This window comes from Anopheles nili, chromosome 2 (genome assembly GCF_943737925.1).
Source record: "Anopheles nili chromosome 2, idAnoNiliSN_F5_01, whole genome shotgun sequence".
NCBI classification, from domain to species: domain Eukaryota; kingdom Metazoa; phylum Arthropoda; class Insecta; order Diptera; family Culicidae; genus Anopheles; species Anopheles nili.
In genome coordinates, this window is record NC_071291.1 from 45,459,598 (window position 1) to 45,520,545 (window position 60,948).

At 50.3% G+C, this 60,948-nt stretch overlaps 4 protein-coding genes across 4 annotated transcripts; 3 read left to right on the top strand and 1 right to left on the bottom strand.

Moving 5' to 3' along the window:
• The first annotated feature begins 29,965 nt into the window (after window positions 1-29,965).
• On the top strand, window positions 29,966-31,631 carry LOC128730716 (alpha-amylase 2-like). Its single transcript, XM_053823794.1, has 2 exons — window positions 29,966-31,453; window positions 31,534-31,631. The coding sequence occupies exons 1-2, from the start codon at window positions 29,972-29,974 to the stop codon at window positions 31,543-31,545; spliced, it is 1,494 nt and encodes a 497-aa protein (XP_053679769.1). The 5' UTR covers window positions 29,966-29,971; the 3' UTR covers window positions 31,546-31,631.
• Window positions 31,632-34,510: 2,879 nt separating this feature from the next.
• On the top strand, window positions 34,511-36,001 carry LOC128731415 (alpha-amylase 1-like). Its single transcript, XM_053824536.1, has one exon. It carries the CDS (start codon window positions 34,511-34,513, stop codon window positions 35,999-36,001), a length of 1,491 nt encoding a protein of 496 aa, XP_053680511.1.
• Window positions 36,002-56,668: 20,667 nt separating this feature from the next.
• Window positions 56,669-59,321, top strand: LOC128724044 (autophagy-related protein 16-1-like). Its single transcript, XM_053817812.1, has 5 exons — window positions 56,669-56,689; window positions 57,887-58,004; window positions 58,089-58,350; window positions 58,450-58,593; window positions 58,850-59,321. Exons 1-5 carry the CDS (start codon window positions 56,669-56,671, stop codon window positions 58,950-58,952), a joined length of 648 nt encoding a protein of 215 aa, XP_053673787.1. The 3' UTR covers window positions 58,953-59,321.
• A 116-nt stretch (window positions 59,322-59,437) lies between these two features.
• On the bottom strand, window positions 59,438-60,338 carry LOC128732103 (isochorismatase domain-containing protein 1). The gene is made up of 2 exons (XM_053825265.1): window positions 60,207-60,338; window positions 59,438-60,137 (listed from the first exon to the last, which is right to left on the bottom strand). The coding sequence occupies exons 1-2, from the start codon at window positions 60,336-60,338 to the stop codon at window positions 59,664-59,666; spliced, it is 606 nt and encodes a 201-aa protein (XP_053681240.1). The 3' UTR covers window positions 59,438-59,663.
• Between the last annotated feature and the right edge of the window lie 610 nt (window positions 60,339-60,948).

Below are 60,948 nucleotides of genomic sequence, written 5' to 3' on the forward strand. Positions count from 1 at the left end.
GGCCCTTTTTCGACCACAGCCCACGAGATCATGAGCATCCACCGTCGGGGAAGTTTATTGTCTTTAGAAAACGGCCGGTGGCGGTTGGGTTCGGGCACGCTCGCACGTCCTGCATCTAGAATTTGCGGCCACCAAACGGGCGGTCGTTCTCTTCGCTACAACCAAAGCGCGACCAAAGCGATCGCGCCCAGATCGTACCCAGACAAAGCAGCAGCAGCAGCAGCAACAGCTCCCAGACCAGTTCCCAGAATAAAAACCAAACTTTAATGGCGGGAGTAAAATTCCGAGTAAAATTCCGTGCCAAGCGCATGAGAGATCTGTTTGCGCAGATTTAAAATTGAAACAAATAGGCAATCAATTGTTCCCCCTTGTGTCCGGTATGGGCGCTTTCCCCCATCTCGCGCACCCATTTTCCGACCCCGTGGGTGCGCCGCGATGGGATTTATAATAATTTGCGTGCCATTTTGCATAAAACGGTGCAGAACGAACCGAACGCAAACGGCGCGATAGCGTCGAGAATGGTGAAAAGCTCCGTGCGCGCGACGGAGACGGTACGCTAATAAAAAGTAAATAAAAAACAAATAATAAAGCTCAGCCACGAGTCAGCCCCGGGAGAGGAGGGCGACCGATTTGTACCGTAAACGCAGCATAAACGCAAGGGCAGCGAGGAAAAACCCCAACCCCTTTGGCAAGCGAACGGCGCAAACGGCGGGCAAAGCGCACGCGGTAATAAGAATAAAACATTCTCGTAAACATTTAAATTACCCATTAAATGGTGGGTATAAATTTATTAAATTACACGCCACTGCCACCTCGCCGGTTGCTCGGGTCGGTTCATTTCCATACGCGGCCCGTTTTCCACCATTAGGGGCGTTTGGTTTTGGCGCATCAGTTTTGATCGGAAGCCTGCTGATCTGACCTGCTGGAAGAGGGCTTTTTTGTTCGCGCATCACCATTTGGCCACAAAAAAAAGCCTTCCGCGTTGCGTCCTTTTTTTCCCCCCGATCATCTGGTGGACGGAGTTTTCAAAAATCCACGCGATCTTGCGCTTGAAAACTCGCGATCGTCTCCAGACCGGCCAGTCAGACAGAATGGCAGGTTGAAGGAGTGCAATGTCAGAAGCTCGACCTAGCGATCAGTGCACGGTATGACCTCCGTCCGTCGACGACAACAACTCACGATGTTAATTCGAAACCGTTCATCTGGGTTACGGTCGGTGTTTCCTTGTGCCCACGAAGGGCGGCCAGCTTGTGAGAAATCAATCAGCTGACGAACACGTTGACACTGACAATGCCCCAGCGAGCGAATGATTGACCGACGAATGCAACGTTGGCCCATCGAATGACATTCGATCGTGGCGTGGAAGGTCGCGTTGACCGCGTGCAAGCGGATTGGCTCGCTAATTTTTCGCTCATCAACCGTCAAGCGGAGGCGAGTAGTCGGTGCCATCTTCCGAGTTTGCTCACGGTGGTCTGTTTGGACCTGCCAGGTTCGTGTCACTGTCACGTGGGTTTGATCCCGCTCACGGATCGGTGGATTCGATGTTTCCGGGACCCTTTGCGCCCTCTGTGCCCTTTGATTTATTGATATGTCATGTCCAGCGCGCAAGGGACGATTTCAATTCACCCTCGATCGAGGTGGAGCTGGTTTGGGTCACCACTCCCCAAATGTCTCGTGCTCGTGTGTCCGAAGGTCTGGGTGCTTTGCGAGAAACTGATCGAACGCGTTCCGTTTGCTTGCATTCCAAGCCCTTTCGAAAGCATCGACCATAAACAGTCATTCCCCACGGTAGGATGTCGTTCCTTAGCCCAAGGTCGATCTCGCCGTGCACGAATGAATCTCCCGCTTCGGATGCTTTATGGCTACATGGGGCACGGAATTCCGGACGAAATGTGCCCATAAAAGGTGGAAAACCGGAAAGGAAATCGAATTGGTCCGTAATGTGGGTGGGTGTTCGGGTGACAGGGCACGAAAATTAATTATATCAATATCCAACCGGCCATTTGCATTTTTCAGCCACCGCAAGCCGGCTGGTTGCTGTGCAGGAATACAAGTAGCACCTTGCGGCGATTGTGCGATCGTATATTAGAAACTAATTGAAAATTCGAAAAGCTATTGGGGGAAAATTTACAACCCTCTCGGTGCCGCAAACCATCATCGATCGTCTCGGAATGGACAATCGGTAAACTTTGTCGGGAATTCCCACTGTGTCGGTCGGTTTTTGGATGCATTTTCTCGCTCGTGTGCGCTTCTCAAGAAGCGAGCCCTGAATGCAATTCTTTTCCCGCTTAAACTCCCGCAATGCGGAGAAAGCGCAGCGGTGCTGAGTTCACATAAAATATGATGCGCGGTAGCAAATGCAAATATACGACCTGGAATGCCGACCCACGCCAACGCCAACGCCAACCGTTGTGTTATCATTCGACAATTGCGTATGTCGAACGGCTTCTGGTCGCGTGCATTACCCTGCTGTGCTAATTCTCGGGCGCCACGGTCTCCGCGGGAAACTCCCCGACGGATGCAGGAAAACCAGTGCCCTGATTATTGCACGTTTCCACGAATGCACCCCCCGCGTGCAACGAGTGCTGCTTGCGAGCGCATAATTAGGTCAGAACAACTGCAACTCCTGCCATTATCAACACCTTGATTATGCTGCCAATAATCAACGACGCGCAGACGTAATAGCTGCTGCCCTGTTGGTTTCGAGGTAACTGATGCATGTTACACACGCGTATTGTGGCGAGCTTTTACGAACTCGTATTTCTGAGCAATTTTCTTTCATTTCAAAAATGTTCAAAAAACAATAGTATTTCGGTTGTAAATATAATTTTACAATTGTGTGTTAATGTTGCTGGTTTAAGTTTATTGTAACATTTAAAAACTACAATCTTTTCCGCATTAGTGATTAGTGTCTAGTATATGAAAATCATAAAATTTAAAAAAATCTAGTTAATTTAAAAACAATCATAAAATTTAATGATCTTTTGTTTCATTGTTAGTTGTTTTAATAATTCTTACATCAATTACTATATCATTGTTGATCAATCTTCTTCAAAACTCCGTTCTATGCCTAAACTAAACACATAATTTGTTATTTCCATTTATACGGTGATGTAATTGATCATTGGCACTCAATAGAGTTATTTTACCATAAGTTTCCACCGAAGTATTTTTATTAGATTTGAAAACAAAGTACGGTCTAATTTTAATTTAAATTCCACTGCAACCTTTCGCATCGCTTTCGACCCACAACGCCTGTGACGATCTAATCGCGCGTGGCTCGTGCGGAAGTTCTTTTGCCCTTTAAACGTACTTTCTACGGTGTCTTTGTAATTACCTGCCCACAAACAAGGTCACGATCCCCGAACAACGCCAGAGCATCGTTGCGAGCTCGATTGTTTTTTCTTTTGTCAGTACGATCTTCTGCAGTGCTGCCCTTTTCTTCGCAGAATCCACACAACTTGACCGATTCGTTGCTTTAATGCGTAGTTAGCGACATTCCAGTGGCAGTGAAAGGTGAAAGGAAATAGTGGTACGAGTTGATTTTTTGGCAAAATTTTGCATCCACCTCGCACCCTAACGAGCGGGTGTACAGTAGATGATATTAGAGCTTCCAAATTACCCGTTTCCTGGCCATACGGAGCTCTTGTTTGCTTGACCCGCCAACGAGGAAAAGGCCAACGACACCCATACAAACGCGAAATCGGTAGTCATTTTCGTACAGCGTGAAAATCATAGCTCCAACGCTTATAGGTAGACCCTTGTCAGTCATCGGCAACTTATCCTGCTGGTCAGCGTGCAACAACGATCCATATTTCACCACAATCCACCGAAGATAACGGATGCGGTGCAGTCAGCCAACACCGTTCCGTCCGATACGCTTAACGTGAACATATTTCTTCGCTCGGATAATATCTGTTCATCCTGGGCGGGTCCTTGCGGGTCCTCCGCTCGATGGTCTCTCTTTCACTCGCGCACTCGCTGCTGCACTGTTTTGTCGTCCTCAAACACGACGCGCCAACCGCGAGATTTTGATCTACACAACCCAAAGCTCGCAGATGAGAGATGCCTTCGCAAGGGCTCGAAAGGCTCCGGTCCGGCAGCGCCTGCACTTTATTGATTCTGCATCCCCCCGAGGGCAACACTGATATGTTTATACGATCGCGGATCGGTACGCGAAGGATCGAACGAACGGTCGAGAACAAATTTAGCAAAACGCTAAGCAGACGGGGCGAACGCAAACGTGGCCGTGGCCGTGGTCGGTTAACTGTTTCGTGTGGTTGAGTTTCTTTAAATTGATTGCTGATGCGCCTTCACCCGCGGATCTCTCCGAGTCGTGGTATCGCGTTCTCGGCACGCGGCACGTGAGGGCAAGCACCGAGGAGGACAAGTTATTTATGCGCGTTGTAGGTACCTTCTTGCGTTGAATTACGCCAGAATGAATCATGTAAGCTGTCGATGCCCAGGCGAGTGGCGGCGCTTCGTGAAGGTTCGGGAAAAAAAACACCCTACCGTGGGTGAAGGGATGAAGGTGCTAGAACTTAGAATCGCAAATAGCAAACCCCCCTTCTTGCGGACGAAAAGCGAAAAGCTTTGCTGCACAAATCGCGCAGCTTTCGTTAATCAACCGGTGGACGCCCGGACCGTGGGATGGTTCACGGCGGCCACGGAATGTGCAGAATTTGTGTGCGATTCTCGCGCGATGCTTCGGTTGGCTCTCTTGCAACGCTGGGCTGGGTGGCTGCTGACCAGCTGCTTGCTCGATGCTGGAGGACCTCCACAACCCAACATCATCGGGCGGCGTCGTGGAATTGATTGCGAGAACATCGCGCTGAAACCACTCGCGTTTTGTGGCTGATGTCCCGCCGGCGATGCATGTGTAAACGGAAATCCTATAATTCGTCACTTAATCTCTTGATCGTTGTTCGCTGTTGGGTTGGATTGGGTGAGGTAACATAACAGGAGAGTATGTTACTTGGTGGGGTTCTGTTTTTTTTTTATTATTATTATTTTGCGTCAACTCCCTCGTCGATCGCGTTTTGCGTCGATTTTCATCCGCTGTGCGCGCGCGTGCAATGATTTGTTCATCGACACACGTGCCCCCACGGTATCAGTGGTTTGGGTTGGGCTCGTTGTCGAGGGTTGGTTCGAACATGACATTGTCAGAATATCGGTGAGCTGGGCAGTAGATAGACGATATGCTAACGTGATGCCTTTAACCCTATGCGCCGTAAAAGCGCTTGCATGTCGCAAAGAATATCGCATGCAAGCTGAAGCCTCCCGAACAGCGTATTCCTGAGGCGTTTTGTGATCGTGTAAAAACAAAACATTTTCTTGATGAAACATTTTTAAAATATAAAATGGCACCTAAATCATGAGACTGCAATTATTTCCTACCAACTGTGGTATGTTTCTTTCCTTTTCTTTTGTTACAATTCTTTGCACTATGTTTTTAACAAATATTATCCTGCAAACATTTGCTTTTGTTGCTGGTTTGATTTTGCACTTTGTTCAAGTGCAGGCCATAATTTATTTCATGCTCGCGCTCTCCATGTCATTCGTTTGCGCCTCGATCGCACCGATAATTGTCGCTGCCGCAGACGCTGGAATGCATTCCCGAGCACTCGCGTCGGCAGATCAGCAAACGGCGCTGCTGGAGCAGCAGCTGTGAAGTGAACTCCGAGCGATCGAGGCGCACACACACACGCACACACATACACAAAAAAAGGTATCTAAAATGATCGAAGCTGCTCGGAATCTGCGCGACTCGGACAGGGCAGGCGGAATTTATGGCCCCATAGATAAGCCCAGGGAGCAGCGGTCTAAATCTCGCGTCCGATGATGAAACTGGCAGCAAGCTAAAAGCATATGTGGATAGGAAAATGGCCACACACACAGACACACACACGCGCGTGTGCAAAAAAAAAAGCCCCCACTGTAACGAAATTGAATAGAACAAAAGGTCTGCTGCACAGCCAGATCGGCGTCATATCGTTCTAGCTGTCCGCGAGATACTCCCTACCAGCGCGATGGCGTGTGTTCGAATCCTTCCGGTCCATTTCACCGCGAGCTGGCCTGGGAAAAGGGCCTGACGTGCCGGTCTCTACCCCTTTACGACACGGTACGGTACGGCTCACTAATCTTATCAATCGAGTGCGATCGAACAAATCCCAGCATAGTGCACGGGACCCGGTGGGGCGAATATGTTCGCCAAGCCGCAGGCTTCTCGATGCTTGCCGCATTTTCCGTGCGCTTGTTACACATGGCCGTGTCCGCGTTCTCACTCGCGCGCGCACGCTGTACGACATGGAAACATGAAATATTCATATATGTAATAGAGAGTAAATTTTGCGCTCACGTTCCAAACGGTCGGGCCCCCCCCTTTTTTTTTTTTGCTAGTCGAATTAAGCAAACACCGGCGAGCGCTCGTTGCCCAGGCTAACGATCAATAAAAGCGCGCGATCGCGGAAAGGAGAAAAGAAAGAAGAAAAAAAATCCAAAGGCCCGCAAGAAACGAAAACCAACGACAGGCTCGTGTCCGGTTTGGGGCCATGGGGCGGCTGAACCCGACGCGCGGTACAGATCAAATTTTCCCGATTGCACCGGAAAGTGCATCCCACCCACCCGTGCGGTGCTGTTTTTCATGTTTTTCATGCTCCCACTCGCGCGAGCGCGCGCGCCCTGGTCATTGACTCGTACCTCGATCGATCGCTTGCGCTCGCGACGGAGTCCGTTGGTGATCCGTTTCGGTTCGTCGAACGAGCGTCCTGTTCCTGTCTTGGGTTGGGAAATGTCGCCCGTGAAAAGGTCGTTGCACCAGACCAGCCACAGTGCACAATGTGGCGCGGAGTTGTCGCAGACCCGACTCATCGTGTCACGACGCATCCACGGCTGCCCGCGTAGTCAAATTACATAATTAGCCCACCGGACAGGACACAACCGAATCGTGTCCGGTCCTTCGATACGAACACGCAATCTCACCATTGTGCACAGGTGGTCATCATTGGCCAGCCAGCTTGTTGCTGCCTGCCAACGCTGTCAACGAGTCGTCTACTGGGCGCTACTGACGCACTGGTCCAATTGAAAGTCAATCGTCGAATGAGCCACGCTCTAGCTCAGGCATGCGCGAGCATCTATGACAAGGTGCACCCAAGCTATGGGTTACGCAGGGCGCATGTAACGCGCTGTATTTGGTGTGTGCTGTCTCGAGCCCTTTTATTCCACAGGCGGCGCGACGAACCAACCCCACCGATGGCTGGCCGGAACATCGTGCGGTCTTCATCGGCGGCGGCGGCATCATTCAAAACCCGGTGGCATGGGGAGGTCACCAGCGGGGATGCAGGATGCATTGAAATCGGATATTTTGACAGTTTGATATGTAAAACAGAAGCAGGAACAAATTAATGAAAGCAGAATGGGGCGCGCCGGCAGCCACATGCAATCAGGAATTCCTTCCTTTCGGGACGATCGAGTCTCGAGCAAAGGAAGCGCGAGCGAAATGCGGGATGGCGCCGTGAGACAGAGAGAGAACAACCACGATCACTCGATCGAGCTGGATCGAGCTTGGTTCAGAGTCAGCGCGCACACGCTGTCCGTTTTTGTGGTCCCGCAAGCCCAAATCGGGCTCGCGTAAGGATGCAAAAATTCTTTCCCTTTTCCGGTGCTCCACGCGCGACTTCGGCGCTTTTCCCGAACCGCCAAGCTTGCCAGGGCCAAGATCACGCGATTACACGGCCTACGGTTCTCACAGACGGGTTCCTCATTTGCTCGATTCTGCGCCGAATCGAAGGCACGACCGCTGGAACGCGGAATTGGCGACGCAAACTGGCAGCACAGTGCAGACGGTGCAATAATAATGAAGAGTTTATTGAATTATGCTATCCCGGCTGCGTGCGTTTGCGTAACGGCGTTGGCTGCGGTACGCATGCATTCCTGCTGGATGCAGCTCCACGCTAATAAGGATCCGTTTTGGTTTATCGTGATCTTTCCGGCAGCCGCAGGATCGACTGGTGGGTCAACGTGGTGCGCAGCTGACGAACGTTGGCATAACGAGATCAATCCCAAGTGGATGGTTGAGCGAAGCGTTCGGTGCAACGGAACCGAAACATATTTAGAGTCGGTGCCCTCGCTCACAGTCGAAGGCAAAAATGCAGAATAATCACCCCCTCATTCTAGACTATCGAGCTCGAGTTCAAGTAATCATATCTTTATAAATTGCAGCAAAAAAAAACCCGTGCAGTACGCAGCATTTGCGGGGCAACGTTGGTTCTTTCGCGAGCAAGAATACATTTGCTCCGACGCGCGCTGGTAACGGATATCGTTGTTCTTGTAGCAGCGTATCCGCAAAGGCCAGCTTGCGTGCTAAGCAACAATGACACTTGGCTTCCGCGTGGCCAACGCCGAAGCTTCATTGCAAACGTCAAATGCAAAGCGCACAGTCACGTAATGGCGGCTCTGTGCGCTGCTGCCTCGTTTGCATCAGGTTGCATACCCACGAACATCCCATTAAAACCGCTTAATTAGTTTCATTAAACAGAGAAAAGAACGAAATTCTCACCACTGACCACCGGTGGTTGACGGCCCTTTCGTTACCTCGTCATTCACCCCGTGACGTCACGACACTGGACAACGAACGATCCAACGAATTGTTGAGGTTAGTTCCCGCGTTCGGTCATCCAGTTCCAGCTCCCGCTTGCGGTCCCTTGTGGCTTGGGCGTCCCAAGTATGGGCTCGAGTGGAAATCGGGAGTAATGAATTGCAAAAATAGCCTGTATTGCTTAAAACAAATGAGCAATCCCTGTCGGTGAAAGATATGCACATCTTGATGAGATACGCGGGCTCTCCTTCCGTCCAGCACAGCCACGCTGACCAGAAGAGAACGAGCGACCTCTTGCGCTTGAGCAGCGGGAAGATTTCGAGCAGATAAATAAAATTGGATGCCACCCGGAACTGCACTGCGACTGTGACGGGACTGGGCTGGGCTGGTGGATAATGAAGGTCGAGAAAGAATGGCGAGCGAGCGATTGTTAGCGACCCATGCTCGTGAAGTCAATGGATCTAAACAGCTTCCGAGAAACTGCCACGAATGGAACATACACAAGGCTTCCGGAGAAGGGAACTGCACACGCACGGTTGCAGGTGCACCCAAACGACACGACACCCCTTTCGTGGAAATGCGCGGGTCTACGGTCGAGAATAATGTGAGAAAATTTGCACCACATAACAACGGCGGGCTTTGCTAAAGGTGCCCCTAATCGGCTTTAACGGTGGTGGTGAAATTGTTTAATAGTGCCGCCTTTACGGCTTGGAGTCGTTTTTTTTTCTGTATGTCATTTTAGCTCATCTCAGGACCATGCATCCATTTGTTTTGGATGCCTTTTTGGAACAATTTCTGTTTCTTCTCATCGTGGTCGATTTCAAAAGTCCATTTAATGTACATCCCATAAGGAATGCTGTGTGATATTACAACACACACTACTACTGATGCTTTGATGGCGATCAATACGTTAAATACCAACACATAGCTAGTCCTTAGAACATTTCTTGTGCACCTCAAATAGGAGCAGCTTGTTTTGCAACTCCACCATAATACGATTCCGCCTGGGGTGGTCCAAAAATGGCTCTCCGCGAAGAATGATTTATGTTCCATTAGTATTACATCCCGTACTCGACTGACTCTGTCGGCGGTGTCTGTGTAGCGAATTGTTCTTATCGTTTTTTTTTTCTTCTGCAGGCCACTGAGCACGGCAGAAAACACGTGTGATACATGATGGTACCATTACACGGTTAAAAAAGAGCATCCCAACAATGGGAGCAGATTTAAAGCCACCGAAACATCTTTTAAAACTCATATGCTATATTGTTCGTTTACTGATTATGGTTGATTACTTTTAAGACAAATGCTCAATTTCATACTCAATTGTCATACACCGCAGGATGTTATCACAGTCTGGTTCATTTTGAAGCGATTCATCGTTATGAACCTTTATGCCTAGCATTATGAAGCATTATTATTCCTCACCAATTGCCCACCGTGTGTATCCGTGCGGTCTTTGTCCCTAGAATCAGACGTGGTAGAACTTTTCCCCACACCAGCCATCGCGCCATTTTCCGTGCAGAATATGCGGTCCATTTTTCCTCCATCCCTTGTTTATTTTTCATTTCCCACTGCCTTATCATATCGGTCACACATTCTGCTCACTCCGCGCAAAAAAAAAAAACGAAGCCACAGATCGCGAGAGTCACGGTTCTGCGAGCAACGCCCGGGTCGTTAGCCAAACGGCCGTTACCAGGCGAGCCCGCGGCCACAACACGGACCAGATGATCGTTCTCGGAAAGTGCAGCTTTACAAGTCGTTAAAGGTTGTACACAATCTGACATGCTACCCTCGCAGCGCGTTATGAGCACAAGATCCTGGGTCCGCTTGCACTCAGGTTCCGATTTCCACGCGAGACCAAACGGCAGACGTCCCGAGATGATGCCTTCGCCATGGCTTTTGGCTTTGTTTTCCATTCCAGCCTGCACACACCGGACACCACATTTGCGGTTTTGCGCGAACAGGCAAACAGCTGTTGTATCGTTTTATTTCCCATTTGTTTCGATGGTGGGTCCACGAGGAATCACCCATCGAGCAGGGGAGTTTCGCGGAGTTTAATGACTCCAGGCAGGCGGAAAATCAGCCTGACGTGTCGCCGAAGTTGGCGAAGCGGTCGGTCGCATTCGATAGCCGATTGTGATAATTTCTCGCCTGTTATTGCTCGCCTTGATCTGCTAATTTCTTCGCTAATCTCCCCTAGTCTTCCAACGCTGGTGCGTTACAGCCGTGTGGGGCGGTTGTTGTCCGCGAGTTTGAGATCCGCCCTACGAAACCGTTACATTCCATCGTTACGAGCCAATAAAAAACAGTTTTGCGACCGCGTTCCGACCGAGAGCCTCATGCGCACGTGACGCAGCCCATAACAAACAAACCGACCGTGTACCTGGCTCGCATCCGATACCGGCCTTGTAAGCGTATAGTGATCTAATTACAGCGCTAATTAACTAGCTAGCTAGCTAGCTAGCTCTCCACCCGCACCAAGCATAACCGCGGCGTCGTGCCGGAGTGGTGAAAAATAATTAATTGCAATCAATGTTCTGATTTTTGCCAATTTATAATCACCCCCAGGTCGGGGCAGAATTTGTGTACCGTAAGCGAGACTTCCTGCGATTGTGCCGGGGGCTAGCTCTGGCTCATGGCTAAATGAGCCCCGATGATCGCGCAAACAAATGAATGAACGGCTCAAAACACACACACACACACAATGTTTAACGTGCGCCCGTTAGCGGATGTTCTCGCCAGACGGTGGAAATATTGCTCACCAGGGAAAAAGGTACATCGCGCCTCCCCGCAACCGGAACACGGAATTCCGAGTGAAAACCGAGAGTTCGAATGCCAGAAAAGCAGCCAATATAAATGGGAGCAAAACGGGTGGGTGGGGGAAATTACGATCACACAAACATGGCTTCCCTTCATTCCCGTCTTCACGGCCGCTAGGTTGGTTTGCAGACGTTTCGATTCGCGGTGCTCGATTTGCCCGGTGCTGGCTGCGAGGAAAAGCCCTACGGAAAATCGCTCGGGATGGGTAATTATTGGGCAATGGACTTCGACCGGTTCGGTTTGTGGTTCGGTGAGTTCGTTAGCACGGCCCCCGTCCCCAGAGAACATGGGAAATCGCTGGTTGCATCCCATTCGCGGCCCTTTAAATCCCGGAACCAGCAGCCCAAGCGAAAGGGCGCGCGCGCGAATTGGGTGATCATTTCCGTGCGCGTGGAGGAGGTTGAGTTTTTCCGCGTTTTGATTAACTTCGGATTAATTGGAAGTGGTGGTGCGTGCGGGAAAAGGAGCTCTTTCTCCAATCCTCCCCCCGAAACCCGTTGGTTTATCAGAGAAGCCGTTTATCAGCATGCAAATGGGTCTAATCGTCGCGATGATCACCGACGTCGGAACGCGCCCTGTGCCGCCCTAACGAAGGCGCTCGATCCTCGTTCTTAGCCGTTTTGCTTTAAGCGCACGGGCAAACGGATTAATGAACACTTGCGCGAAGAGGCGAGAGAGAGAGGCCAAAAGGGCTCCAGTTGGTATCTGACCCTTCGGTTCGATTTGCACCACTGCCTGGTACGTTTCGTTGAAAAAAAAAAACTCACCCAAAGGTGGCGAATGAAGGGACGGACACACCGAGTGTGGCGATTTTCACCCGAAGTGAGGATCGCTGGGTAGCGCATAGTTTCGGCGGGAAAACACACACTCCGTACGTGTGGAGCTAATGGAACTGGACATGCGGAAAGCTCCGGTGCATCAAACAATTAGAGGGTTTAGTGGCCCTTTCGAGGCGCACGAGGTGCACTATCCGTGTTGAAACGAACAACGCCTGATCGAGCACCAGAATGTAGTTCAAAGCAATTTTCACCAGTTGCTGTATCGGGTTACAATTTGCCACTGCGCCTGGTTGGTGTGCCCGGTGGGGACAAAAATGTCCTAGCCGACGGCTGGTGTTGGCCTTTGTTTTGTAGGGCATCCGATTATCAAGGAGAACAGATTCAATTTACTGTAATTTCTGCATGTTTTCCGGTTCTGTTTACATCAAAATTTGCTCAAAAATAAGTTCGTTTTTCCATTACTAATTGCTTAAACGATTGAGCTTCAGTGATTCTCTTGTATGTTTATCTTTTATTTTAATGAAAAGCGTGTTCCTTCACCTTGCAGATGTTCCTCCGACTCCCATTGTGGTTAATTTCGTAATTAATTCCAATACCATCGAGAACAGCTCAAGTTTCCCCCGGGTGTAATGAAAACGCTCCGGGCATGATCTAGTTTTCCCTGTCCCTTATCCACGCGAGGGAGTCTCGACGACGCGTTCTATTCACCCCGCCTGAGATCGTAGATGTGGGCCAAAAATCTTGGATTTTCTACTGCTCACCCACCCAACACAGGGTGGGCAAACGCTTTGTTCTGGCACGCACACACACACACACACCCGAATGCCACATTTCCCCGAGTGGGACTCATTTCCGCGTTGCGTTGCGTCGGCGAAAAAAAAAGGGCACCTCTCGCTGACAAACAAGATGTTGGTGAAATGGAAACATCGTTGCAGGGAATTAGCATTTAAAGTGGAGCCCTCGACTCGCGCTGGTATGCGCCCAGTGAGGCCAGCTCGTTACGCGAGGCAACAATGTTGTGGTGAGCTCGATCGACACGGATTATGTGAGCGCGCGTGGCTCCAGTTGCAGAAGGGGTCGATGTTGCGAAAGATAACACCTTCGAGTGCGTAAAACGTAACACTATCACTCGAGCCAACCCTGCCCAGAATGGGTGATGGTGATAAAACGATCGCGACCTGGGGAAACTGATCTTCTCCGTTCTGGGATCGCATACCACTTGGTGGGTGGGAGGATAAATATGTCAGTGGTATGAATTCCACCCTTCGAGTGGGTGGTAAAATGTTGCAGATGAAACCAGCACACCCAAACCAAACAAAAGCTACCGCGGGGCACACCATTGTTTCTAACGACGGAAGCAAACATGCCGACAAAACGAGTTGACGCCGTTGTGATGATCGTATGTGTGTGTGTGTATGATCGCCAAAGGGAGTGTTCACATCTGCGATTGCCCTTGTTCCCTAACGCTTGGGTGCTGGCCTTCCGGCAGTGTCTATTGTTTTACTGAGCCCATCGTCTCGCGCGTACTTTCTTCCACCTGTACCGGTGTAGGGAAGCCCTTTAAGCTCGTTGAGTGAGGATCACACAAACGCGCACGCGTACGCAGTCGAATCCACTGCGGGAACGATAAAGCTGGCTCACAACGCCATCGTAACTTGATTTGCAGCAGAAATGATGACCGCGATGATGTTGTTCTTTTTAATCCAATCACTCACGGGTCTCGCAGGGCGGCGACGGAAACGTGTGCCACGCGCAAAGTGGAGCAAAACAAATAGGTTGTTTTTACCCATCGCGGGATAAGGGCCTCCCTTTTTTGTTTAATGCAGTGTGACCTTTTCTTGCTACCCATCGTGGTTTCCATCCGCCCGATGGCGGCAAGGTCGATGGGCGAATGGGTTGTGTAGATAAAAAAAAAAGGCAGCAACGAAAGACGACTCGTAACGACTTGGTTTTTGTGGCTATGTAAACCAACGGGTTGCAGCTTACAGCTAAGCTAATCTGCGTTCGAAAAACAAACCATCGCTCATAACGCAGGCGTAAATGTAATGACGCGTTGTACCCGTGTGTGCAGCACGTACAGAGCTTTTCGCCGCCTAAATACACAGACAAATCCCGTTGATCCTCGGGCGTTCAGCGTCTGGAAAGCCCGCGAGCTCACGAAACTAGACTGATTTCCACTGCCCATTCAACCCTTCGGTCGATCAATGAAACCAACAGTAAAACAGAAAAAGCGCGCGCTCAGTTACGCCCAAAGTATTAAACACAAAGCCCGAACCAAATGCACACCCTTTTAATAACTAAATTCATTCAGCCACACACAGAGCAAAAAAAACCCTAGCGGTGTCTGGCTGCGCTTTATTTCAGCGTGTTTTTTTTTTCTTGCTTCGCTTTTATTTCTTTCACATTGCGCTCCCGTGTGCATCTCGGGAAGCGTGAGTTTCATTCACCGAACCAGCGGCTCTCGGTCGGGAAAAGAATGAAAAACGTGTAACCTTCCATGCAACGCAAACGGCCCCCAGCGTTCAAACATCGGCGTGTTCGATTAGAGCACAAAATTACATATTTTGAGGCATCCATCCCATCTGTGGCGGCTCTTCTGGTGGCCCAGTTTTCGGGCGTTCGTTACAGTTAACTTTCGCTCCCATTCGAACCAGTCCGCCTGGTATTTGCGCCCAGACGCACTGCAGCCGTTCCGTGGCGCATCAATCAAGAAATTTATTAAAGTGTTAATAACCCCCAGCGCCCAGCCGTCTATCAGCCCTTCGGTCGCATGTGGGATTCGGGATGGCGAGATTATGTTCTTTTTTTTCTTTTTTTGCTCTTCTGTCCAACTGCACCGACGTGTTGCTGTTTGATCTTAATTGCAGCCGAGGAAAAACCTTTCCTTTTTTTGTACATTGTATGGTCGGAAAACCGGAAATGCGCCACTCCAGAAACCAACGTGTCTCAGCCCGCGTATGTCGTTCTCGGACGGATGGCCCTCACCTTGCTGATGAGCTAACGAGCGTTTTCTCGCTTCCCGAGTTCCGCGGAAAAGGGTTGACCGAAATCTTCGACTGGCCGTCTGCCAATGTTGCACGGTGGCGCATTCGTCGGCCACTAGCGGTCCATTCCCACCGACAGATGGCTCACCGACACGTCCCAACGTCCGACTGGCCGCGGTTGATTGGGTGCTGTGTGGCGCTTGATTAATGGCACAAATGGCCTCAACTCACTGACGAGGCTGGCGCATGCAAAAGAATCAGCCACGTGCGGGAAACGGCCGTCATCCGGATGCGGACGGTTAGCGAAAGCTTTCCCTTTTTTTCCCGATGTAAATGGGGTCGCTTTGGTCGGCAAGCAATTAGGCGACGCCATTCCATTCGCACGGCGCGTGGTGTGCGTTTTCGAGGGTGTTTCACTAATGTGTGCGAGGTGCAAATTGTTTCGGCAGTTGCAGTTGAAGTCGTTTGCAGTTGAAGCGACGAACTCGCCTCCCTTTGCGTGATTGAGGCTGTCGGTGGCATAAAGCGGATGGCGAGCAAATCCGGTAAATTGCCATCGCGTGGACAATTCACTCTCGTTTCGTTGGCGGAAGCTTTGAAACATGGACGCTCAAAAGTACGTGACACGCGCCGTGCCGTTAATGAGGGCGAAGTGGCGTTCGACAATTTGTAAAACGATTGTGGCATAAGTGGCTGATTTGGCGAACCTGCTTCTGTCCGGTTGGAAAAGCGAATTTGTCACCTATTAAATGCGTGTCCGTAAAATGAGCAACAACCTCGTTGCGTTGTAGCTAAAATTGATAATTATGTTGCTCTTACAAGGGATGATTTTAGAATTCACTCTGTTTAATTAAAGCACACGATCGGCGACAATTTTAAACATTGTTTGTACGCGTATGAACACGCAAGCAGCCCCCATAGAACCCATTGTTAAATAAGCCATAAGACATTCTGTCGCTGTTTCTTGCGTACAGATTCGCTGTTAAATAATGCTATCTGGTGATGGAATTTTAAAGCTCACCGTCCTTTGTCGGCACATTCATCGCACGCTCGTGCTATTTCTTGGCTGCTTTGGACTAAAAATATCGTTCCAACATTAAACCGAGACATGAAATCGAGAGCGCATTCCTTCCGCGACTAGCCAAAGCGTGCCGATTTCAGTCGAAATATCGAATTTCCCTCGTCAACCTACGCCGTGTCATCGTTCGCACAAAGCTCATTCCCAAGACGGGTGGTCGATGGCCACCCAAGGTTCCCGAAAATTCCTCCCATTCTCGCGATTACCATTTGTTTCTCGCTGCATTGCTATGCAAAGTGGGCTCGACGCAACCCTCCGAGTGTTCGGGTTCAAGGTGGCACTCATTTAGCTTATCTTCTACCGCGGATGGTTCGGCCAACGGAAAAACGTCCGCGTTGGAATAGAAGATTATGTCAGCCATAATAAATACCCCTTCGGTTCGCTTCGGTCCGCTTCGGTTCGGTGCGGGAAGAATGTTCAAAAGGCACCCGTACCGCGGAACCGTCTATCTCCGACGCCATCGATGGCGAGTTGGCATCGGTCCGGTGATTTGTCCGGTTTCCTTCAACGGCTGGGTGAATTTACATTTTACGAACAACTGACCGGCTGCCCGAACCGTCACTTGGTGTTGCAAATACCATTCTTTTGCGCCTCCACGCTCGTCGAGCGTGAGCCGTGAGGGTTGTACTTTTCCGCCATCACCAGCGCGAGAGCAGCACCAGTTCCGGCAGTTCCGTTTTCCCTCGATCCGATCGCCGATAGCATCATGAAAACATGCCGCCTAAGGTCCGCTGGCATGCGCGGAATACAATAATCCGCGCTTTATTACCGGCGGAATATGCAAATGTCACTCATAAAATGCACTTTTTGTGTTTCCGCGCATACCTCACGCGTGCGTGTGCGGGGATGTGAAAAATTGCCCCCGTAACGATTGTTGCGAAACCTTTTGCCCTTCTGCCGATCGCCGTTTGTCAAGATCGAGAGCGTTGTTCGTGCCCAAATGATATGCTCGCCCTCGATGGAGTCACCTTTTTTTATCAGCTGTGTCGTGTTTTTTTTTTCCTTCCGATCACGAGCTTTCGATCGATCTCTTTTGCTCCATCCGGCGATGTGGGTCGGGAGTGCATTTTTCAGTCGGGATTGCTCGTCGAGGGCTCGTTGGGGCATTACTTTTGCGCCCCAATTTAGCCCTAATGGAAGCCGTGATTTTTCCTCTAATTCTAGTTCTCGCAGTGGCGAGTGGCTTCATTCCAAAACTTTCTCCGTGTTTGGCGGGGGGTGGTTAATAGCACACACACACACACCCCCCCCCACACACACACACAGTGACAGCGAGGGCCACCCACCCCAAAGGCTGCTGGAATGGTAATTTAGTTTTCAACTTCACCACTCGTCGAATGCACGCACGAACGGTGCAGACGAAGTGCATCAGACGCGGCATTTTTTCCCACTTGCCGAAGGATGCACCTGGCCATGCAAATACTCGCGCGAAAGCCCACCGCGAGATATGTGCGCGATTTAGCCGTCCTTCGCGTGGAGGCGATCGACGGGGCCACAAGTTAAACACCGTTTATCAATGCCATTATCTGGGCCTAGCCTGGCAGGCGCACATTTGCCGTAATACACGCTTTATAAACTCACTGCTGGAGCTGCTGGTTTATCGGAAGCATCGCGGGCGTTTCGCTTCCTGAGCCAGGGCTCGCTTTCCCGGCGAGACGACGCGCTGCGCCTGGGTGCTGATTGCCATTTATTTTCATTTATCTACGGTATAAATTACCGCCAATATGCGGCGAATGGAATGGCATCCGCAACACCACGCGGGCCCGCGCAAACGATACATCGATGCCCATGCACGCCTCTTCGCTCGTATTCCTGCTGCTATCCCGTTGCTGCTTGGGTCGCTTTGTTCACACCTTTGCGCAGGATGCACTCGAGTGCACTTCGTGGACGGAAATGCGAAACAAAAAGCTTGAGCTCGGTTTCGCGCGAGGTGTTGTGAGGTACGACGTTGTCTCCGTGCGTAGGCCGCCGTGATGGTGTGCTGGCTGCTTCGGTGTCAAAAATAGGCATATTATTACCGGTAATAACGGGCTTCGATGGGCGCTTCCGGACTGCGCCGTGGTGCTGCGTATGGAACGGCAACATGGATGCAGCAGCAGCATAATCGGTCGGTAAATTGAATGTCAAAATATATATTCACTGCCAAGCAGACGGGTAGCCTTCCTGCTAGGGCAGGTTGGAAAGCCAACTGGCAAGTGCGAGTTCGAAACTGGAACTTGCAACGGAAGGCGAGTGACTTACGCCGGATCGACACTAACCATGCGTGGTTAATGCGCACACATTCGTCATCGAAGGCGTGTCCCATTGTTGGCCCCACCGATGATGGTGATTTGAGCGCAAGAATAAGCCAGAAACCCACAATCATGACCCCGGACGGCTACCGAGAGTGACAAGCCATTCGCCCATTGTTGCGATTGTGGCGACGTTCCGAATGCGACGTTAAATGATGATTAATGAAGCAATCATCAGCGGGCGGTGGTGGCCACAATTTTTATCGTTGCATTTATGGTGAAATTAACAACTATTACTCCCATGAACGAGGCGAACGGATTGCTTGTTGTGGCATTCTGCAACGAGCGTGTGAGAAGGTACCATTCAACGAAGCTTACAAAGAGGAAGCAGTCCACGAAATGATTAGCACTCTCGTGCTGTAATATCCTGGATACAGGGACCTTACATTACGGTCAACACGAGGCCAATGTCATGTGTGCCTTCGTGAAAAAGCTTCTGGCGTTCTGACGTTGAACGTCCATTGAACGTTGACAGAAGAAAGAAAAAACAATAGTTTTTTTAGAAATTAAATTACCGAAATTTTTCTTTTAAACCATCTATCCTCGTGAAATGTTTCATAACGCGCCGCAACTCCAGAAAAGTGACCCGATGGACGGAAACATTTTCGTGGGAAATCGCATTTCCGCCTTTAATTGCACTTAGTTCCATTTTCATTTAGTCGATGTATGAATTATTGCTGGTGGAATGGGTGTTTGATTGCATTACAGTTACAATCGCATGCCATCGCTCAACGGAACCGTTTGGCAGTGACGTAGGCAGCCCTGGCTTGCGCAACATCGAGCATAATTCTGTGGCAACCTACACACGCCCGTACCCGGTACTAACTGCTCCGAACACAGAAACACACTTCTCGCAGCTATAACCGTACACAATTGACGCTCGATCTCGATCGATAGCCCCCGAAGTGGGTCAAAGTCAGCAACTTTGCCATGGCGTGTGTGTTGCCCCTAAAGAGTGCGCGCCCAGCGATGCGATGCGAGACCGGAAAGTACCTCCCAGGAACGGCCCAGTTCTGAATTTTTATGTTTTATTTGCACCTTCCCTGCCGTGGTTGAAGGGCGCGCCGATGATCGTCGATATTCCGCGATCATTATGCAATCAAGATGAACATTTTGTGCTCTCTTTCTCTTTCGCTTCCATCCATCAGCTGATGTGATTGGGTCCGTTTGACATACCACCGGCGCTCGATGGAAAGAAATCGAAAAGGGCCTCTCCCTAATGCATGCAACGATGGATCCAACGTGCAACGGAACGTAGATACATAAACTACTTCGCACGCTTCGCACGGAATGTAAATAGCGCTCCAGCGCTCTACCACGAGCGACCGACTAACAAGGTGCAAAATATGCAAACTTAATTTGTTTACCTTATTCGGTGCTTATTTGTATTTTATTATTGCACCGTTGCTCCACATTTCAGCCAGTCTCGGGAGCGCTTTCGGTCCCATTGCAACCGTCCCGAAGGATGGCGCTCTAATTTCTTCCCACCCTCAACCGAGCTTTTCTCTCGAGGAGCAATGATTGAACAAAAAAAAAAAGCAGCACACGCCGGCGCGATGATCGTGCGCTTTGCGCGACCGCGTTGCCGGTTACGGTGAATGACAGTGTAGGAAAATGCTTTGCAAATTGCACTTTTCTGCATCCGCCGTAAAACTGCTCCTTCCGCGCTCGGGGCCAGCACAAACCCGAGCGCACCGCGAGAGTAATTGGCAGTGAAAACATTGCGGACCGAAAATTAAGAGTGTAAATAAACAAACATCGGCATAAATATTGCAGCGCTAGTGGCATTCATTGCCGAGGTTTTCCTGTCCCGATGGGCCGTTGAGGCGTTGAGAGAGCCGTTGGCTACAAAGTTTCCTTTGCCCCTCTTCGCGACGGAAGGACTCTCGATGCAACGGGTGCTTTTATTTCGCGAGTGTTTGCATGTCATCGACGCATGCTAATCAGGCCCCCTCGCTAGGGGTGATAAAATAAAACGGGATTAATGGAACGCGGTGAGTAATCTGTACGGCGGTTAGATAGGCATCCACCGTTCGTCAGGAGAAGATCTGCCCAATCCATGGCCTGCTGAATTTGCATGTTGGTACATACATTCGATTGCCCGGTGATAGTGGCTCATTTACCCACACACACGCACACACAGGGTACTTTCTCTTGAGTGTAAATACACCCACGCGCTTACCGAGGAATCAAGACAGAAGCTGTTGGTTTAAAAACGTTTCTTCGGGCACGAATTATTTTTTTTTAGAAGAAACAAACCCAAAGCTGTTTGGGATTGCTTAGTCAGCCTGATTTCGCACGCGTTCGCACTCAAAAGAGTGTTGTTGGAGCCACCAAAGGCACGCCGTAACCCTTCACAATGTCTACGTACGAGCGCTAATCCGAAGCTCACGCAAGACAGCTTTACGATTAGATTATGCAAATTGCAGCGCTCTTTCGGGCGTTGATAGATGAAAGAATGAAAAGACGCGAGTCCGAAAAATTCTCACCGACCCTTCCGACGGCCCGTTTATCACCTTTAATTCAGTTCGCAATGTAGGACAAATCCCTAGCATCAGGTGGGCCTACGGACCGGTAGGACCGTAGGACGATTTGAGGCAGATTAATTACCACTTTTACCGTTGCGGTTTTATGCGAGCGTGGTCTTCATTTGGTGGTAACCCACGAGGTGTCCTCGATCGTTTCACGGTCGATTCCCATTGTGGGGGTGGCCCTTCCGGATGGCAAGCGCCGATAACCGACCTATGGCTGCTATTACAGCTCGAGAACCGGACAGTGGACACGTGCACTTGCGCTTGTTGGGAAAAAAACAAATAGGTACAACCGCACAACGAACGGGTTGATGCTTATCCTTGGTGATCGTTGAATTAGAAGGGAAAATATATTTTCCAACGCTGAAAAGCGCTCTGCTTTCCACCAAACCGCCGGCGAGAATGAATGGCTAAGCGCAGTTACGACCATGCTTTATGGTGCAAGTCCCATTGCTTGCTCGCGTACATTCCTCGCGTACGCTTTTGCCACCCCGAGAGGCGATTTAAAACATGGGAAGGAGAGTAAAAAAAACCAGAGCAAGCCTTCCGGCAAACACCGTCGTTCGACCAAGCCCAAGACCTTCTCATATGCGCGCACTGATAACCTAATAAAAATCGCAGCTGGAGCACTTGTGCCCGTGCGCGCCCTGTACTGGCGCTGTTTACCTTCGTTTGCATGAGATCATCTGCCCCGGAAGATGAAATTAAGAATGCTTTATATTCCCGTCGGGTGTTGCCGGCCGGCCCTGCTGGTTGGTTTGTCCAAGCAGGTAGCAGAAACGGCACACGCGGGAAAAATAAAACGCCCCATTCAGGGCGCTAGCCCCGCGAGCAATAGGGCAACCGAGCCGTGAAGCATAGCTCTTAAACACACACAACCGCAGAAGGCAGAGTGAGATGAAATGTGCGGCATTTATGATAAGGCGCGATTTATCGGAAGAATTATGGGCCCCCTAGCCGGCCCCAAGCCAAGGGGCTTTCATATAGGCAGGTGAGCCAAGAATTCCGAACTTCTTGACGCCGCCCGCACACAGACCCTGCTTTACACGCGCATGGTTCGTGGGACGGATCTGTGCCGAATGGGAATACCGGTTGCACGTTCCTATGATAAACGGCAGATTATTAACCTCACCGCGGTAGGATAACAGGGGTTTGTGCGGTGGGTAAGCTAAAACCAGTTCTTTCTATCATTGATTGTGCGCTTAAATTATGCCGCAGTTTTGTTGTACTTACTTAATGAATAGCTCGCATTGCTGCGCCACGCTTCTGCGCCTCGCGTTTTTGCGCTCTTTTGATCGGTAAAAATGTCAATGGGAATGTAAAACTGTACAAATTACATTGTTACAAGCCAGCCCAACGATGATAAAGCACCGAATGAGGGTTTTTTTTTCAGAATGCAGCCATTTTTTCAAACGGCACCGACCGTACACCGGGTCTTATAAATCGTCGTCCCGCCGGCCGTTTTCTATACGCGATGTGCAAATTGCGCCAATCTGCCGGTTGGCTGATAAATGGCTTCCAGTTATTGGTTATTAGGAAAACGGGGAAACGTAAGCCTGGCTTCGGAGGGCATATTGATCGCACCGAGGAAGGATTTCCTCACAAAAAAGGCAAACCGAGAGCGCATTATTGCGAAGCATTACTTTCATTACGAGCTGAGCTGTGTAGGTGCGCGACTTGTTTTCCGCCAGTTCTTCAATTTAAGCCTTCAATTGGCGGCCTTTTTGGTGGGCGCAATGCGGATTAAATTCTCATTTGCCTACATAGTGGTACAAACCATCGGAGTGCCGATCCGCTGACCGTGAGATAGGCCGAGGCCGATAATAATGTTATTATCGACGAGGGACACCGGTTAACGGTGGAAAACGCACTCCGCCTGACAGGCTGCTTGCTTGGATCGGGAAAGCAGGAAATGCTCTTCCAACTTCCATTCACGCCAGACACGGGCTCGCGCAAACGCATGAACGTAGTGCGAGTTAAGCGCTTCATCGACGCGCTTTGATTGCGCGCGAAAACGCAACCCCGCCCACGTGTTCGGAGTCAAGTTACACGAAGCGCGTGTGGCGTGGATGAGGTCCCATGGCCAATCCGACCCGCTGCCATCATCAAGCCGACGCAAGCCAATTCAATTTATCGGTATTTGTATCAAAAGATTTATAAATTACTCTTGTTATTAACATTATTAGCATCGAATCGTCACCCTGTGGACTTTCGCGCGAGAACCGATCGGGCGGAAGCGAGCAGGATCAGAAATATCACGGAGAAAATGAAGAAATAACGACATGGAAGTTAAGCGATCACTGTTGACTTAACTCCGTTGCACTCCGTCGCGCCACATCAGCGAATCCGTGGTCGGGAGGTGCGAATAAGCGAGTGTGTAACGGGTGTGCAGCACGACAGAAGGGACACCGTGAAAGGCTGCTCAGAAATAAATTGAAATTAACACTTGCCCGGGAGGCGGCCCTTCACCGGCGCCAATGCTGGCGACATCTTTGACACCATCCGCGCACGATGAAACGCCAATCCTCGCCAGTAAATGGACCCATCGTGGACCTCGTGAAACGGCTCGCTCGAAAGGTGCTTTGTCACCGGGCAACCCAGCGCGTACGGTTTGATAAGATAAGTCGAGCTTTCAGCACCCGATTGCGCCAGTCTCGGCTATTTGTGGGCTATCCAGTTTAGTTTGTGTTACAATCTTGATCTCCGATCGCGAGCATTTGCTCCATGCTAACACCGGTTCGATGATGTCGATCGTGCGGATTTGTTCGATTGCCTAACATGACACCTCCGGTTAAGGGATCTTTGCGTCAATTCGGTCTTAACGGGCGAACACCATTAGAGGGAAAGTACTTGCGACAAACAGTGACGTGAGGAGCGCGATCGATGCGGGAGAAATTTGTTTCGTTACAAATTCACACCTCAGACTCCGCAAAATAGGTGATGGGGAATCAGTTTGTAATGGGCAGTTGTTTAGCAAGTGATAAGCCGTCTAATAGAACTATCTCAACTAGGTTGAAGAGCAAAAAAGAAAAGACACTCACGAAGCTGCTACTTGGTTTTGTATCACCTTGCTGGGGACATTTGTTTTTCATGTTACGATATTTGCTCTATTTGTTGACATTTATTTGTTTGTTTTTTTTTGTGTTTGACAGCTGATGCTGTTAGTAGCTCTGCTGGATTCTGTCATGTTGTATAGTTTTTTTTCACTTGTGTTGGGTAGATTACAAGCTAATAAAAATTGATAAAAACAATTAGATAACTAGTTTATGCTCCCAATACGAGTCAGAAAAAAAACTGTTAAATACATTTGTTAAAGTGCTGGACCTCAAAAACACACATATTATGTGTGTCTAATTTCCTGCCGGATGGACTTCTTTTGGAACCACTAAACATGAATATTCATGCGCAGTAGCACAACAGCCGCTAGTATTACCTACACATACAATACCGTTTGTAAATTGCCGGCGTTATTTACGACGGGGAAAGATAGGTCGTAAAGCGGCATTATCTGAAATGCGACCAGAAGTTACACGGTAACCTACTTTCGTCCCAAAGCTCCCGTTTTCCATACGCCTGCCATTGAAGAAGGGCACGGCGATAATAAAACTGTTGCACACTCATTAGCAGATAGAGCCATTGGGCATCGGAAAGGGCTACGAGAAAAACTCGCCCCCAAACGGATCGATCGCGTACGAAAGTACGATCCCTCCCTGCCGGCTGATGGTCTCGTGGCCCCTTGTAAACCGTTCGACTGCAGCTGATTAGACCGACAGGAAACCTGCTGTTGCCTCGTGCGGCACCGACAACGAACCTAATCCATCGGTGGGCGCATTTTCCGTAATCCTAAACCAGTCCGATCCGAATTAGAAAATGTATTCCCTTTTTTGCTGCCCCGATACCACCGTGGGGCTTTCGTTATTGTCCGTACCGGCGGGAGATGAGCGCAATGAAATGCACTCGCAGCTCCACTAAATCACTTGCACTTGGTTCGATCAAATCGTTCGTACCTTGGGGTGCAAACTTGCCGGCTCCCATCGAGGCCGGTGCATGCAGCACATCCCCGAAACGGCATCTTGCACCTTCGTAGCAAGAAGCTTGGAAAACCACCGTGCTGGAAAAACGATAAATCACGGAGCCTGGTTTCCGCACACTCGACTCGGGGCTGGGAGTCGAGCCGACCGACCTACCTGTCTGACTCATCGCGAACGGATCGCGGCGGGAATCTGCGACGCTTTTCTGTCCCCGATCGGCCCTCGTGGCTGTGGATGCACCCGCGGAGGAACCTTGGGAACAATCGGTAAAATTGAAAGAGGAAATAAATTATACGCTTTCAATTGGCGTTGTACATTCGTGGCAACTGATGGCTGCAAGGAGCGAAAGAGATGCGGTAGAATCTTAGCGGTGTGTTTTTTTTCTCTCATTGCAATTATATTTGCAGTCGTACTGCAGCACACTGGGTGTCCAAGAGGATGGTTCGGTTAAAAAGGTGTTTCGTTGGAAGAAGAATGACAGCGCTATTGCTTTGATTAAATTTAGTTCAATAAGGATACTGTTTAGAGTGAGGATCAGGAACCTTTCGCGGGCTTAGCTTTCTGCTAGAACAACTTATGGACTTTTTGATAATAATCTGCATTGATTAGTGTTTGTTTTAGACGCATACGCCTTCCTATAGACGCATAGCTCGTTTACGCTAGTTTACCTGAAACGATGTTTTTTATTTAATATCTCTTATTATTATCGATTTTGTCCAATTGCCGTTCCGCGTGCGGCGTTGTGCAAAAATCCCGGCATCCACTAAATCGACCGTTAAGCTGTGGGAATCGGAAAATGAAAGCCATTCCAGAGAAGAAATGACTTTCACTACTGGACAATCACGAGATCCTTTTGATATTTGCAGTACAATAGCCCCAGCGCGCCTCCCATCCCGTGCAGTGCGGGATTTGAAGAAGGCATGGGTTTTCTTTTTCTCCACCATTGAACGATCACCGCTGCCTGGCAAAATTAATAATCACTTTATTAATCCCTTGGCTTCGTTTTCGGGAAGCTCGCGCTCCTACAGGAGAATGCCAAATGCCTTTCGTGGTGCGCTGGGCTGGCAAATGGCACACTTTTCCAAACTAATCACGGCTCAATCGACTCCTTTCGTGCGGGTGCGCCGGGTGCGCATTGAGGGTGTTCATTGTTACGTGCATTCCGTGCTCATTACCGGCAACCGGGTGCAATCTCCCGTCAATCCCAACCGAAACGCATATGAGGCCGTTTTTTGTATTTTTCGTTCGTAGCGCTAAACACCCAATTGACCCACAGCCGTGGCCGCGTGTAGCGGGAATGTGCGCGTCAAACAATCGAAAATTAAAATAATTAGAACGCTAGCGGCGAAGCGCTAGGGATACGCCCCGAGGCAACCATTATTAATCCAATTAGAGGACGTAGGCCTTCGCGAAGAACTCCAACTGGCCGATTGACTGACTGACTGACTGACTGACTGGCTGGCTGGCTGGCTGGAGCTAGTGAATAGCTGATTGCTGCCCTTGCGCCCGTATGCAACTCATGTTTACTTATCAAGGGCTGATGACGACGATGATGCTACACTTCTTGCGTTCGCGTAACTGTCGAACCGCGCGTTGGCCGTCGTTCCCGATCGCACCGGGGCGTACCCGACGCTGGGTGAAATTAATTACGAACGAAAACCCCATTTCCCGCCACGCTGGCGATGGGAAACGTATTTTTCCGGCCCACGGTCGGTGGATTATTGGCAAGCAATTGGTCGACGGTTGGCGACGAACGGTGGCGTATCGGCGTATCGGAGCGCTCGCGTTGCGCGAGCGGGTAAATCACTGGCCCGTAATTTTCCGCCACCTTCGAGCTGCACAACCGGGGGTCTCTCTCTCTCTCTCTCGAAGACGCGCGTGGGCTGTATAATTTAATAACTAATTAATTTAATTATTATTTGTTATACAACAATCTGCATCTCGGCATCGCTGCGGTTAATGGCACACGGTGCGTTCTTTGCTCAAGCGTGCCGATCGCTATGGTCACCGTTCCACCGGTCGTCATTAGAAGTTGCAGGTGACCGCACGCAGACCAGCGCTTCACGTAACGCACGTGATGGATCGATTGGTTTGGCCGAGAGCGCTTAGGTCAAATCGAGCCTGAACGGTCGAACTTGCACCCTATTGGGCTGCATTCTTGTGCTCTCAGAACGCCGTCGGGAGCATCGCCGGTCGGGAAAACAAACGGAAAACGCACCCCACCGACACACACACACGAGTGAGGTGAATTAATTGCATTTTGCATGGCGGTCGGTTGCACCCAAGGGACGCCACACGAGTCCTGGAACGCATGCGCGAGTCCACCATTAGCCGGTCGAAGGCGGTCAGCGTGCGAGCGTCGTGTGAGCGGGTTAGCGCATGATTGAGGCCCTTTCGCGGTAGGGCGGATTCTGGTCGTCACGATTTGTGCACCGCGCGAGACGCACATCTCCGCCCACGAAACGGCCGACCGATCTTCTCTTCTTCCCGTTAGCTGCGGGATGCGGGTCGAACTGTAGGGCCAGCCCTTTTTCCAAGCGTGCGCAACCCTCTACGTTGGAGCTCGTTTTTTTGTGAGTTGTGTTTGGTTTGCCCCGTTGGCCAGGGCGAGAGATAACTGCGACTGCGACGGTGACCGCGGACGTGGCGAGACCTCAACGACCTGGACCGTTCCCTGTTGGCGAGACCCCGTGTGACGTCGCAGCAGCTGGGCTCTTTAATTTCTTCCTTTTTCGTCGCTAATTGAAACGATTATCGAAAGTTTATCGGCGAGGGCCCATCCGTCGCTTGCCCGATATGGCTCTGGCGAGTGCCGCCATCTGTGATTCGATTCGTTCGCTTTGACGCCCCTGCCGCCGCCGCACAGTAGCTGACAAAATGGCTTATCACCTACCTGGTTGGTGGAGTGAAAATAAAGGCCCTCACCACAATCGATACCCGTTGATCGAATGCGATGCAGAGCCTGTACGCTCACCTCGAGACAGATACTGCGCCCGGGTAGAAGCGTTTTCACATCGAACCTCGTGAGGGTCATCGCCATTCGAGGATCGAAGATCGCGCTGCTGCCCGGTGACAGGGTTATGGGAAAAATGCGCCGGGAAAATGGTTAATTAATTAAATTTATTGTTTACCGGGAGAGCCCCGTCGATGTGGGCCACTCGATCGGCATGCGATCGCACGATGCCATCCTTCCACGGTCGATGCAATGTTGCTTAAAATGGTAACGACACAATGCGATGCATTATTGCCGCGGGATCGGCGTGAGAGTGTGATATAATCGATCTATCGCGTTGGGAAGCACTAATCCATCACTTTTTTTTTGGTTTGGGCCAGACGTTCAGCAGCGTCGTCCTTTTGTCAGCTGCTGTTTTTTCGCAAAATTATGTAGGGTTATTTTGAAATGAAAACCGAATGCGTATATTTTTTCTTTAATATAAAGTAACAAAGTTTGCTGTAACATCACATCTCGTTATTCTCGTATATTTCTTTATCGTCTCGTTATTTTATATGGATATGTGGAACTTTATTGCATACTTGGACTGTCAGTTGAAAGATTCATTCTTTGCAACACAAATCAAAAAATATTTGTAAAAATCCTTCGATATTACCATCTCATAACAAATCACCGTTCAATAATGGATTTGATGTTTTAAAACATTGTTCTTATATGTCGTCTTAACGAGGCACATTATCAATCTGTCATCGGAATGTTATGTCGAATATGACGTACCAATATCATTGTTATTGACATTTCCAAAGTTTTCCTCAAAAACAAAACAATTTCCTGTGTTGTTTGCTGTCATAACTTATCGACCCTGTTAGCCTACATAATTTCACAACTCTCGCAATTCCTCGTTTGTCGTCGAGAATTATCTGATCACCTCCAATCCCAAATTCGCTGCAATGTTCTAGAACAAGACACTCTCGCCGCTTGTTCGCGTGTGACCAAAATGCCTACGATATCCCTCATGCACGGGAGATAACATAATCACGTCGCCATGGCGTGATCAATCATCCAGCCCTAACGTGCGCGCTATGTTCGCGATATTAAGGCTAAGCCCCCCCGATGCCAAAGGGCAACCAAAATACCCCCTGCTGGGACACAAACCCAAAACCCGTAGACCAACGCGTTGTTGGTGTTTTTTTTCACCTGTCGCCTTATCACGCGTCGCCATAAATAAGCAAACCACCGATAGCTAGTTCTGCACCGGTAACCTAAACCCGATGACCAAAACCGGTGCTCTAGAAGGCTGTACCACCGAAGTTTGGCAGGGCTTTATCTAATCGATACCTGCACATCAGCCTGATAGGGTGGATGAGCGAAGGAACCCCCATAGCCAACATTTCCCCCTAAGGCAATTTGTAATCGGACAATGTGGATGCGTTCGACAGCACGTCGGAAGTGTCTCTCGCTTCTGTGACCATTAAATCCAATCACGATCACTTACCATCCGACCGCCACTGCCATTATGTCTGATAAGGATGGCTTGTTCCTGCGTTGGGACGAAATCTCGCGAGGAGTGACGTGAAGGATCGCGTGTGCCAGAAGGGGCAAGGCCACGGAGATGCATTCGCGGGAACTTCTGGAAGGAACAGACGCGCGCGTCCTCTAGCGCAGCGTCGTGCGTCTCACGATGAGTTGATTGATATTATGTACGCCGATTGATAAGAGACCTCGCGCTTCTCGAGTGTGATTGTGCTCGGTGTCGGACTTCGATAGGGTTGATTATCAGCAAACCCAGTGTGGCCAGGCACGGGTATAAAAGCATCGCTTGGTCGCCATCGAGTGCATAGTTTGGACGTGAGTTCCAGAAGCCGATCAGAACTAGTCTCGCGAACCAGTGAAAATAAGAATTGCAGGATGCGCGCATTCGTGTGCCTGCTCCTGGCGGCTTTGGCCGTGATGGGCGTAAGTGGCCAATTCGACACGCACCAGTGGGGTGATCGTAGTGGTATTGTGCATCTGTTCGAGTGGAAGTGGAATGACATCGCGAATGAGTGCGAAAACTTCCTGGCACCTAAAGGATACGCTGGTGTGCAGGTGTCGCCTCCGACCGAGAACGCCGTCGTGTGGAGTCCTCGTCGACCATGGTGGGAACGTTACCAGCCATTCTCGTACAACCTGAACACCCGTTCCGGCAGTGAGGCCGAGTTCGCGAGCATGGTTCGCCGGTGTAACTCCGTCGGAGTGCGCATCTACGTTGACCTGGTCATCAACCATATGGCCGCTATCAGCACGAACGGTGGAACCGGTGGTTCGACGGCTAACGCCGGTGGCATGCAGTTCCCGGCGGTTCCTTATGGTCCGAACGACTTCAACCCGGTGTGCTCGATCACCAACTACAACGACCCTGTCATGGTACGCAACTGCCAGCTAGTGGGTCTGCCAGACTTGAACCAGGGCAGCAGCTGGGTACGCGACAAGATCGTTGAGCTGATGAACAAGATGGTTAACTACGGTGTGGCTGGATTCCGTGTGGACGCCGTCAAGCACATGTGGCCCGGAGATCTGCAGGCTATCTACGGACGCATGGCTAACTTGCCCACGGATCAGGGTTTCCCGCCAAATGCGCGCCCCTTCATCACGCAGGAAGTCATCGATCTGGGTGGCGAAGCGATCAGCAAGACCGAGTACACGCATCTTGGCACGGTGACGGAGTTCCGATTCTCGGCCGAAATTGGACGCGCGTTCCGTGGAAACAACCAGCTCCGGTGGCTGGTTAACTGGGGCCCGGAATGGGGCTTTTTGCCGTCTCATTTGGCGCTCGTGTTTGTCGATAACCACGATAACCAGCGTGGTCATGGAGCCGGTGGTGCGGAGGTCCTCACGCACAAGGTTCCCAAGAACTACAAGATGGCGAACGCGTTCATGTTGGCGCATCCGTTCGGTATCCCGCGCGTTATGAGCTCGTTCTTCTTCGACGACGGTGATCAGGGACCGCCCTCGGACGGTGATGGTAACCTGATGTCACCGATCATCAACGCTGACGACTCGTGCGGTGGCGGTTGGGCTTGTGAGCATCGGTGGCGTCAGATCTACAACATGGTTGGCTTCCGGAATGCCGTTGCAGGCACCTCACTGAACGATTGGTGGGATAATGGTGGCAACCAGATCGCTTTCTGCCGTGGCGCTCGCGGGTTCGTCGCCTTCAATCTCGAGGGCTACGACCTGAACCAGAACCTGCAAACGTGCCTGCCCGCTGGCACGTACTGCGACGTGATCTCCGGCAGCAAGTCGGGCAGCAGTTGTACCGGATCGAGCGTCACCGTTGGTGGTGATGGCCGTGCCAACATCTTCATCTCCTCCAACGCCGATGACGGTGTTCTGGCCATCCATGCTAACGTGAGTATAAGCACCTTTTCGAGACGCGTAGCGGTTCAATCTAGCTAAACTATGGTTCTTTCGTTTTCTTCTTCTTTTAGTCCCGACTGTGAAGATCGATCGCTCGCAAGGCTCTCCACTACGCATCTTTAGTTGTTAATAAACGCAATAAATTCATTCGCACCCCGTCGTACAAACTAAAATCAATCCCGAATCGATTCCACCGACATAACCTCACTTTCTTCCGATGACCCAATTCTGGGGCGAAGCACACACAATAAAAAAAGCCCACCTCAATCGGCAGTCAAAAGTAGATCCCGGTGGCTTCGTCGGTTGCTCCCGAAACAAAAAAAAGCGAAAGCAACCCTCGGCGGGTTCGTTTGCAAATGATACCGTTTTACAATTAATGCCGGCCCGCGATTCGCGATACTTTGTTCACCGGAAGATCTTTAACCCGCGGTGGCGATCAACTCGCGAGGTAGCTGATGGGTTGGAAAATTTATCGGCCAACAATTGGGCTCGCTTCGAGACGATCGGATCGGATCCATGCTTCCCGCGCCAGGGCTTCGCTGCCTGTGTATAATTTAAATGTCAAATGCAAATCACGGCGCTTCTGAAGCACGCCATTCGCCACAGGGCGCATCGGTACCTGCGCCCGGGAATCGGGCCGTTCCTGAGCGCAAATAGAAAGGATGGCCTATTAAAGGTTGTAGTATTTCTGCCTGTCTCTCAGCCACCGAAGGCTCCTGGGGGGTGGGTGGCTCAGAAAAAAGGAGATCGGTATCGATCGAGAGTGCGGAGCAAATGGCAGCGAATGGATGGGCAGTTGTCGGTCCATTGTCTTACGAGTTTTCGTGAGCCTGCTCAACCACTACCACCGGGGTCATGATGCGTCGTCATGCGTTTTTCGGAGCTACCGTACGCCTCGACACAGCAAAATGCGAGCATCCTCCGGACACCTTCGTGTCCACCGGGACGGGATCGCGCAGATTTAATCAACCCTGCGCTATTAATCGTGTGAACTGGGTTAAAACTGACCGCAGCTTTCGAGCTGCAGGCATCCCGGACGACCCCGGGGGCGATGCAAAAGGCCCCCCCATGGGCCGGACCGAAACCGCATTCATCGTATCGCGCGAAGATCACGCCTTAATTGTTCATCAAGCGCTTCCCAAGGGTCGCCCTCAGCTGACTTCACTGTACCAGATCCAGATCCACCCTGAGGTTTGAGGGTGGATGCTTTGGTGGGTGTTCCGACGGCAAAAAAAGATCAATCGTTAGGGAACACTCTTTGCCCCAGGGTTGAACGGACTGCGTGTGGGTCCGCCGACTAAAGGCGATTCGGAAAATGCAACAACAATGCCATAATTGGTGGGGAAAGTTGCGCCTCGCTGACACCATCCGACCAACTGCAGGCACTTTGAGATGGCGAGAAGTAACACTCTTTTTTTTGGCGGTTAAAGTGTCAATCATCGAAAAAGGGCCAACTTTACCGATCGGCCCGGCCAAGGGATGTGTTATTATTCCTTTCTTTGGCGGTGCCGCGAGCTGATAAAGATCAGCCGCAACCGACATGCTCTGTCGGTTGTCGTGCAAAAGAGCACCACTTCTGAAGACAATCCATATAAAGGCATACGCATAGACTGCTCGCAAAGCAATTGAGTCTAGTTTTCGTACACCCCATCGATTCGGTCATCAATCAAAAACAAATTTATTGAATGCATTTTGGATTACCAGAACCACGAAATAGCACGCATGCTTATTTAAAACGAGACAGTACCAATGTGACTAGTAATGCGTATACATTTCGATAAGATAGATTAGATTTATCGTAATGGTAATCTTTCAGTTTCTCAATCACATTGCTGTTGATGAATTAGTAATTACATGTTATCGCAAAAAAAAACATAACACCGTTTATGTAGAAAATGATAAGGCCTGGAGTACTTTGTTTTTTTTTTTAACTCTAGACGCAAAACCAGAGAAGAACTAAAAAAAAAGTTTTTTTTATTAATCTCCTTGTTTTCCTTTTTTGTTAGCGATTCCTTTTCATCGCGTCCTTTTGAATATACTATATGTGAAGTTTAGTCGACATAAGCCACATACAATCGTTTACAGAGGAATTGCTACGAGCGTAATGATTCTATCAACGGTTTAAGAACATATAAAAACTAAACAATAATTTGTGCTGTCTAACAATGAAATACCAAGTCCTTTTTAAGCACCGTTACCAGAAAATTCAGAGTTTCTTTACAAGGATATTAACATCGTTAATCTTTCGCACCAGTGTGAAATGAGCTACAAGTGTAATAACTTCAAACGTACTCCACGACGTATTCCAACAATAAGTGTTAAAAGTCGAGAGGTGCTTAAAAAGCTTTCCAAATTAAAATTCATGAACAGAGAAATTATGCCACAGAATACAGTTTAGTGATTCTCCTGCTCCAACATTACTTCTTCTTCTTCTTAATTGGCTTTATAACCGGTGTACGGTCAAGGCCTGCTATGCTGAGCTGAGGCTTTCTTTGATTTGAAATTTTCACGTAGCTGGATGGTCCTTCGTACGCGGGAGGCTCAGTCGAGTTCCAACATTAAAGCAGACCATATTCAACCAAAGCTCAAGTGAAGAAGAAAAAGACAAATCGAATACGTTCGGAGCCCCGTGCAGCTAATGTTGATCGATTGCCACCACGGCTCTATCAACTGGTAATCCATCAATTAACGCCCGCACGCTCCAATAGCTCAGACCAGTTTGGGTGGCTTTCATTCCTGGACCACCTTTGTTATTTCCGGCGCTGGTTGCTATCTGCCGATTTGTCTCATTCAGCACCTTATCGTGGCAGTTAATCGTGGGATTTCTCCCCAACACGCTGGAATTGAGGGAATTTTCTAGACTTCAAAATATGTGCCAATATGCTTAATCGATATTTAATCGATGACCGGGCGATACCTTATCATCGACCTGCAATGGAAGTTGCCGCGGGTATTTAAAACAGCGTTGCAGCGTCGAAGCAAGAATATCAACTACCTTCAACGAGTCGTAGAGTGCGTCGTGTAACTATTTAGAGAACTGTCCCCGAAATGCGTACAGCCGTAGTACTGCTGGTGGCGTGTGTCACCCTTGCTGCGGCCCAATTCAACACCCACCAGTGGGCCGATCGCAGCGGCATCGTACACCTGTTCGAGTGGCAATGGGATGACATCGCGAATGAGTGCGAGAACTTCCTGGCACCCCGCGGATACGCCGGCGTGCAAGTGTCTCCACCGACAGAGAATGCCGTCATCGGAGGAAACTTCCGGCGACCGTGGTGGGAACGTTACCAACCGATGTCCTACCGTCTAGAGACACGTTCCGGTTCGGAAGCGCAATTCGCCAGCATGGTGCGTCGGTGTAACGACGTCGGAGTACGGATCTACGTGGATCTGGTCATCAACCACATGGCTGACTTGGTTGGAGGCGGTGGAACTGCTGGTAGTACAGCCGATCGGACGGCTTTCTCGTTCCCGGGTGTTCCCTTCAGTGTGACGGACTTTAACCCACCGTGCTTGATCACCAACTACAACGACCCCATCATGGTGCGTAACTGCCAGCTCGTCAGCTTGCCGGACTTGAACCAAGGAATTCCGTGGGTACGCGACAAGATCGTCGAGATGATGAACCACCTGATCGGGCTGGGAGTGGCCGGATTCCGTGTGGACGCCGTCAAACACATGTGGCCCGGAGACCTGCAGATCATCTACAACCGCATGGACAATCTGCCCACCTCGCACGGTTTTTCCGCGAATTCGCGGCCTTTCCTGACGCAGGAAGTCATCGACCTGGGTGGTGAGGCTGTGACCCGTGAGGAGTACACGCATCTAGGGACGATCACGGAGTTCCGGCATTCGGCTGAAATTGGACGCGTTTTCCGTGGTAGGAATCCTTTCCGGCACCTAACCAATTGGGGAACAGGATGGGGCTTTCTGCCGTCCCATTTGGCGCTCGTGTTCGTCGACAATCACGATAACCAGCGCGGACACGGTGGTGGAGGCTCAGATGTGCTCACCTACAAGGTCCCCAGGAACTACAAAATGGCTACCGCCTTCATGCTGGCACATCCGTTTGGAATCCCGCGTGTGATGAGCTCGTTCTCGTTCGCTGACACGGAGCAAGGTCCTCCGCAGGACGCTAATGGCAACCTGGTCTCGCCGACCTTTAACCCGGACAACTCTTGCGGCCCTGGCTGGGTTTGTGAACATCGATGGCGTCAGATCTACAATATGATCGGCTTCCGAAACGCCGTCGCCGGAACCCAGATCAACGATTGGTGGGATAATGGCAACTACCAGATGGCGTTCTGCCGCGGTGGTCGCGGTTTCATCGCCTTCAACTTGGAGTCGTTCGATCTAAACCAGAATCTGCAGACTTGTCTGCCGGCTGGGACGTACTGTGATGTGATTTCGGGTGATCTTGTGAATGGAGCCTGCACCGGAAACTCGATCACGGTCGGTGCGGATGGACGTGCTCAGATCGTGTTGCCTGCGAACGCCTACGATGGTGTTCTGGCCATCCACGCTAACTCGCGAGTGTGAAAGGCTAACCTCGAGTGATGGTTGTGTGACGTGAACTCGGTCACGCAGTTGGACAACTCTTCCGATGAAAGAGCTCTTCCGTGGTGTGTTATTATTGTTTTACGGCAATCGACAGCTGAAAGACGACACCTAGCGCCTAATTAAAATTCCAAATCACAATTCCACGTTGACTTCGAATTATTGCATCGTTCGCACTCTTCTAAAATACGTCTCGCGCCACGTGAACCATCATCCTTTCTCATATACACTATTGTTCCTCTGCGAAGCTGATATTTAGGTGTTATTCTTCCACCTCTTCTGTGACGCATGCTTGATGCATTTATTTACGTATCGGCTTTCCCTCTTTTGACATTATTTGTTGCAAGATCGTGATACGCTTTCGTCGGGTGGTGTCGAATATTCGAAACAGCCGCTTATGGTCACCATTCAACCCGAGGGTTGAGCTCAGGAAATGCACCAACGAGAACAGTCAGAGAGTGAAAACCCTTCATTCAGCTTTTATCCATCCCATGCCCTAAGCTGTTGACGAGTGGCAACACTTTCTATCAACAGCCAGCAGGCCAGCGGATGCGTTTCGAAGTAAATGCTGCAGGGTCACGCACTCTTTGCCCAAATTGGTTCGTAAAGGCTTTTGGGACGACTTATCGCCGGCGTGCTTCCGATAGGGTACAATCTTGTGGGCGTTTGCTGATCGCCAGCGAATGACAGCGAGTCGATAGGATATCGGTATCGAGCCACAATCGGTGCCGCTACATTCCGTATCAATCACGCCCGGTGGCGTGATTACACGGCGCAAGTCTCCGCCATGGACTTCATAAACTAATCGGCAACCGGCTGAATGTTGATTCAATCTTCTGACCCAGTCCGGGGCCAAACAACACCGACGTCAGTGTGGTACGGCTATTTGTTCGCCTTATTTTGCCCACCGTAAGTAGTCACGATCGCGTGCGGCCACCAACCCAGCAAAAGGGTCAAAACAGCGTCCGATCGACCCGTGGACGGGACGGGGGATTCGATCGCTTTCCCTGCGGCTTCGCTTTCGGTTGCCCGAACCGATCGGCCGCTCGATAAATATCATTATCGAATTAAATCAAATCATTTTCCGATCGCGATCGCGCGCCCGCCGGTGAACGATCTTTCGCACAAGGTTCGCTTGAACTCCCAAAATGGATCTTTCGCGGTCATCTTGCGAGCCGCGAGAACGGACGGTCAGCATCATCACGATCATCATTCACACCGCCAATCAGGCGGTGGAAAGTGAAAAGCACGCACCACTGAAATAAAAAAAACCAACCACCAAACAATGAGCCTTGTGGGGGGTTGCTTTAGCGCTGGGCAAAAAAAAACACACAAACTACCCTCACAGCAAATCGGCTTCCCACTCATTGTTTTCCTCGCTTTTTGGCGCACTCGGATCGGATCGGCAGGAGAGGACGCAAATTTGATAGTCAGAGTGATTTTTCCCTTGGCCAGGTGGGCTCCCGCTAACAAACCGCATCGTTGTTGGAAGGTAATTGTGGCCCATTTGTGCGCGTGTGTACATCGTCTGATTGATGCGCCGTCTTCGTTTTTTTTTGTTTTGCACGCCATCCTACCTCACTGGAAGATGAGCTTTCTGGCAAAGGTAGAGCACACAAAAAAAACACCTCGGGTCCAAAAATCACGCCATGGGATTCCGTTGTCCGGACCGTAATGGCTGGCGTCTTTTCCAGCGACTTTCGCTTTCACGGTCACCGTGGAGATGTGATGATTGGGGCGAGAAAACAAGCCACCTTTGGAGGTGTTCGGAAGCTTTCCGTTTGTGGGCTACCTCCGGTGGCTTTAGGTGGGGTCAAATTACGCGACGTGTTGGGCAGAATTTACGACAAACGCGAACTACTGCACCTCGTGAACACGCCAGCGCGAACACACAAGAACAATTCGATACGGCCTACAAATTTGAATGGTCCACAGTCAAGCAAGCGCGTAATTGGAGCACCATTTGGCACGTTCCCGCAAGCTGGTTGGCTTCTGAACTCACACCACAGGAATGCGGCACTCCCGGGGGTGACCGGGATCTGATTGGAATTTATGCTACTTAACAGTAACTGGGGGGATTTTTTTAATCGATCGACACCCGAGAGCGCGATCCGCAAACGGTCCACCGTGGTGGCGTATGCGAAAGTCCGTGCCCTTCCGAGTCGCAGTGGTGGGGCTGGTTTTTCACCCTCTGTTCCGGTTTCGATAGGGGACCACTTTTGTGGATTACGATTTCGCACACGGGGCTGGTCGTTTTGTTTGTTCGGATTTTCCGCCTTACGGTGAATGTTGCCACCTCGGGCAAAAGGAGGCTCGTTGGGTCGTTGCGATTTATGGTGTACCCGGTTGGTGTATGCTACAGGGGTACAGACCCGTAAAGTAGTCGGTTTATTAAGTGGTTTGATGATATTCGTACCCTACGCCTGCTGTGGGCTCTCTGTTTTCCGCAACCCAGTGCCATAACGATCCGATTCCGACAATCGGTGAGGAGCTAATATCGGTCCATTTCCGAGGCTTTCTCGGGGGCGATTATTTATCTGCCCGGTGTTGCTGGTTTCGCGGGAACCACCGTGCGAGAGGGTTTTATGAGCGGCCAATCATGCCGCTCCGTTTCCGTATCTCCTCGAATCAGGTTCGAATGTCACGCTAATGACGTGGGACAGGCAATGCTTTGCGGGCTCTCGTTGGTCAGCCTTGTGCGGCTTTTCTGATGTCCTCCGAAGGGTCGTGTATCCATTACAACGCCCTTCATCAGCGTCCTGTCAGCGCGCGGACCAGCAGGTGATAGATCACGGGCACGGGAATCGTAAATTATAACGAAACGAAACAAAAATGCAGGAAAAACCTCCGTCCAGAAGAAGGGCCGACAGAGAGAGAATTCCAACCGGATGATCCGCTCGCAAGGGCTCGCTGCTTTACATAAAACAAGCGCTACCGATGGATCGCGTCCGCGCCTTTGGACACCTCGATTACCGCGCGTTCATTAGCGGGCCGCGTGTTCTGGAGCTGGTCGGACATAAGCCTGAATGACATAAGAACGTTGGCTGGAACGTGGCTTTCGATTTTTCTCCCCAAACGAGAGGCTCGTTTTTCAATCCGTCTTGCTGCTGCGCTGATGCTTAGCCGAATTCTTCTCCCGTGGATCGACGATCATCCAGCCTAATCCGGACCTGCTTCTGTGCTGTGTTTGTGTGTGTGTGTGTGTGTGTGTGTGTGTATTGATCTTCCATCCATGTCACTAACAGTATGTGTGTGTGTGTGTCACCCGATGGTGCACTAATTATGCACGTTTATTGGCCATTGTTCGGCTAATTACGCCACTGCGAGATATTTTTCCTTCCCTCCCACGAGTGGGTGGCTTTTTCCCTCTTTCATCCCCTCCCTCCCTGCGTCGACGTGCACTTTCGGACCATTCCCTCCACCCCATCCGGTGGTGATCTCGCGAACTATCTAATACCATATAAGTCCTTCTCGGATAGGATAATTTTATTTAATTAATTGCTTATAGATTGCCTCGCAGGTCGAGGTCTGCCCTCTCTCGGGTTATCTCCCCCACCTCCACCCCACCCCCCCTTTCTCGGCTCGTTTGGCCATTGCGCATTTAAATTGCCACCGCCCCGGAGCGAGGCCACCAAAGCCAAAGGGCGCAGGAGAAGCAAAAAAAAAAGGCGAAAGACGAGTCGCTCCCAAGGGACGCCACCGACCGCTCGGGAGACCAACCGTGCCGTGCATTATTCCAAACGGCACCCACCAGGGCAGTCGGGAATGCCACCCGGATTCTGTCCCTTCGGTCCGTTTGGCCCTTCACAAACGCTCGATGCACAGTTACGCGCGCGTCCATAAATAGTCAGGCAGCGCAATTCTGAGCGACATAAAATTGTTGACCAATTATCGATCACATGATTTCCGTTGTTTTATTTCGTTCTCGGTGGACGATTTTTCCCATTGCTCGCGTCACGGCCAGTTTTCTTCCATTCCCGTGCCCGGGTTTTTGTGGTTGTTTTTTTTTTTCTTTTCCTCTCCCTATTTTCGATTTCCCCGCTTTGCGACTTACGCGCCCACGATTTCCGAACCGGCGAGCAATTCCCAGCACCGAGAACGGCGAGATGGCCATGCGATCTCGCTACCTTGATTAGGAGCTGCCCCACGAAAAGGGCTTATAATTGGATAGTCATCATCGGCATCATCATGCGCATTCTGCGCGCCATCATCGTCATCGGCGCTCGATCGTGCTCGCAGCGTTGGGCCCACTTTCGTCACCGGGCCCTTTAGACCGGGCCGCCCGCACACAATCACAGCAGACGGTCGTCGTCGTCGTCGTCGTCGTGTCTTACGGACCGCACGGCCCATCGGGAGCCTTTCCGGAAGGCTGGCGCTATTCTTATCGCGAAAAATTCATCAGCATCGGCAGAATTCTCCCACCTCTAATTACGCCGCCACGCTCGATCGCGCCCACCTTTCCTGCGTCTGGTATGCAGAACCATTCGATCGCATCCCGGTCTCTACAGGGACAGTGGTTGCATCACACTCACGCGCACACACACACACACACATACACGTGCACGATGCGGCAGGTCGCAGCCTCATTTGGTTAGGATCCTGCTTCTCGAGCCACAGCCGGGCTTTCCGCATGAAGAACGAAAAAGAGAAAGAGAGAGAGAGAGAGAGAGAGAGAGAGAGACGGAAATGTGTGTGGGAGGAGAGCAAGAACACGAACCACTAATCGTGGCGCCTCCCACACTTCTTCCCTCAGTCAGTTCCCTTTGCCGATCGCCAGCGCGATCGAAGTGTGAGGTTTCACGCGAACGAATTCCCAAAACGACAGATCGAGGCCGAAGATCGCTATCGCCGCTTAATCATAGACATCCGCGAGACTGGCCTCCCGTATTTAGGGGAGCGGCCGGGAACGGGGGTTGTGGGTTCCCGGCAGAAGAAGGTGCTCCGCGGTATTATTGTGGGTTTCAATTGTCCGAAAAAAAAACGTAAATTATGCGCACCATCACCGAAAAAGAGCCTTCTCCAGCCAGAGAGCCCGAAGGCCGCAAGCGAATGGGCGGAAAATTTGGCCCCCTGAGCGGGCGTGATTAGCGGGGAAAATGGAAACGGGACGCTTCGGCCGACTCCCATATCGTGGCCTACCTGCCGTGGGCCCTTCGTGCGGTAAGTGGAGCGCTCGATCCGGTAGGGAATGGGATCGCAGCCAGCGCAGCCAGCCCTGGCATTAGCAAACACAGCAATCGCTCATCGCAGAGGTCATCGAAGGTCACGACGCGACAAGCCACAACGGCGTGTCGGGGAAAAAAACCCACACACGATCCGCGAAGGGCCCGTGTACGGTACGTCCCACGCGAGGGGACAATCCAGCGGTCCAACGGTGCAACATCCCAAACAAAGTAGCCCGGAATCTCGCGAACCCTGCGGGAGACTTCACCTGCCGATGCAGCCGCGCGAGCGACGAACCCTCTTGCGATCGGTGGCGCCCCAAGCCAAAAGGGCCACCGCAATGTGATGATGATTAATGTCTCACCGATATCGGTGAAGGTCGCTTACGGTATCATTTTGTGCGCATCTTGACTGACGGGTCGGTTGAAAATGCGAACGAAATCGTGCCGCAAAATGGCGCGATCGCGATCGTTTTCGCTGGCGCGCGCGCGCGCGCTCCTAATTGAGAGGCCCTTCGCTTTGGGCGGTAAGGCTTTCCCTTTTTCTTGACAGAGTTCCGACGGACACTTGATGGCCGTTGATGCCGCTGATTTCCATCTGTACTGGAAGGATCAAACGGTACGGCACGGGACTGTCAATGTGGATGGATGAAAGCGGCCTCTTTCAGGGTGTCTAATTTGCGACATTCCTTCAACCTGCCTTTACCTTCAAAGCAGGCAATGTGAAAGCACAATTTGGTGGTTGTCCAAATATCGGACATCGTCGTTTGGTCGCTTCGTTCGGTGAATTAGAAGATCATTCGCCTCTGTGCTGAACGGATTCCGAATTCCTTTCTGCAACCACCATCATTCAACCGATCATTCAACTCTCCAACCAGGCACTTCTGTAACCGATTCGAGCCTGACCCCGAGCCAGACAAGTTGCATATCTGCGGTTAGGGTCATCCAACCCCGGGGGGATAAAGTCCCGCCAGAGATCGATGCGCCATTCACCGGTAAACCCGCAAAGGGTCACCACCGCGTGGCCAAGTCATTCCCGAGCGCCCAACAACCCATTAGCCAGCTCGAGCGCATCGTGAAAGGAATGCGATCTAATTACATACCACTGCACGGAGCCCGAAACAAGCGGAGTGGTGTGTTTTGTGATAATTGCCACAAACCAGAGCACAACCGAACGAAGGTCGACGCCTGGTGACCGGTGCCCTGGCGCACGGGCCAACGGGTTTGTGCAAATTATGACTAAAACATCCCGTCCCGGGAGCAAAGTGTACAAGAGGCCGTGGGTTCGATCGCGCTCCAGAAACGTTTCCAACCCTTCCACGAAGCCGGAAATCAGCCGGCCCCCGCGAGTGGCGCTTGAATGTCTAATTCATGCGTTGTGTAACTGATGTGTGTGTATGTTCTCTTTCTCGCTTGCTCGCTCTCGCTCTCTCTCTCTCTCGCTCTCTCTCTCTCTCTCTCTCTCTGTCTCGTTGATCTCAGTAAGCAGCAGCATCCGGCTCGGGTGGCGCCCGTTCCGGTCGCAGGGCTAATAACAATCCCTAAAGCCCTCCCGAGTGTGCGGAGGCGTTTGCCTGATGCGCCATTAATGTTCCAATTCACACGCGATTATGAGCGCGCGTTTGCATATCCAAGGAACCGGCGGCGATTTGGCGTGTTTGCTCGGTTGACTGTACTGGTTTCAATTAGTGCCCCCAGCCTGCTCTGATCTCGATCCCATCCCACTCGCGGTCCCGGTGCTCCAATTCGACGTAAAGCCTTCATCCCGCTTCAAGCTGGTGCATTTCGGATGCAAATGAAATGCCGGCACCGTGCGCTGGATGCTAGTTCCCGTCCATTTTGTGGGGAAGGTGGTTTTTCTTTTCTCGCGCCCTTCTGCACCATTGCCCACAATGGGAACGTCGAACGGGAAGATCCAACCGATCCGCGATCAACTTTAACCCACCTCGGGAGGATCGCATTGCCTCCCGGGAGTGGGACGTGCTCGCATTACTCGAGTAGATGGTCTAGCTTACTTCGAAAAAAAAGAGCCCTTCCGAAAGGGTATGTCCGGTGTGTGAGACGCGTGCTGATGCGTGTGAATACTTTCGTCACATCGTCAGCGTTTGATGAATCGATTTCTGGCTTTATCCCCCAGCAGTCCCGCGGGAAACGGAAAGCGAACTTGTTCGCTGGAGTCGTTGCACCGCCGCAAGTCCGCCTGTCGCCTCGGAATGGCCACATTCCAATCTCGGTGTGCTATCTTCATTCCGGCATCTACAACGCAAACTTCCAATCCGCAACGTGACTCCTGCCTTCTGCGAGCCGCCTGCCAAGCATCGTCGTAATCAATTGCTCATATTCCTTCCCGCGACAGTCGATTATTCCATGAGAAATGTCGCCAAAGACCACCGCCGGAAGAAGCCCTCCGGGAAAGCATCGTCCCAGTTTCCTTTCCCTGGGTGGTGGGTCTTTCCTGCGCTTTTCACACGCTTTGGCGCTTTTCCGATGGGCGCAAGATGGGATGGGATAAAAAAACACGCGGCAACCCAACAACGACGAAGACGTCGTCCCAACATCCCTGCTCGTGCTCGAGGGAACTCGTTGTGGGGAGGATGAAAACCGGCAGTTGACAGGTGACTTTATGTTAATTTTGACCTGCTCCATGCAGTCCTCTGCATCGTTCTCGCTTCCTCGCAGCACTCCTTTTGCGCACGAAACTGGTCGCTGGATGTTGGCTTTTTCCCGCATTTTGGCGACGCGATTCGAGTGCCGAAAGAGAGCAGCACCACCATTGGAAGGGACCCAAGTCCCAGTGGCATATTAATTCGCCTAAACAAACGCGGAACCCTTACTAACGACTCGCCAAACGCCGGTAGTGGTCTCTGCAAATTGTGCCAACGCTCGCGAATTGATGCACCTGGCCGTGCTGACATTTAATGGCGACCAATGCGACTCGTACAACACGTGCATTCCGCATTGTCATTGTGTACGTGGATCGCGTTGAGCATTCGGTGAAGTCGGAAGCCCAACCGGTAGCCATCGGAGAGTGGGACAAATGCGCCCCGGCCGGGCTGGTAAATAAATATTCAATTTGATTTTATTGACTTACTTCAAGCCCAGCTGCTGATGCGAATCTCCACCGCTGCCGAGATGGCGTTATCGCTGGACCTGGTCGTCGCTTTTCCAGGGCGCTCGGAAAAGCCTTTTGCCATCGAGCTGTTCTTTTTTTTTTCTTCGCTCCCCATCGCTATCGACGTCGTCACCGCGAGCGCGAGAGAAGACACGGCCGACAGTCGCGATCGGGTGAATTGCAGTTTTGTGTGACCAATATGGGTGATCGTAAAATCATTCCCGATCATCGAGATCATCTCCGGACTCGCGTGTCTTCTCATGTGCCCCGGCCGGAGGTGAGTTGGTGCTTTTTTGGTGCCTCGCGATCGCAGTCTACGACCGCGATGATCGCTACTCGGTGCGGATGAATGGAACGGTTGGATGGAAGGGCGAAAATTGAAGGAAAACTTCAGCTGAACCGGCCGCCCGCCTGCCAGTGGCCCGCTCCAGCTCGGTGGGTGGAATTGGAGCAATCGTTCACATGACGGATGGATGGAATTTACTTATGCCGAGCCGGAAAATGGGTCAGTGGGAGATATGCATCAACGGCGCCAGGGCCCACGGAACACCATACGGTACCCGCTGGCATTGTCATTGCCGGAATTAAACCCAAGCAACTTGCTGCTCGCAGGAATGCTTCCCTCTCGACGTGCACATACACACACACACACAGGCATCTTGCACGGTATGATTTTATGCTCGCTCCAGGGTAGCTTGATTGGGAGCTCTTCTGGGAGCTTGCTTGTTGTCGCTGCTCCCTGCTCCGGAAGCGGCCGCAGATCTCGTACGAATTTGCGAGCTCGATAGGTGGACCAGCTTTACGGTGCTTGTTTTGCTGTGGCCGAGTAATTATAGAAATACGGACCGCGTTTGCGACCCTCGGGCGGCCACAAATAATAATAGCACTAAAAGACAGAGCCACCCAACCAATGGCTCGTTTGCCACAGCCTGTTTCATTACCAGGCCCCATGAATGACGCACGGATCGGCCTCCCGGAAGGCGCCAGGTTCAAGTCCTCGAAACTAGAGCACGCACCACACGGTGTTGGTGGCATATGGCCCACCGGCACGTCCAGTGAATGTGCGCCGGAACCACCAGAGACCCCACGGCGGAAGAACTTCATCGTCTGACGGCGCCAATTAGAGGCCCGCATCAGCAAAGGGCCACCGGCCGGGCGACATCATCCGGGAAAAGGGCCCCGTTCGCTCGTCGTGGGCGGACGTTTGTTTCTGGTGACAGAAGCGAGTCGTGCAGCTCCCTCAGAGCACACTCGTACGCTGATGACTTAATGCCAGACGTTGGTTGACTCTGTGACCGCGGGAGCGCGCGCCCGAGATGGATGGCTGTCAGGTTGCGGTGGATAGGAACGCGTTGTTTGTCCTTATACAGCGTTGTGTAGAACACGCGGACGCGGTCGTTGATTGTCAACGGGTTTCGAAGACGAACCGCCATCGATTAGTACCTTCCACGTTGTTGGTCGCTCCTCTGGTGGCTGCACATTTTTGCGTCTGAAGGCCACCTTCGCCACCTAACTGTAAACGAGCCCTACTCCTGCGGGCGAAGTACACCACCATCGATCAACCGACTTGACGTAGACGAGGCAGCTACGGTGCCCCAAACCGTCGCCCAAATCCTGCCATCCGCGGCTGGCGGGAAAACGGGAAAAGTCTTCCGTTCGCCCGCCGCTGGCAGGTGCTCCAATTCAATGGAATTGATCGCCCATTCGCCAATCCGATATCGCCCTTTCCGTCCGCGGGGCACACCCGAGGGACAGGCGAAAAAGTGACGCTTTCCTCGGCTATCGCTTTGTCACAGTCGCATCGGTGCGCGGTTTATGTTTATTAAAATGGAAAACCATTTTAATGAGCTTCCTTTGGGGTGACACCCCCGGCGAGAATGTCGAACCCAAACATCGGCGGGAGTGTGCGGCAAATAATAAGGGCTCGAAACGCGCCGGACCTCGACGTGGGTTGGTGGCAGTGGTGCAGCGCCAGTATCGGCTTGTTTGAATCGCGCAGCAACCACGAACCGTTTGGCTTCGAGTGGGGTCTCGCCATGGCGGAGAGCAAGATGACAGCTTTGATCCCGGTGGCACTCGGTGGCAGGTTGTCATGCAGATGTGGCGTGTGGCCACAAGGGTTCCCGACCGCGGTCGCAACTTTGTAGCGATTTTCAGTGGCTGCTCGGCCGCCGTACCGAACACGAGTCATCGAAAGCTTTTTCAATAATCGTCTTGAGACGGTCGCACGTACTTGTCTCGTTGGGAAAATGCTTATTAGGCTGACGCAAAAGTTTAACTTCTGCTTGTATCGCGGAGTGTAATTGCGTATTAATTGCACCAATTTCACCATCTGCTATTGTAGTCGTGCTCTGTAAAATTAGTAAAAATTAGTCAAAAATCACCTAAAGATAATGAAAACGTCAAGCAAAGGTTCTACTTAAGTGTGATTGTTGGTAAACAAAGCTCGCGTCTGTCAACGTCGCTATAAACGAGAGCAAATGTCGACTAATGTCGACGTTTGAAAGTAAATGTAAAATAAAGGGACCAATGCCTGAAAAAAGCTTGAAATAGCTACATAAAAGATGAACTAATTTCCATCCAAAGAGTTCCTAAAAAACATTATTATTCCACACTTTCCATTCTCTACAGCTTACTGTGGTAGCTGCGCTCAGTTACGTCTGCAGAAAATGTTTATTTAAAAGGTGTTTACCTTAAGAGTAATGTGACTCAATATCGTTAAAACGTATCGGTCGGATGTTCGCTTTGCTCTCGGAATGGACTCCGAATGGTCCTCTGAATTTATGTGCTGCCCCATCTGCTTGCTTTATTAGCTTCTGCATTGCCCCGTTATTGGCGGTACAACGATTTCAACCACCTACTGCACCCTGCGCGGGCAGAAGTGTCCGGCAGTAACGAAATGTGACGTATAATTATTTTCTATGCAAATTTCGCCGATCTTTGCCCTATCGGTCCTGGGCCGCACTGCAGACTTCCACTCCGGGAAGGTTGCTCTCGCGTGAGCCCACTATAAGCGGACGGGATCCGATGATCCTCCTGCCATTTCTAAGTGCAGCCATGTGTGCCATTTTGCTCGCCCTGCTGCTCGATGATGCTATCGTATCGGAAGGCTAGGTTTTTGTGTTAGCTCCATGCCTTTTTTGCGCGCCCCATGCCCGTGCCCAACAGCACAATCGATCGAACCACCGGCGAGCCCTTGCGCTGGTCAAGCCCAATCGATGGTCTAATGGAAGATTGCTGTTCGGGTCCCGCGATCGGACCGAAATCGCGCTCGATTTCGCGGCGCTGCGTACGCCAACGCCAACGTACACCCGCAATTAAGTAAGTTGCAATAAAAATTCAAATTACCACAAAAGGGATCCGATCTCGGTGAGGCCCGTGTCGCGTCATCGATGCTTGTAGGTTCGCTTGTCCCGCTACTGCCGCGAACGGGCGCAACAGCATCGAACAAAGTGTCGATAAGTTAAAAGCATTCAACGGTTTTATCGCCACACACACACACGCGTGGTGGTGGCTCGATAGGGTCTTCGGACCTTCGCCCGATATGGCCGGTTGCGAGGCGATCTGTCGTGGGTGGCTTCTCGGAGGCTCCCACAATCCCGTAAGCCGCTTTCACGTGGTGCATCCGTACAGTGGGTTGCATTTGCGAAGGCAAGGGCAAACGATGGCGACAAAATGGCAGACAGTCGGCCCCACGGGCGCTTTGGGCGGGAAACATTCACCTCATTTGTCACTCGATGGACGATTTGTGAACACCCGTTTTAGCGATAATTTCCATGTGCGCTACTGGATGCTTGCTTCTGGTGGTCCGAAACAGTTCGATTGCGCGTTTCTGGTGGCCCATTTGCTTTCATTAGCCCTGCCCATTACGGCGTATGCATATCGCGCCTTAAGCCCATATGGTGCGATCAGAACGAAAGAGAAAACCCAGGCTGGCGCAGGATACGCTTGGGCTTTTTATTCTTTTTATTTGCCTGCCCCGGCTATCTGGCGAAAAAAGTGTTTGCTGTGCTGTTAAACAGGCATTTGTGTGAAAAAAGCAATTCATAGCTATCGAGTACCACTGTTCAGATTGGGCTTATTTTACCTTCCGTCGGCATCACAATGTCAGGCGACGTAACGTGGGAGGTCTCTATTGTAAAAGTAAAACATAATGCGCTTCATATTGCAAGGAGTAGAGTGGCTTTTTAGCCACTGTATAAGCTTTATCTTTACTATGCGCACCGTGTTAAATCACGAACCTAATTACATTTGACCAATTCAATAATTATTTTGAATAGTTTTATAAAGCTTTTAAAAATTAATCCAGTCCAAAAATTGTCACACCTTCTCAAATGCGCTTAATTCAATTTGATCATATTATATGTTTTTTATTAAATTCTTCTATCGAACCATCTTTTTTTGTTAAATCAGCTTCCGTTTCTCATTAAAAAAAAACTCATTCATACAGCTAGTGGGTTAGATAAGCCGGTGAAGAATTCTTTTCGCATCAGTCTACAATTGCATGTCTCGTAAGCAAGCAAGCAAGCAGACGTCTTTTCTACTATAAGCATCTATGCATGGGGAATTGTACGTTCCTAGCTGACACCTTCTTGATACGTTCCTTGCTGCTGGACGGCGTTCAAGGCGTTCTCTAAGCGCGTTTGCTTACATGCCACCCGGTTTTCTCCCGGGCAGAGTGGCTTTGATTTTAATTGAAGCGATCACCGAACGAACACTCCACATGTCCGTCGGGTGATCGCTAAGCCCTGCCATCTTGCAGTAGTTCACTGCGGTAAAGTGTGTGCAACGCAAGCCCAAAGAACTGATGGCCACAGTCCCGCGAAACGACCACCGTAAAGGTGGTTCTATTTTCTCCGACGGTTCTCCATCTGTCCTTCACTCTAACTGCGCTTGAGCTGAGCACTTGCAGCAGCGAGGATTAACGTGGCACAGGAACAATGCCGTGCTTTTTGATGGAGCTCATCAGCGGTGAACCTTGCGGGAGGCAAATGAGCCACGGATCAGCTGCAACTGCATGCTCTAGTGGTCGAAGTGAAACGGCGGTACCTCATGTGGTGAAAATTGCACGTCCCGGCGCTGTGCCGCGATCGTGCACGCCGTACTAAACACGCCGTACTAAGCTTCCGTGAGCCGGCCGCTGACGAGCTGACGGTGGAATTAATAATGCAAAATACGCCACCTCGCACAGCCAGCCGGCGGTTCGACGAGCGACAAGCGTAGAGAAGCAGATTCGCGCTAGCACGTGTGCCCGGGATCGTGAACCCGTCAGGGGGAATTAAATAAGAACGCTGAACGCTTCTTGCGGATGTGTCCTACTGTAGCGCGCAGGCGTGTGAGTGATGGAAATTATCGCGACCGCTCTCAGTGGTGGGTACGTGATTGGAAATGGCAACGCGCGTGTGGCGAGTTCCAGTTTCGAGTCGACGTTCCAGCGGCCGGAAGTATTCTGGGAGGCCTAAAGGCCCCTAAGGCGGCTTCACTCAAATGCATGTGCCGCATTTTCCTGAGGGATCTTATCGCTTGTCACCGATCTGTCGGTCGGCACCGGTGCTGGTTTGCAAGAAGAAGCGTTATTAAAGGTGCCTTATGAAGCGCTAAGTCGGTTGCTTGCAAATAAGCTACTCGCTCCTAATGTTCCTAAGCAGCTCAAGCTGGTAATGAGGCCGGTTTTCTCACCATTTGTGTGTCGTAAAATTTGTTAGCCCAATCGGTAGAGTTTCATTACAATTAGCACATTTTTTCCGTCCTTCGTGTCATAAATGTGCTAGCTTGCTGGAAGCTTCCAAGTGGACCAAAGTGTGCCCTTTGCTGGAATGTGGGAGTTAATAGAATCTAATGCCGAACGCGAACGCATCCGTATGCGTCAATTCGCATCATGTTCCATCCCGTGTACATCATCAATTACTGTCGGGTCCGGTCCGGGGCACAGAGAATCCCGGAGTTCCTATCGATTCGCAGGATGCGACTCGCGTGTGCGCTTGCAAAGCACGGATCTGCGGAAAATGCTCAACCAGCAGATGGCCCATTCCACGCGGAGACCCACTGCTAGTAGCGCCAACTTGTTTGGCCAATCAATTTATGATGGTGAAGTAATTTTTCAATTACACCACCACAACGTTCTCGGTGCGGTTGCGTTCTTGTTATCATTTGTTATTTATACCGGCGGTGGGCTTTATGATTGTGTTTTAAATAATGCGTACGCCCTGCGCGCAAGCCCGCTCTATTGGCAATAAAATAATTCACCATTAACGCCCCACGTTGGAGGCCCGAGACTCGTGCCCGAGAGTCCACCCGGTGCGCGTTGAGCCTGGGTGCGATCGATCGCTAGAACCTGGTGCGATGCACCACCACCGATGACGTGATAGCAGCCGCGGTTCGTCAAAATTTATTGGATGCACTTACCCGTGGCTTCGCAAGCGAATGCACTAAAGCGAATGCACACATCGTTCATCCTTTCGCATCGTGGCACGCACGCGGCAAGACAAAAATCGCTAGGGCAACATAAAAATTATCTTCCCGCGGGTCGTACCGGCTCCAATGGGTCGCTCGATCGCTTTGCTCGATCACCCAGGCGGTGTTCTGTGCGCAGGCATGGTATAGAGCTTTACGTGAGCTTTAATGCCACAGAGCCACGCCTGGCACGGTGAAGGCGTCAACCCCGGGCCGGGCCTGCCGGCAACGCGTTGGCCTAGGCACGCTGTTGGCGGGAATTATGTTTTGTTTTAATTAATTAATTATCCATCCATTGCTTCCCTCCGGGCCGGCGGCTGGACGACCTACGCAGCCGAAACGTGCCAGCGCAAGCGGGAAAGGCCAAAGTTAAGCGCCGATCGCACCGCAGCAAGAGGCACAAATAAAAATAGATTGAAACGCAACGGAGCACAAAAAAAAAAGCGCAACGCCGAGCTTTGAAACGTAAGTGCGCGCAATTAATTGTGCACAATAAATAGTTTTCAATTTAATTTCGCCGCCGGCGACGTTCCCGGTTGGCGTGGGGAACACATTCGCCGGAAACTTTTGCGCGCACCGGTGGCCATCGATCGGAATGTGCCCTTCGGACGCGCGAGCGAAAGTGCGTCCTGTGGCTTGCGTGCGAATCCATCGATCCATCGCTAATGAGAGCGCACCTCGGGAAGGTGTTGGACCTCTGGTGCAATTATGTCACATAAATGTCGCGACGCACAGCGACATTGGGCTTGTGACATGAGGGAGTGAAAAAAAAAGTAAGGAATCCATCCCACGGTAATCGTTTTTTGATCTGATTTTGTTTTGTTCGGGCGCCGCGGGCAACACCATATAATTAGTGTCAATAAAAGTTCGACCGGCCAATCGATCGTTGACAGCGCAATCCGCTCGGGGGTTGATGCTACCGCTGGTTAACAGCCATGTCATCCTGACGAGAAGCGATTCCGATCGGATGAGCATGTAGAACACTCGGCTCGGCGGCTCAAGATCAACCGTCGCTTGGCGGCAGAATGTCCCCGGCAGCAGCCTAGGTGTTGGTTATTTAATTAGATCGCTTTATCCGCTCGATCGATCTAAGCACGATCGCTTTCCCCCTGGACAGGCCGACAGTTGTTGAACAGGTCCTGTTGACACCCGTGTGTGTGTGTGTGAGAGGGCATCCGTTGGTTGATGCAGTCCTTCTGGCAGGTGCGAATTAGTCGGGCGTTGCCTGCCGGTGTTGTTTCACAGCGCTTGTGCAACGTCCGGTTTTAAAGTGGGATAATTGACGGATTGACGAGATAAGCCCGGCAATGCCGGATTGCAGTGGAACTTCCATAGTGAAAAGTGCTGCTTGAGGATGCTTTATTCGAGCTCTTGGCTCAATGGGCTTGAAACCGACGTCAAAAACAAAAACAAAACGATCCGACTACGGGGCTTTGTTCTATAATTATGATTACGATTGTTATTAACCGCAATAATCGCGAGCTGGTCGCGAAGGGTTGCTGTCCCCGGTAATGGGCGTATCATCGCCTCGGCATAACGATGCCTTGGGTTTGAGCCACGAGAAGCCACCGACGTCGTTGCGTATGCCGATTCAACCATTCCGGTGGTCGATTCCGTAGAACATGACCGCGCATTAGCCCGCGGGTTGGTAGCATAAGCAAATGGCGCACTCCCGCCCCAAAGCCGCGACCTTCGGAACCATCTGATGGCCGGACCTTTCCGTCTAATGATGCTTCCGTCCTTTTGAAACGCCACGAATGAAGCGCCTCGGACGCACGGACTCCAGCGATCGGTAACTGAAGGCCTGCAGAAATGGTACGATTCTGGTAAGAATTTTTATTGCAGCGCATTATGCGGGCTGGCCCGCAAGAGAGGACCACGTCTGGGTGCTTTTCTTGTTCATCTCGCACTCCGTTAGGGAAGATATGCTGTTAGCAAGAAGGGAGCAAGTCTTACCACGGCCTGCGATCGAGCGGGAACAAGCAATTCAAGAAGGAACACAAGCTAAACCGAAGCTCCAGCTATCGGTAAGAGCTATTTGAAGATAGTTTACGCTACTGTCGATCATAATTTGCATCGAGCCGGTGCACTTTTATGTTGTGCGTTCGGTGGTGGAAGAACGAGAGTAAGAAGAAAACGAACACACTCCGGTGAGACGGCGCAAGACTGGAGTTTTCCGGAGGGACTCCAAAGAATGCCGCCACCGACGGAACCGATGAGGCGCACACGTGGAATGATAATTATTATGGTTGTATTTATTGGTACGGTTATTGCTATATTTATATGCCCATTCCGGCGTGTATCGTGATCGCGGTCGATGTTGACTTAGCGTCACTCGCGATCGTTTGTCTTCGGTTTTGGTAAGCGCCGAATGAAGGCTTTAATTCGTTCTAAAACGTGCAACCGAGAGTTTCCAGTGAATGGGGTGCATTTTCCGTCCTCCGTTAGGCTGCATCATTTGGGTCAACCAACAACACGGTTGTCGTGGAGAAGAAGCTGTCAATCAACGGATTTTCACTCAGTTTGTGGAAATTTACGAGCGAGCAATAACTCACGGAAGCTAATTTGATTTCGCATGCTAACAGTCTGTCACAAGAAGACTGTCCATCTACTCAAGCATTGCACACCGCGCTTGTTATTACAAGTTGCAATATCGTTAAATGGGTCGATCGGTTCCCCAAAGGACACACTAAATGTGTGTAATGTCACATTTTACACGCCCAAACTCGAATACCATTGTCGAAGCAACTTTCAAGTAGCCAAGGCTAAAGAGGGCCACAAATCACGTCCCATAACGAGCGTCGGTAGGAAACTATAAAACGCAAACCAGGCCCTCAACAGCAGGCTCAAATGTCCTGAGAGCGGTGACATTCTCAAGCGCATCCCTTCACCACTTTTAACCACCCGTAAACAATTAACTTTCTATCGAACGACGACAACGACGACGATGACCATAAATCGACCCGTAGAGGGTGTTAACGAGTCGCACGAAACTTCGCCCCTGTGCATTTTCACCGACAGCCAATCGCTCACCGTGTGTGACGAAACGAAATCGGCTGTCGACTGTCGATGAAATAAATCAAGCCAACAGCATGTTATTGTGCACACGTGATTCGTTCTGGCACATTTATACGCGAACCCCCACCCGTTCGATGGCATTTACTGCTGACCGATGGGCAATGGGTCATACGGTGAACGATGGCATGATTCATAGATGGAAGCATACCTAGAAGCATGCCAATTTGCAAGTAAAAAAGAGATTTATAGCCTATAAACGTAGTAGAAGCAAGCATTTGGGTATTTTTTGTATCAAAATTTGGCGCAGCAAAATAAGTAACCTGGCTTCAGCGAGTATTCAAGAAATGGAAGAAAGTACCAATCGCTTATATGAGATTACGTCGATAATACGAATCAACAACCTTTTTAACTCTTTCCTTTCGTACTGCAGCTTTTGCTCAACTTATTGAGCTCATTGGGATTTTTGCACCTTTCCATAGTATTATAACAATCCTATGGTTCATTCTAGCGAACTAACAAATAAACTCAATCTCTGAAAATGTGTGCCAAATCAACCACGATCCAATATTGTGCCATCACACCACAGTGGTGAAGTTTGCTTTTAGCCAATATTTTCTCCATCATACCACCGTGGTGTGAGATCGACCGTTAATACAATAAAAAAGTAGCACTCCAACCGGATTTTAACAGTGTGTAAATTACAAGATTATGGCCGTTCAGCTACGAGTACCCTCCTTAAGATGCACTCCGTTTTGACGGCTAATGAGACGCTTAATGTCAACGATACAGCACGCACGGAGAAATATGATTCAATCAATAAAACATAACGACTGCATTTCGATCCATCCACAGACGGATTGTTCGGCCAACGCAGGCCCCCGGGTTAAGTGGAACGAGCCACATTTATACCCATTATATCGCGCTAAAAGAGCCGCATCAAACGCCACTTCCCAAACGAAGGAGAAAAAAATGGAAACAAATTGGAAACTCGCACTATCGATCCCGCACCAGCATCCAGCTGGCGAACTCCTTCGCAACAGGGACGTCTTCATTCACGCCGATATAAAACCTTCAAACACCCCCGCGGAACCGGGGCAATAAAAAGAAAGTGATCCTGCCGCATTCCCAGCGCCAGCGCGCTTTTCCTGTGTGTGTGTGTGTGGGCCCACTGCAACGGGCGGTGCAACCACACGATGCCTGCCCGAACGAGACCCTCCGGAGAACGGAAAATGCATTGCGCATTGGGGAAAACGGCATACACGCCGAAAGTTGGCCATCAAGTTTTTGGAACGGTAAAATCCACTTCGAGCGTCGTTCATAAAAAAAAGAAAACCTCCGGCGGTGTGATTCCCGGCCCTATGCGCCGTTCGCTCCCGGGTGCATTCGTTTAACCGGTGCATCGGTGGTGCACCTACGCGCAAACGGTGCCTGTTTGCAGTGGATTGCAGCTAATGCTCGGTAGGGGTGGGCGCGCTCACACACAAACTGGCGATTGACTTCTGAGCTGGCCCCAGGTTCCGGTCTTGACACGCATCCTTCGCGTTGGGAATCGCTCACCAAATGGCTGTCCCTAATGTGGTCGTGTTATTTTTAGCTAAACAATCCACCTCCGTCGCTGGGAAAACGCATCATGCAAAGCGTGCGATCGAAGCTGCAAGTGCATCAGGGCTGTGGAATTCGTGCCACCGATTGTACGGAGAGAGAGCCTCGTTCGTCGATCGATCAGTTGATGGGTGTTTTTCTCTCTCTCTCTCTCTCTCTCTCTCTCTCTCACACACTCACACACTGCACCGGACGACCTCCGAGGAAGCTGGCTGGCCTGCATCGGGTGCAAGTGCATCTCCGGTACTTGCTGCGGGTGGAATTCGTGATTCGGTTTTAGTTTCTCTCGCTCGCCTGCGATAAAGATCGCTTGCCAAGTGCCGTGATGGTGGGAGCGATCGCATCGAGTGGATCTAATGGTGAAGATGATAAAACATGCCCCCGATTGGGTCGGTGCATCGTGTCCCGGTTGGAGTGCTCGTCGAAAAAGGTGCGGGGCTTTTAAAATGCATAATTAAGGGGTGTGCTATCGAATCGATAGCTTTCAAGCCGGCCGTACCGGTGAAAGAGCAGCTTTCGAAATGTTCTAAACGCAACGGACAGATAATGCATCGGTTATGCGTTTATGCTCGGGATTATTGCAACTTTGTTTTTTTCGTTTCCTTGATCGACTTCTAACGATAGTGTGTTAGAGCGCTGTTGGTTTTTCACACCTCGACCCGTTCAGTCACGCACACGGCAATTATTTGGGGCGTCTCAGCAACTATCATCTCGAAAGCGTTGCCCTCCTGCGTTGATTGCACGCATTAAGCCTTCGGAATCGGAAAATAAGTGCACTAATCGTTCACTATGCATCGATCGATACGCGCCGGGGTGAAAAAGCGCTCCATATTATACTACAAATTCAGCTCGTTTTTTACTTTTAATTGCAGCCATTACGCCACTTCGCACACGTGCCGCAAACGGCGCCCCCTGAACTTGCGCTGCATATACACATGCCCGCAATAATCGATTTGCATCCATCGTCCACCGAACCGGTGCGGTGAACCGTTTGTTTTAAGGACGCCCACCGATGAAGAAAAAAAAAACAACCCCTCCGAGAAACCGTGTGCTCCCTTTTTTTTTCTCGCCGACACTCGCCGGCCTTGCACATTTAGCTCTCGTTTACGTTGCGGATCGAGGGCACAACCGCACACGAACGCAAAACAGGAAGAGGTGTTGTTAAAATTTATGACATCACACTATCATCCCCATGCTGGCCCGGGAGCGAAACCGGGTGGGATGCGAAAAGATGGGTAGGAAAACATATGCTCTACAAAAATCTCCTGCGCCCGCAGCAAAAGATGCACCCCCCGATGCATGATGCATCGGTGCATCGGTGCCGTAATTATGCACCACAAATGGGACAGACCGGTGGAACGGGACAAATGGCGTTGGTCGCACCCACCCTGATAAGCTGACGCCATTCATCCCGATGCTTGGCGAGGGAAAATCCGGTGGGTGTGTTTTGTGGGTGAGAAAAACGTGCCACCACGCGTGCTGGGATTCCGGACCATGTTGTTGTGCGTACTAAAGAGCTTACACATCAGACCAGATGTCGCAGCTGAGCAGATGGGGGCAGAAGTTCGTCGGTGGGCAGAAGGAAAGAATTCTAGATCGCTGGTTGAGCGCCAGGGCAATGACTGGTTTGTGACTTTGCAGCAAAAACGCTGAAGCTTGATATGCGGGAGGGCTCGAAAGCATCTTAACGAACGAAACATTGTCACAGACAACAATGTTCACCTCTTATGTACGGCCCATTCATTAACGCGTAATACTTGTGATTGATTTTCCTTCGCGATAAACGTACGTACGTAGTGTTTCCGTGGGAAGGTGGAAAAGAGCGACGAATCAACCAATCGTAATTTTTTCTTATATGTTTTTCTTCATGCCTGAAGAGTTTACCCTTGGATTTCACTCTTTTATGATTGTGAAGCCTTTTTTCAATTGTAAAATAATACATCAAATCTGTGCCACGGTTACTTGGATTCGTTCTCCAGCTAATCTCCTAAAGCTATGCAACAAGCAACACACGTCGTTTGAATGCAGTTGCAAAGAAAATCACACTGGAAACTGGTTGCAGCTTTAGTGAGAAGAACCGAAGGCTCCCTACTGCTACACACATTACTGTGGCATATTTTGACTGGGAAAAATGAGTGAGAGAAAGAGAGAGAGAGCGAGCTGAATGCGCTGCTGAATTATAGTTTTTTAATGAGCGAATAAATACAACATAAATGATAACGCAGTATTATCGAGCATTAGTCTTCAGGCTGGCCGAGGTACGCAACCGTATGGAAACTAGGTAATGCGTATCGCAAGATAAATAGTGTTGGTTCCTTCAGTTTAATCGCTCTTAACTAACTGTTCAGTTATTAATTTGCTATTCGTTTCACGGCCCTCGCATGCGATGTAGGCCATAGTAGATTCATATTTATGTACGCAACCTTTACGGACAACTAACATAATCGCATATTTATTGTTTGTATGCTGTATTGACACGGTCATTAACTATGAAACGTTATTCTAATTTTATCATTACAGCATACTTTAACTGGCCACAGTGGAAAAGTACTCGCAGCAAAGTTTCTCGGCTCCACATTCCTGGTCACCGGTAGCCACGATCGAACGCTGAAAATTTGGGACCTCAAAAACCGTTCATGTACGTAGAACAGTCAGCAGTTAGACTGTTCGTTTACACTGCATAAATACTGTTTTTTTTTAATGTATTTTATCCCACCTGCAGGCACTGAAACAAAGTTTGCCGGCTCGAGCTGCAACGATCTAGTCACTACGGATAGCTTTTCCTTCATCAGTGGTCACGTGGACAAGAAGATACGCTTCTGGGACGTTCGGACGGCCGATTGTACGGCGAATGACATTGCTCTGCTGGGAAAGATCACCTCTCTCGATCTGTCGAAAGATGGAAAGTTTCTGCTGTGCTGCGTGCGAGATGACACGATCAACCTGCTCGACCTGCGCCAGAACCGCATCGTGCGTACATTCAGGTGAGCTGGACGAGACATTTCGTGAAGATGTCTGCCGATCTTTTGATTGCATTCTATTTATATCACCAATGGCATGTTTATCTCGTTGTTTTTTTTTAGCAACGATCATTTCAAGGTCGGCTGCGATTGGTCACGGGTGGCGTTCAATCCATCGAGTACTCGAATTGCCGCTGGATCAGCTGATGGATCCGTATTCATCTGGAACATAAACGGTTCCCTTGAGACAACTCTGAAAGATCCCAAGTAAGTTGTTATTTCACGTTGCTACTTCGCTTTTTGCTCTTAAGTGTAGTTCTTCATGCCCTCCATTTAATGCTTTTGGCTTGTTATAATTTCGGTAATACCGTTCGGTTTTGCTTCCTTTCATCCCCGTTGGGTTTACGGATCCATCCATCCGCCAACATACCATCATCCCCAAAAACGCAATGCATCACACATTCGCACACGATCTTCTCCATCACGCCTCGAGGACTACTGACCGGAATTGGTTTTTTCACAGTGGAAGCGGGGCTGCCGTCACGGCCGTCAGCTGGCATCCGTTCAGCTCCACGCTGGCCTCGGTCGATCGGGCCAAGAAATGCACGATCTGGTCGAACGCTTAGCCCGGCAGGACGGCAATCACCAGTCGGTCTTCAACAGCGTCCTTGTTGCCACCGGGCACTTGCAGCTGGCCAAGGTTCTGCTTCGGGAAGCAACCCGCTTCTCGGAGGATTGTCTGTGCATCGTCTGCATCATCGTTAGTGCGTCGTTGTCGATGGATGCTGTTATTGTTTTCCCTTCTACTGCGGTCGTTCTTTGAGGTCACCGTCCCATTCGTTCTACACAGTAGCATCCTTACGCTTCCGTAACGATGAAACGGCTGCCAGATTTGCCTCGACATGGCTCCGAGGTGTCGGTGTTGCAGGAACCTCGACAAGAACACGTTTGCGCTTATCCTTTACTGTTTTGTCCCCTGTTTTGTAATCATTATTATCAGGTAAGCACAATGGCCTTTTTGCCGAACGGGTGGCAGTTACTCTCAATTCGTTCAAATGTGCGCATCTTTTGCATTAATAAAAGATATACAAAATATGAATAGACCTCTGCTTTTTTATTACTTTTGCTCCTATAAACCAGCTGTTTTATAATTACACTGTGTGCTGTCCACTATTTCTATAAACCCCAAAATGCATTCGGTTTCCTATACAAAATCGTAAAAGTAACATGAATTTTGAATTCAATTGTACCTTTAGAAGGTGAAAGCTCGCGCCCTCCTTACCACTGCCATTTTCTGCAAATATAAATCGAAATTTCGTACTTCACTGGCGCAAAGCTTACAGTTTCGCCAATTCGGTATCAACTGAAGGTTCGCGTACAAGATGGCGCACCTTATCAAACGCTGGGTGCTCCTTGTCGCGCATCAGCTTGAAGATAACGTTTTCGCTCGTCGTCACAAAGCACCCGTAATTGCGCATCCGCTCGAGGGCTAGCTTACGATCCTCCTGGGTGCGTGAAACCGAGCAATCCGCTGCCACATGAACCGTGTAGCCTTTCTTCAACAGGTCCATTGCCGTCTGCTCGAGGCAAATGTGCGATTCCAACCCAAACAGCACCACCGTTTCCGGACCGTCGGAACCGTACAATTCATCGATTTTTCGCTGCACATCCGGGATCATCATGCTAAACAGCGTCTTCGGAAACACGCCCTTGGCGTGCGAAATATCCAGCTCTTTTACGATGCGTCCCAGCTTCTCGGGGTAGTGTTCGGTGACGATCAGCGGTACGTCGAGCATTTTACCGGCTTGCACCTGAAACCAGAGACATACAATAAGCGTTTGGGCATTTCGTGGGCAATCCGTAAGGGTAGCATTTCATACCAGCTTTGAAGCGTTTTGAACCACGGGATCGAACATTTTCATGCCGGGTCGGAATTTGTCCTGCAGATCGCACAGCATGAAGAGCGTTTTCTTCACGTCCAAGTAGCCGAGTTTAGTCAGTTGGCGGGCCATGTTTACGAAACTTTTTGTTTAAATTTCGATCCACTTTTAAAACAAAACGATCCCAAGTAGCAAACGTACGTTCTTACTGTTTACACTGGTGGTTACTTCCAATTTGAATCTACACTGGAAAAGGATTCAACTTTATGTTAACAGATTAGCGAATGTTTTTGTTATTTTAATGCAAAGAAACGTATTATGACACAATCGCCTTGACATTGAGCATAGAACATGGCAAAATGCTAAACGTCAGTCGATGTTAACATATATGTTTGCGTTTTCAAATATACGGAATAAAATATACTGTTTCTGTACTTTTTTAATTGCTATTACTCATATTCACAACTCATTTGAGAGTCATTCATCGCGTTCGCATGTTGTTTAGATATGTTAGTTCATTATCAGTAGCATTTGCACTTAACATGAATTTAGGTGCACTATTATTTTTCGCTATAAACCGGTTATGCTAATAAATTTAGAATTATCTATGTGAACGCCGAGTGGCAAAAATCAAGCATCAACATTTAACACAACTTCTCATGTCCGCAAGTATGCATCTGGGCAGACAAATATCCAATAAAGCCCAATCGTATTGGCGCTTATCAAACGTTGATGAATGCAA

Bases quoted from the DNA above. Each gene is read 5' to 3' on its own strand.
- LOC128724044 (XM_053817812.1), top strand. From the start codon at position 56,669: ATGCATCGGTGCATCGGTGCC. The intron at 58,005-58,088 runs GTACGTAGAACA...TCCCACCTGCAG, and splicing joins GGACCTCAAAAACCGTTCAT to GCACTGAAACAAAGTTTGCC. The intron at 58,594-58,849 runs GTAAGTTGTTAT...GTTTTTTCACAG, and splicing joins ACAACTCTGAAAGATCCCAA to TGGAAGCGGGGCTGCCGTCA.
- LOC128731415 (XM_053824536.1), top strand. From the start codon at position 34,511: ATGCGTACAGCCGTAGTACTGCTGGTGGCGTGTGTCACCCTTGCTGCG.
- LOC128732103 (XM_053825265.1), bottom strand. From the start codon at position 60,338: ATGGCCCGCCAACTGACTAAACTCGGCTACTTGGACGTGAAGAAAACG. The intron at 60,138-60,206 runs GTATGAAATGCT...CTCTGGTTTCAG, and splicing joins TTCAAAACGCTTCAAAGCTG to GTGCAAGCCGGTAAAATGCT.
- LOC128730716 (XM_053823794.1), top strand. From the start codon at position 29,972: ATGCGCGCATTCGTGTGCCTGCTCCTGGCGGCTTTGGCCGTGATGGGC.